Source organism: Mustela putorius, unplaced genomic scaffold (assembly GCF_011764305.1).
Source record: "Mustela putorius furo isolate JIRA1106 unplaced genomic scaffold, ASM1176430v1.1 tig00003845_pilon_pilon_pilon, whole genome shotgun sequence".
NCBI lineage: Eukaryota > Metazoa > Chordata > Mammalia > Carnivora > Mustelidae > Mustela > Mustela putorius.
This window is the reverse complement of record NW_025421998.1, coordinates 45,950,789-46,022,877: the sequence shown is the minus strand read 5'-3', so window position 1 is coordinate 46,022,877 and position 72,089 is coordinate 45,950,789.

Here is a 72,089-nt window from a genome sequence, read left to right as displayed (position 1 = left end):
TATATTCTAATACACCCAGGTATTTAAGAACATTAAAGAAATAGAAGAGTACATGGCTTTCTTTTTAAATTTGAAACTTAAACTTGGAATAAGTCAAACCTTTAAGAAATGCTTCTTTTAAAAAAATGGTTCTTAAAATTCTAAAATGCTTCTTAAAATTATTTTTGTTTCTAGGCATTCCTTCTGTGGAGTGATTTCTCTAACTATATTGAAAACCTGTGCTTTTGTATCTTCACCTATTAAATCATTCACTCAGATTTCCCTGATGCTAATAATGAAGAGAATAGTTACATAACTGACAAGAACTAAAACAGAACCAGGGGAGTAAAAAATAACTTTTTCCTATTTTGGGAGCCAAAAGGAAAGCTGCTCATCTTATAATATAATCTCTCTAAAGTCCTTTTAAATCATAAACTGTCACCCTTAAAGCACTGAAAATGCTTACAACTGAGTTTATAAGTACTTTTAAAATAATTGATCAAATTAGAACATCTTTTAAAATACTTACATTCCACGCACAGCCTGAAAAAGTAATTCTATGAAACTGGGACATAAAGTTTTTCTAATCCTTTGTGAAGTGACAAGAGAGAAGATGCTCAAGTTTTTTTTTTTTTTTTTTGTCTGTTTGTTTTTTGTTTTTATAAACACGAGTGGTACTTTGCACAGTCCATAAGAGTGAATCTGCCCCCCCCCACACACACGTTATACAATAGTCTGTCCTTAAGATTGAATTACCTGGACTATATTTACCCACTACTCTGGCTTTATGACTTTCAAGGAACAGAGACATGAAAAGAATTTGTCTTCTAAAATAGGTAACGATGTTGCATTTCGCCTACACTACAATGCCTGTTGGCTCTTCACAATATTTTTGATGCTTGATTTTTTTTCTCATATATTCCTAAAATGAAGAGAATATCCTCACTGCATTAAGATGGGAAATTTCTTTTCATCATTCTGTTTTTATTTTATGTGTCAATATTTATCAAGGATCATAAAGCTGACTTAGTATGTTGCCCTTTGTTTCTCTATTTCCATCAGAAAACTCACACCCTGTAAGGACTGCCTCTTTATTTTGTCCATTTTGTAATTGCAGAACTTTGAGAAACCCTACTGTCCTACACTAAGTGTGGGAAATTTACTTAGCTATTAAACCAAAATTTCAGCTCTATGCATTGAATTAAGTGGTAATACTGATAAATCAGTTACCACAAATGAGCTTTTGGTAGATCACTTGGCTATGGCATTTTGAATGAGAAGACACTTCACTGACTTATCAAGTACTGAGGAAACTCTAAGGTATCTGCAGGGAAAAAAAAGGCAAGAAGGACAAAAAAGGTAAAAATGGCTGGTATATGTGAGCTATTGGCAGATGAAAATCTGAAAATGCAAGATAACACTGAGTTGAAAATATCTGCAGTTTTACAGACCTGGGCTTCGATGTGATAATTATGTAAAATGCACAGTACTGTGCTTGCAACACAGTAGGCATCACAGTCTCCGTGAATGTGAGCTTTTGTGGTTAAACCTAAAGGAAAGCATGTAAAAATTGGATTTGACGTGATACAAAAAGTTTAACTTCCCCTCATGAGCCCACTTCACCTACTACAAAAGTAATCATTAGATTCCTTCATTGTCTTTGGCAGGAAGAAAGTCAGAATCCCAGTGTGCCAACGGGGAGAAACCACAATGCAAGGATTATTCATGATGGCACATTTCACCAGTAAGGACATCTGCAGAGTTGAAGCCTGAGGAAATGGGAGAAAAAGCCTAATCTAGAGATTTACTACAAGAGCAGTCTGCATAGTTCACTCCTGCAGAAAGGCCTCTGTAAACCCAGTACCTTTAAAAAAATCCAATGGCCCTGTGTGCTCTGGTACACTCCAGCTTCTCCTTTTCATTTCCTTGTCCTCCAACTATACTTCTCTTTGGCTGCGAAAGTCCTCAGATGGTGGAGAGACATTAACTTACATGGAAATGATGTGAAATTCAAGTGTGAAAAAAAAGACAAAGTACAAAGATTAGCAGAGACAAGTATAAGAAGGACTGAAAGTGAACAACTGAGAAAGTGTATATACAGGACTAAACTTGGCTCACAAAACATACTGGGTATGGGAATAGATAAAGAGAAAAACTGAAGTATTTGTAGCTTTTTCTCTCCTTCCTTCCCTTCCTTCTCCCTTGTTTCTTCCCGAACTTTCCTTCATGTTAAAAAATATAATTTTTTTTACTTCTGAATTTTCAATAGATTTTCCTAATGGTTTTATTTTTAATCATGGGAGTTGCAATGTGATTTGTGATTCTTTTTGAATGGGTACCTGGTGGAGATGAACCTTAGGAGCAGGACAGCAGTTTAATCTGAGGTGCTCATGCAACAACTAGACCAAACGAGCTGAAGTAATAATAAGAGATAAGCTGTTCTTCTAATGCCATACTGGATGAAAGGGGGTTTCTTTCTTTATGAAGCCACATTCAAAAAGAGTGAATGAATGAAGCCGACAGTATATTCTTTCATAAAAGCACCTGAATCTTAAGAAATTGTCAAGAGTGTTAGGAGGAAACCCAGTCTCCACAGGTGCTGAAACAAAGTTCTGTTTGAATTGTGATGGATGCTTTAGTGGCAAATGTTAAACATCTCTCCTCTAAAACTTATGCCTTCACATTTTGCCATTGTAAATGCAATTACCTTCAAATAAATAATAATACAACTAACAATTAACCAAGATTTTCAGCCGTTCTTGTTCCCCACTTTGTTGGGATTCCCAGGTTTGTACTATTAGCATAATGCTTTTGAAGCTGTAATTGTTTGGAGGTGAGAAACATTTTGTGATTTTATGTCTGCTATACAGAATCAAAATTATACCAATCTAGCAACTCTATAGAAGTTGGATAAAATGGATTGCAAAAGAATCTGGCTATGCCTTTTATTTCCCCACTATAAAACTAGATTCTAACTCAGTGTTATTATTCCTAATTTCAGGAGTTATAATTAGCAAACTTTCTAGCATTTACTCTCATTTATTTGTTTTGGCATAATGTGTGCATTCTTTTTTTTTTTTTGGTTTAAATTAATTTTTATTTAATTCTTTTTTTTTTTTTTTTTTTTTTTTTTTTTTTTTTTTAATTTTTTATTTTTTATAAACATATATTTTATCCCCAGGGGTACAGGTCTGTGAATCACCAGGTTTACACACTTCACAGCACTCACCAAATCACATACCCTCCCCAATGTCCATAATCCCACCCCCTTCTCCCAAACCCCCTCCCCCCAGCAACCCTCAGTTTGTTTTGTGAGATTAAGAGTCACTTATGGTTTGTCTCCCTCCCAATCCCATCTTGTTTCATTTATTCTTCTACCCACTTAAGCCTCCATGTTGCATCACCACTTCCTCATATCAGGGAGATCATATGATAGTTGTCTTTCTCTGCTTGACTTATTTCGCTAAGCATGATACGCTCTAGTTCCATCCACGTTGTTGCAAATGGCAAGATTTCATTTCTTTTGATGGCTGCATAGTATTCCATTGTGTATATATACCACATCTTCTTGATCCATTCATCTGTTGATGGACATCTAGGTTCTTTCCATAGTTTGGCTATTGTGGACATTGCTGCTATAAACATTCGGGTGCACGTGTCCCTTTGGATCACTACATTTGTATCTTTAGGGGTAAATACCCAATAGTGCAATTGCTGGGTCATAGGGCAGTTCTATTTTCAACATTTTGAGGAACCTCCATGCTGTTTTCCAGAGTGGCTGCACCAGCTTGCATTCCCACCAACAGTGTAGGAGGGTTCCCCTTTCTCCGCATCCTCGCCAGCATCTGTCATTTCCTGACTTGTTGATTTTAGCCATTCTGACTGGTGTGAGGTGATATCTCATTGTGGTTTTGATTTGTATTTCCCTGATGCCGAGTGATATGGAGCACTTTTTCATGTGTCTGTTGGCCATCTGGATGTCTTCTTTGCAGAAATGTCTGTTCATGTCTTCTGCCCATTTCTTGATTGGATTATTTGTTCTTTGGGTGTTGAGTTTGCTAAGTTCTTTATAGATTCTGGACACTAGTCCTTTATCTGATATGTCGTTTGCAAATATCTTCTCCCATTCTGTCAGTTGTCTTTTGATTTTGTTAACTGTTTCCTTTGCTGTGCAAAAGCTTTTGATCTTGATGAAATCCCAATAGTTCATTTTTGCCCTTGCTTCCCTTGCCTTTTGCGTTGTTCCTAGGAAGATGTTGCTGTGGCAGAGGTCGAAGAGGTTGCTGCCCGTGTTCTCCTCAAGGATTTTGATGGATTCCTTTCGTACATTGAGGTCCTTCATCCATTTTGAGTCTATTTTTGTGTGTGGTGTAAGGAAATGGTCCAATTTCATTTTTCTGCATGTGGCTGTCCAATTTTCCCAGCACCATTTATTGAAAAGGCTGTCTTTTTTCCATTGGACATTCTTTCCTGCTTTGTCGAAGATTAGTTGACCATAGATTTGAGGGTCTATTTCTGGGCTCTCTATTCTGTTCCATTGATCTATGTGTCTGTTTTTGTGCCAGTACCATGCTGTCTTGATGATGACAGCTTTGTAATAGAGCTTGAAGTCCGGAATTGTGATGCCACCAACGTTGGCTTTCTTTTTCAATATCCCTTTGGCTATTCGAGGTCTTTTCTGGTTCCATATGAATTTTAGAATTATTTGTTCCATTTCTTTGAAAAAGATGGATGGTACTTTGATAGGAATTGCATTAAATGTGTAGATTGCTTTAGGTAGCATAGACATTTTCACAATATTTATTCTTCCAATCCAGGAGCATGGAACATTTTTCCATTTCTTTGTGTCTTCCTCAATTTCTTTCATGAGTACTTTATAGTTTTCTGAGTATAGATTCTGTGTCTCTTTGGTTAGGTTTATTCCTAGGTATCTTATGGTTTTGGATGCAATTGTAAATGGGATTGACTCCTTAATATCTCTTTCTTCTGTCTTGCTGTTGGTGTAGAGAAATGCAACTGATTTCTGTGCATTGATTTTATATCCTGACACTTTACTGAATTCCTGTATAAGTTCTAGCAGTTTTGGAGTGCAGTCTTTTGGGTTTTCCACATATAGTATCATATCATCTGCGAAGAGTGATAATTTGACTTCTTCTTTGCCGATTTGGATGCCTTTAATTTCCTTTTGTTGTCTGATTGCTGAGGCTAGGACCTCTAGTACGATGTTGAATAGCAGTGGTGATAATGGACATCCCTGCCGTGTTCCTGACCTTAGCGGAAAAGCTTTCAGTTTTTCTCCATTGAGAATGATATTTGCGGTGGGTTTTTCATAGATGGCTTTGATGATATTGAGGTATGTGCCCTCTATCCCTACACTTTGAAGAGTTTTGATCAGGAAGGGATGTTGTACTTTGTCAAATGCTTTTTCAGCATCTATTGAGAGTATCATATGGTTCTTGTTCTTACTTTTATGATGTGTTGTATCACATTGACTGATTTGCGGATGTTGAACCAACCTTGCAGCCCTGGAATAAATCCCACTTGGTCGTGGTGAATAATCTTTTTAATGTACTGTTGAATCCTATTGGCTAGTATTTTGTTGAGTATTTTCGCATCTGTGTTCATCAAGGATATCGGTCTATAGCTCTCTTTTTTGGTGGGATCCTTGTCTGGTTTTGGGATCAAGGTGATGCTGGCCTCATAAAATGAGTTTGGAAGTTTTCCTTCCATTTCTATTTTTTGGAACAGTTTCAGGAGAATAGGAATTAGTTCTTCTTTAAATGCTTGGTAGAATTCCCCCGGGAAGCCGTCTGGCCCTGGGCTTTTGTTTGTTTGGAGATTTTTAATGACTGTTTCAATCTCCTTACTGGTTATGGGTCTGTTCAGGCTTTCTATTTCTTCCTGGTTCAGTTGTGGTAGTTTATATGTTTCTAGGAATGCATCCATTTCTTCCAGATTGTCAAATTTATTGCCGTAGAGTTGCTCATAGTATGTTCTTATAATAGTTTGTATTTCTTTGGTGTTAGTTGTGATCTCTCCTCTTTCATTCATGATTTTATTTATTTGGGTCCTTTCTCTTTTCTTTTTGATAAGTCGGGCCAGGGGTTTATCAATTTTATTAATTCTTTCAAAGAACCAGCTCCTAGTTTTCATTGATTTGTTCTATTGTTTTTTTGGTTTCTATTTCATTGATTTCTGCTCTGATCTTTATGATTTCTCTTCTCCTGCTGGGCTTAGGGTTTCTTTCTTGTTCTTTCTCCAGCTCCTTTAGGTGTAGGGTTAGGTTGTGTACCTGAGACCTTTCTTGTTTCTTGAGAAAGGCTTGTTACCGCTATATATTTTCCTCTCAGGACTGCCTTTGTTGTGTCCCACAGATTTTGAACCGTTGTGTTTTCATTATCATTTGTTTCCATGATTTTTTTCAATTCTTCTTTAATTTCCCGGTTGACCCATTCATTCTTTAGAAGGATACTGTTTAGTCTCCATGTATTTGGGTTCTTTCCAAACTTCCTTTTGTGGTTGAGTTCTAGCTTTAGAGCATTGTGGTCTGAAAATATGCAGGGAATGATCCCAATCTTTTGATACCGGTTGAGTCCTGATTTAGGACCGAGGATGTGATCTATTCTGGAGAATGTTCCATGTGCACTAGAGAAGAATGTGTATTCTGTTGCTTTGGGATGAAATATTCTGAATATATCTGTGATGTCCATCTGGTCCAGTGTGTCATTTAAGGCCTTTATATCCTTGCTGATCTTTTGCTTGGATGACCTGTCCATTTCGGTGAGGGGAGTGTTAAAGTCCCCTACTATCATTGTATTATTGTTGATGTGTTTCTTTGATTTTGTTATTAATTGGTTTATATAGTTGGCTGCTCCCACATTGGGGGCATAGATATTTAAAATTGTTAAATCTTCTTGTTGGACAGACCCTTTGAGTATGATATAGTGTCCTTCCTCATCTCTTATTATAGTCTTTGGCTTAAAATCTAATTGATCTGATATAAGGATTGCCACTCCTGCTTTCTTCTGATGTCCATTAGCATGGTAAATTCTTTTCCACCCCCTCACTTTAAATCTGGAGGTGTCTTCGGGCTTAAAATGTGTTTCTTGGAGGCAACATATAGATGGGTTTTGTTTTTTTTATCCATTCTGATACCCTGTGTCTTTTCACAGGGGCATTTAGCCCATTCACATTCAGGGTAACTATTGAGAGATATGAATTTAGTGCCATTGTATTGCCTGTAAGGTGACTGTTACTGTATATGGTCTCTGTTCCTTTCTGATCTACCACTTGTAGGCTCTCTCTTTGCTTAGAGGACCCCTTTCAAGATTTCCTGTAGAGCTGGTTTGGTATTTGCAAATTCTTTCAGTTGTTGTTTGTCCTGGAAGCTTTTAATCTCTCCTTCTATTTTCAATGATAGCCTAGCTGGATATAGTATTCTTGGCTGCATGTTTTTCTCGTTTAGTGCTCTGAAAATATCATGCCAGCTCTTTCTGGCCTGCCAGGTCTCTGTGGATAAGTCAGCTGCCAATCTAATATTTTTCCCATTGTATGTTACAGACTTCTTTTCCCGGGCTGCTTTCAGGATTTTCTCTTTGTCATTGAGACTTGTAAATTTTACTATTAGGTGACGGGGTGTGGGCCTATTCTTATTGATTTTGAGGGGCATTCTCTGAACCTCCTGAATTTTGATGCTCGTTCCCTTTGCCATATTGGGGAAATTCTCCCCAATAATTCTCTCCAGTATACCTTCTGCTCCCCTCTCACTTTCTTCTTCTTCTGGAATCCCAATTATTCTAATGTTGTTTCGTCTTATGGTGTCACTTATCTCTCGAATTCTCCCCTCGTGGTCCAGTAGCTGTTTGTCCCTCTTTTGATCAGCTTCTTTATTCTCTGTCATTTGGTCTTCTATATCACTGATTCTTTCTTCTGCCTCATTTATCCTAGCAGTGAGAGCCTCCATTTTTGATTGCACCTCATTAATAGCTTTTTTGATTTCAACTTGGTTAGATTTTAGTTCTTTTATTTCTCCAGAAAGGGCTTTTATATCTCTCGAGAGGGTTTCTCTAATATCTTCCATGCCTTTTTCGAGCCCGGCTAGAACCTTGAGAATTGTCATTCTGAACTCTAGATCTGACATATTACCGATGTCTGTATTGATTAGGTCCCTAGCCTTCGGTACTGCCTCTTGTTCTTTTTTTTGTGTTGAATTTTTACGTCTTGTCATTTTGTCCAGATAAGAGTAAATGAAGGGGCAAGTAAAATACTAAAAGGGTGGCAACAACCCCAGGAAAATATGCTTTAACCAAATTAGAAGAGATCCAAAATCGTGAGTGGGGAGAAAGGGGATAAAAAGAGGTTCAAAAAGGAAGAGAGAAAAAAAAAAAAAAAAAAAAAAAAAAAAAAAGAAAAGAAAAGAAAAGAATTTTTTTAAAAAAAAGAAAACACCTAAGAAAAATGTAAAATATATATATATATATATATATATATATATATATTAGATAAAACTAGTAAAAAATCGTTAAAAAAGAAAAAAGGTAACAGTTAAAAAAAAAAAAATTTTTTACCCGAAGGCGAGAAAAAAAAAAAAAAAAAATGAAAAAGAAAAAAAAAAATTAAATTAACTGCAAGACTAAAAAAAATCACAGGAAAAAAGCCATGAGTTCCGTGCTTGGCTTTCTCCTCCTCTGGAATTCTGCTGCTCTCCTTGGTATTGAAACCGCACTCCTTGGTAGGTGAACTTGGTCTCAGCTGGATTTCTTGTTGATCTTCTGGGGGAGGGGCCTGTTGTAGTGATTCTCAAGTGTCTTTGCCCCAGGCGGAATTACACACCGCCCTTACCCGGGGCCGGGGTGAGTAATCCGCTCGGGTTTGCTTTCAGGAGCTTTTGTTCCCTGAGCGCTTTCCGTAGAGTTCCAGAGGACGGGAATACAAATGGCGGCCTCCTGGTCTCCGGCCCGGAGGAGCCGAGAGCCCAGGGCCCCACTCCTCAGTGCGCCCTCAGAGAACAGCGCCCAGTTACTCCCGTCTGCCTGACCTCCGGCTGCGCTCCGAGCTCACCGAGCCTGCGACCGGTTCAAGGTAACACGGAGCTGCGAGCTTACTGTCAGCTCTGTCTCTGTAGCCGGCTTTCCCGTTCCAATACCCGCAAGCTCTGCGACACTCAGACACCCCCGATCCTTCTGTGACCCTGCGGGACCTGAGGCCACGCTGACCCCGCGTGGGCTTCGCCCCGGTTTAGCCTCTGGAGCGATGTCCCTCAGCGGAACAGACTTTTAAAAGTCCTGATTTTGTGCGCGGTTGCTCCGCCGCTTGCCGGGAGCCGGCCCCTCCCCCCGGGGTCTATCTTCCCGTCGCTTTGGATTCACTTCTCCGCCGGTCCTACCTTTCAGAAAGTGGTTGATTTTCTGTTTCCAGAATTGCTGTTCTTCTTCTCTTCGATCTGCCGATGGATTTTCAGGTGTTTGCAATCTTTAGATAAGCTATCTAGCTGATCTCCGGCTAGCTGAAGCAGTCTCAGCTTGCTACTTCTCCGCCATCTTGACTCCTCCCCTCCTAATGTGTGCATTCTTATGTAATATTTTATACATATTTCTTTTGGTCATGCACCTTGTAACTTCCCTTTTAAATTTAATCCAAGAAGGCTATGTTGAGTATTTCTTTAAATCCTCAAGATAAGTAATTCAGTCGTCTTTTACACACACATGGAATTCAAATGTTGGTTCAAGTGGTACTGGCAAATTTTACTTCCAATACTCTATATCAAAAGGAACTTCTTATCCGATACAAGAATCACAGAGTCGATTTTTAGGAAAACAGTTCTGTTTCTACTGTTAAATCCAGTCAAGTTCAGAAACTCAAAGTATTCATTTTGAAATTTAACTATCAGTTAAAATTTGTTTGGAACATCAACATTACTTTTTAATATATTGCTAACAGTGCTTGTAAGGCTTTGTACAGAACATTATAGATGTGTCTCTCATACTGCATCATCTACCGCACAAAATTGATCGATGAAAGTGGTTTCACTGCTTTAAATATCAATAAAAGTTGACTTTGGTTTAGACATTGTAGAACTGTGAACTTTGATGCAATTTTATTTTTTTTGGTTCAATTAAACCATTTGCTTATATTCCCTCATGTGATATTAACCACTGTTGTGCATCATTCCAAGTGCATTTTCTTATGGCTATCATTCTAGTTAATTTATCTTATCCCCTAGACAAGAATTAAATATTTATCCACTTAATATTTCTGTTAACTTCCATTCTCAGAAAGGATATGTAAGGTTATAGCAATGCCTACCTGTTTCTCAGAAATCTCTCAAACTCTTCCCAGTATCATGCAACAAGTCGTAATACATGACCATGTTCTTTTGCCCATCTAATGTGGATAAAATCCGGTCATCTGACCAATTTCTCATAAGGTTTCTGAATAATATTGTAGTTTCTTAGAATGATTATGGTTTATTAATTTATGTTATTACTCTTTGTACTACATAGTACATTTGTTTGAATGCATACTCTGTTACTAGTTACCTAAATACTAAAATACTTTATGTGATTAAATCTACTTTTTATAAATGTATTTTTTAAAGTGGAATTAGTCATGTATGCTTTGAAGCAGCATTTTGGCCAATCTTAATAAATGTCAGTTATCACAGGTCTTATTAAAAACTCAGGTTTAACAAGTTTGCTTTGATGTTCACTGCTTTATGATCAGGTAGCCAACTTAAGTTCATCAAGTGTAATGACTGATCAAGTTCACAATGTCCTACATTCATAGTCAAGGTCTACAGGCATCCAAAGCTGGGAAGTCATAGCCTTAAGATGGGACCTCAGTATTCTGGGAATTCCTCTTTAAGAGTATAAGTCAACGTTACTTTGAAATTCAGACAAATCTGAGTATATATTGAGGGCCTATATTAAAGCCAGTCTGAAAGTCTCTCCCTGAAGAAATAGCTTCTTAATTATTGAGAATTGCTATTTCTGAAGATAAACAATCATTGGTGGGAACCAATTCTGAATGTCGCTAAGTATTTACTATTTAGATTTTCCCACACCTAAGTTTTCATTGATATATAGTTAACTTCTAATATAGCAGTTTCCAATAAAAGAGGAGAAAAAAATAAGCTCTTCCCACTACAATTTAAGTAAGGCTAAGTTTCTTTAACTGTCCGTGAGTACTCACAAGATTAGATAAGTGTGCTTGGTGGTATTAAAAAGAGTAAAGAAGGTATAGTACATATTTCTGGAGTAAAAGTTTTCACCTGAAGTAATACAAACATGTTAAAACACTGTTCCATTATGCAATAGAATACACATATGCATAGATTTAAAGATGAAACAGAAATGTAAAGAACTCTTAAGCATTTTTTTTTTATGCCTCTGCTTGCAGGGATAGGTTTATAGAAAAATCTGAGGGAAAACCATCAAGATTAAGAATATCCAGGAGCCCCCCCCCGAAACAAATAATACATTATAGGTTAATAAGAAAGAAAAGAATATCAAAACGCCAACTCTACTGCTTATGGAGAGCAAAGGTTAGATTGCTTATTGGAGTCTGAAGTATATTCATTAGCAGAATGAACAGATTGAGATGGTGCTGCTATCAGCTGGACATGAAGAAAAAGCAAACAATATTCTTTCATGGCTGCAGTAAGCTGAATCTGTGGCTTTTTCAGGTATATTATGAACATGCAAGATTCTTTATGCTGAAAATGAGAGCAAAAGAAAAGCCAAGTGAAATCATGTGATATCCTGGAAGGCTAGTTTATGGACACACAGAAAAGATACCTGAGATTGTGGCTGGAAATTGAAGTGTTGGACTTTAACAAGAGCTCAACAATAGTAGCTGTTAATAAAGGGCATCATGGTCTTTTATTTCCTATAAAGCTTAGGTGGCCCAGAGCAATTATGGTCTCCCTGGTAATTGCAGTGAGTGCTTCTAAACTAAACTGAAGGCGCAGTTAACAAGCATGGAGCTAATATGGTTACAAAGAAATTAGAACAATATGTACAGATTATATTTTTATTACATTATCACAAAGTATGTGCAAATCTTATATGAAAAGCATTACTTTTCATTACAAAGTTAATTTGCAAAAGTGAGTATTACTGAGTTCCCCTACTTAATCATTTTGTTTCTGACACCAGTGTTGTTCACCTATCACAGGCCAGGTGCTGGGGTTGGCTCCGGAGATGGTGGGAAAATGCAGAAACAGATACATGCACACACAGGTGCACGCACACCAAATCAGAAAGGCTAACCCTTAAATTCAAGAAGTTCACAGCAGAAATGCAAACAAGTCAGCCAAAGAAAAATACATTTGTTTCAGAAGGGTATATTAATAACTAAGAAAAGTCTAGAAGCGTGATTCAATTTCACAGTCTCCTCCCTGCAATAACAAAAACCTCTCCTGGCAGGGCCCAATGATAGCTCTTAGAAAAGCTGACTAACTACACAATCAAGGGAGATGTGTTGTTGGTGGGTAAGTATACTGGGTGTCCCAGGATTGGAAGTTGCTCAGGAGGCTGTGTCACTGCCCCAACTGTTGAGTTGTTTAAACATGTCACAAGGTATTGACAGCTATTCCATCACTGACAGAAAATTAAAGACAATAGCCTACAAACTAACCTGACAAAACTTTTTTTTTTTTTAAGATTTTATTTTCAAAGTTTTTACTTATTTATTTGAGAGAGAGAGAGAGAATGAGAGAGAACTAGAGTGGAGAAAGGTCAGCGGGAGAAGCAGACTCCCTGCCAAGCCTGACTTGATTCTGCGACTCCAGGATTGCGACCTGAGCTGAAGGCAATCGCCCAACCAACTGAGCCACCCAGAAGCCCTGACATGACAAAACTTTAATGTAGATGTTAAGAGATTTAGATTTCACATTAAGTTTGATGTCAAATTGCTTTTTGATATTTGTCAATTATTTTTAACCGTTTTGGTTCCCAGTTTTCCAAGTTTTTGCAGAATTACACAATTTCAGCAACTAGTAAAGCTGAAATTGCACTGGTAATTTGAGATAGTATCTGTAAAAAATATGCCTGGTTTTTAAAAAGGTCTAGTTAATAGTAGTTAAGAAGCAATTTACCTGATAAGATCATCTTTACTCTAACCGAACTACATATATTTCAATGTAGAACTTGCTTGAAAAGAAGTCTAGGAGATAAAAGAGGTTTACATTGTCCAAACTATAGTACTCATGAAAATTACTTGTATTCATCAAGAGAAGTGGTTCTCAAAATTTAACTTGCAACAGAATCACCTAGAATGTTTGTTTAAGCCCACATTGCTAAAGCCCAACCCTGGAATGCGTGGTTCACTCCATCTTGGGTGGGGCCAGACTGGGAACAAACAAGTTCTCTGAGAATAGGGTAATAATGTTGAAGGAAACACACCTGGAAAATCATGGGCTAAGAGCAATATTGTTAGATATTCAAATTCATCTATACAATTAAATATACCTAAGTATTGTTCTTCAAACATATACATATCATCTAAACCTAGATATACTATAGATGTGTATATAACTATATTTGTGTTTTTAATGTCATATTTTAGTTTTAATTTTAACCACACTGGGTCTAATTCTTTAAATGGCATACCCTCAGTTAACGGTTGTTGTTAATCCCAATAGCTTCTAAATCTAAGAGTCATAAGTTGTACTTGCCTACCATGCTAGGATACTGTTCCATAATAGGCTACATAATGAAAACACCGATTATTTTTCATACTCTCATTACATGCTAAATTTAAATGACCACCTGAAAATATCAACTGGAGGAGAAGATTTAAATATTATTTTGTATTTTTCACTTTTAATAAACCACAACTTTTTAGACAGTATATAAAGAAGCCACTTGTCAAAGTGAATTATGGGCTCATTTGATGACCTCTTGGTTACTTTCTGATTTTTTTATTAGCATTTTATTGAAGGCACTCTTATATTGGATTATAGACATGTTTAAAGGTTTAAGAAACTTCTAGATGCATCTATCTAGATGTTAAATGCCCAAAGCTAATTGTTTTGTAATTTTTCCTAAGCACTGGTTACAAAACTCCTGTACTTTAGACTCCTGTTCATCTTGTATCTCATACATGCAGTAGATATACTCATGCATTTACATAATTACACAAATAAATGAAAATAGAAAAACCTATTTGAAAATCTTTCCAAGAAGTCTGTTTATACTATAATATCAAACAATACATCAGAAGTACCTCCTACCTTCATAATTTCTTATGTTTGTGTGTTTGTCTTATTTTTCGTATCAGCAGCTCTGATTTATCCATTTAAAATTTTTATGTTATTTCGTTTTTTGTTGCTTGTTTATTATCATCATGTATTTTTGGAAATTTTCTTGGGATTTTTTTTTAATTGATGAGATTTCATCCCGGTTTGTTAAAGAGAACCAGCTGTTTTCTTGAAAGATAATTTTCTGAAGCTGTTGTGTGCCATAATTACACAGCAATTACATAGCGATATCCATAAAAGCAGATGAGGATTCTATGTGTCCTTTTACCTCATTAAAAGTTGCAAAAATGATAGATGCAGTCTATGTAAGTTTGACTATTGCCCTCTATTGGCAAATTCAAGTTCTGGAATAATCTGAAAGATAGAAGCAATAAAAACAGGGATAGATTTTGTTTTTGTTTTTTTTTAAAAAATAGCAACATCTTGGGTCACAAGGTAACACCATCAAAAGTTTAAGAAACTCTTTACAATTAGAATTTAAAAAGGTATATTTAAAACCTAGCTATAAAAAAAAAAGAAAGAAAAGAAAAGGAAAGAAAAGAAAAGAAAAGAAAAGAAAAAGAATCACGCTAGTGAAGTGAGAATTGGGGCTTTTTTCTAGCACCAAACTGCAGAGCTTTCATCTTTTCTTTCTCACTCAAGATCTATTTGAATCCTTCCCCTCTTTGCAGTGGAAAAATCAGTTGGATCTTTTCCTTGTTCCCCGAATGTATCCTCTTTTTTGAGGCAATCATCTCTAACAGAATTCAGATTTTTACATTTCTTACCACTTCCAAAATAAGCCATTTATCTTACCTTCAATATCACAGTGACTAAAAACAAAACGAAAGACCTCAAATCTTTGGTCATAGGCAGAAGAAAAATTCGTTTCTAATAAATAGCTGAGAAGGATTTTCATTTTGTGAGAGTCATCATACTTTATGGATTATAAAGAGGATGGAAGATGTGCGGCAATCGGATTTGAAAAAAACTTTGCTGAAACTATCTCAAGGGTCGTGACCTTTAACTTGAGTGCTCTGGTGGGAGAGGTACACGTGTCCAAATAAACACCGTCTTTCATGTATCCTTGGTTCTGACTGGCAGCTGGGGAATACAGTATTTTAATAATTTTTATTTTGGCAGAATAGCAGGAAGCAATCTCGTTTTGTAGCCAGCTAGGCAACTGGAGAATACAAATCTAGCAGTCCTTTAGGACTTTCCAGGACTCAGATTTTTAAAAAGATTTTAACATTTTTAAAAAGTTAAACTAAATTTTTCTCTTCTCAATTTCACTTTTACCATTGACGCCAGGTAGACTGCTACCTTCTCATGTCGTATTCGTAATGCAATTGTTGGCTGTGCAACAAACTTAGTTCAGTTTAGCTGCAAAGTTCCTTGATTGATGTCAGGTTCAGGAGTTGAGAATTAAAATTAGTTCATTTCTTTGCCAACACTAACACAAATCTTGGAGCACGTTTCCTTCGATGCACTAAAATGGTGACAGCTTAGAGAACCACTGGGGAAGCTTTCGGTATGAGAACTCAGATTTAACAACTCTGGTTTAGCATGATCCCACCTCGGTTGCCTCTTCCTTTTTTAATTAGTAGAAGCGCTGTCTTTTTGAGAAGAAGACTGATCTCCCAAAACAAACAAATTTCCAGCATAACCCATAGTTCCACAGAAGGAGAAAAACAAAACAAAACAAAACAATATGCCTGTAATGGCCTGTCTTGTTTCTTGTTGAACTATTTTGCCAAATGTCTGCTTGTACCTATATAGCATTTCTGAAGTGAAATATAACTACATAATTGACAGGCTCTTTTTCTTTCTAGTAATTTCAGTCACTGCCTAAAAACCGGTGTTGATTAGTCCTTAGCCATTGACAAAACTACTCAGGTTATATTCAGAGGATGTGCCCAGTTGTGATGACAAGCACCTGATAATGTACAGAATTGGACTGTAACTTATTTAACCTGTTCATAGAAAAAAAAAAAACACCTCATCTTCTGCCTTTTACTTCTTGAGGGTCTTACTCTGTTAATGCTACTATTTCTAAGCTGGACATCAAACAATTTCCTCTGCACAGATTGCTGCTCTTCTTCGTAATTGATATTCTGGTTAACCAAAAAATCCCTGGCAAAATAGGTCATTATTATTTATTCATTCATTTACAAAATAAATATGTATTTAGTACTTGTATGGGTCAGGCAAAATTATGCATGCTATAGATGTGGCCTGGAGTCCAACAAACCAAACTCCTACCCCCATTGAGCTTATCTTCTACTCTGTGGAGTCGGCAAATAAACCAGGAAGCATTTACCGTGTCAAGTGGGGCTAGTTCTTACAGGGAAAAATAGAGCAGAGTATAATTTTCAGGGTTCAAGCAGGGAGGTAGGACCACTACAAATGATGCAGAATCAAGAGACTTATTATAAAAATATACAATAATTGATCTCACACAACTGTGGATGCTGTTAAGGGATCGATGATGCAAGACCATCACCCTTGTATCTGCTGGTGAGCTTCAGTGTCTGTTTGTCTCAGGGGTAGCCATTGGCCAGAACATCTGGACATAAAGCATGGAAGGGCAAGAATAAACTGGCATCTATGAAGATCCACACACTGGATCCCCTCAGAACATATTGGGACCCAAGTTTGCTTCTGGCATGTTAAACCTTGATCACATGGGGAAGGAGAGGGAGCTCTTCCCCACAGAACTGAAGACCTGCCTGACTCAAGACTCAGTGAAGTTGAAGGTAGTGATGATTGGGTAGAGAAAGGGGAGCTCAATTCTGTGGGCTGCTATAGGCACACGAGATCAGCCAGGGATGTGGGCATAAGATGCAGTGTCATTGTCACCACACATACACTGTCCAAGTTGAAAGGCTACTGATTGATTCCAATTTTCAAACACTACCACAACTGCTCTTAGAGCCAGCCCTAACCTAGATTCAGAGAGGTACAGGGTCTGTGCAGCTGAAGGGACACCACACAAAACCATAAGCAAGCTGTGACTTCAAGTGGGCAGTTGGATTTAGGAGTACGAATTTAAACAGAATCATTTGCCTACACATACAGGTCTTGGAGCCCTTAGCAGAGAGGGGTATGTAAAGCTTGGACACTGGTTGAAATCATCTGAAGTAAAACTGAGGGGAAAAAAGAATTCTGGGAGATGTTTCAATGTTTACAGGTCACAGAGCTCTTACAACTGCTAAAAAAAAAAAAAAAAAAAAAAAAAAAAGGAAAAAAGAAAACAAGAAACAAAAAACTACAACACCCCAAAATGCTCATTACTGGGTAAGAGAGTAACCAAACAGTTTCCAGGAACAAGAGAAGAGTGTATCTCAAGAAGAAGAAGGGTCAGCTCTTTCAATCGCTGATGACAGACAGGCTCAGGATGAGGCAGCTGCCTTCTGTGTCAAGAATGGCTGATGTGGAGGGCACTGGTGGCCTTGCAGGAGTGCCTTCCTCAGGAGGATTATGGACTGGATTCGGGACAAAACAGAACGGGAAGAAATGTAATGAAAACAGTATGCACAGTCAACTATTTTGAGGAATTTTATTCTAGAACAGAATGGAGAAATTGAAGAATATAGAGAACTGGGACCAAATTTTTCTCTCTGGGGCTCTTCTGAGGCTAGGTAAGTTGCACTGTATTCCAGTATGTTCCTACACTGATGAGACGTACCAGTAGAAGGGAAAACATCTGAATTGGGAGAAATAAAGGCAATTTTGTTAGTAGAGTGGTCTATTTAAAGTCTTTATCTTGGCACATCTGTAGTACTAAAGAAAACTTTATGTAAAACAAAGTGAATTTAGTCTAAGTCAGTATTATCTACTGCCTGGGTCTGCCAAAGAGATTAAGAGGGACAGACAGTGAGAGGCATGAGACAGACAGACAGACAAAAGTATAAATGGTGAGGTTAGCCAAATTCTGCCACAGAAGGAGATTAGGGGAACAAGACAGTCTTAGCAAAGAACCATCATCTGGGCAAAGAAAAGCCTGATTGAGAACTCAAACATGAGGCCTGTTAGCACATGCATACACAAAGCACGAGGCTGTCAGGTGGAATCTGGAAGGTGACAGTCCAAGAAATACCTGGTGATCAGTTAGAGAGCTTCTCCAAGTACCTCAACTTTGTGAGCTATTGTCAGCAATAAGCATGTCAAGGAAGAAGCGGAGGGATAGACGGCATCCCAGCCCCACAATTCGATCAAGTTGTTCTCGTTTTTCTTTTATTTTTCCAGACAAAGCTCAGGTTTTCCCTTAGGATTCTCCTGGACTCTGTGCTCACACCCTTGCTCCTTTTCCCTGTCTCCTTTCCCTGCTCACTTGATTCCCCAGCTCTGCTTCTGGAAGCATGGTTCTTATTTTACCATCCCCATTTGTCAAGCAAACACAGCAAACTTTTCAGAAATTCTTCTTTATCTACAACAAAGTAGACCAACTAGTTGAAAGTCCAGAGAGTACAGAGTTCAGGGTTGGGAGGCATACAGTCTCCGTCCCTGATAGTCAACTGTCATGCTGTACCACAATAGCAGCTGAGACAATACAGCAAAGAATGGGGTGTCTATGTGTTAATAATAAACGTCATTATCAAAACAGGATGTCAACCCACAGATAGTTTGAAAACTTTCACCTACCAAAAACAAACAAAAAACAGACAAAAAAAAAAAAAACCTCACATGTCATCGTTTTTTATAATAGCATTGACCTTAGTATCCAATTTACCTTTCTACCCTTACCATGAAACTCCACTATGAAACCATACTCATCAGATGGTAACTATGTCATGTCAACTACTTGATGCCCTCTATTGCAAACCCCTAACCAGATCAGGAAATGTGTTTACAGATGCATAAAAAAATACTAGCATCCATTTCCCCCCATTCTAAGAATATATAATGATAAAATGATAGCAATAGTCAATAGAAAAATAGGAAAAGCAATCATATATTCTAAGGTTAATAACCCAACAGAAACAAACTATTTCAATATGCAAACATAATACTGCTCCTGAGAAATAACATGGACATATAAATACTCGATACATTGAGTGCATCGTCAAGAGTAGTAATGTCCCTTTTAGGTTTATGTGTGCATATGCATATTTGCATACATGAAAAAAATCATCATCATTAGCCATCAGGGAGATTCAAATCAGAACCTCATTGAAATACCACCTTACACCAGTTAGAATGGCCAAAATTAACAAGACAGTAAACAACAAGTATTGGAGAGGATGTGGAGAAAGGGGAACCCTCTTACACTGTTGGTGGGAATGCAAGTTGGTGCAATCACTTTGGAAAACAGTGTGGAGATTCCTTAAAAAATTAAAACTAGAGCTACCCTATTACCTTGCAATTACACTACTGGGTATTTAACCCAAAGATACAGATCTAGTGAAAAGAAGAGCCATCTGTATCCCAATGTTCATAGCAGCAATGGCCACAGTCACCAAACCGTGGAAAGAACCGAGATGCCCTTCAACAGACGAATGGATAAGGAAGATGTAGTCCATATACACTATAGAGTATTATGCCTCCATCAGAAAGGATGAATACCCAACTTTTATGTCAACATGGATGGGACTGGAGGAGATTATGCTGAGTGAAGTAAGTCAAGCAGAGAAAGTCAGTTATTAAATGGTTTCATTTACTTGTGGAGCATAAGGAGTAACACAGAGTATACTGGGAGATGGAGAAGTGAGTTGGGGGAAATCAAAGGGGTAGACAAACAATGAAAGACTATGGACTCTGAGAAACAAACTGAGGGTTTTGGAGGGGAGGAGGATAGGGGGTTGGGTGAGCCTGGTGGTTCGTATTATGGAGGGCACGTATTGCATGGAGCACTGGGTGTGGTGCATTAACAATGAATTTTGGAACACTGAAAAAATTAAATTTTTAAAAAAGAGTCATGCTAAAAAAAAAAAGGAAGCAGTATAATTTATTAAAAAAAATAAAGATTTTGTACTCACAGAGACTAAAGTTACCATAATAGGTCTGTTACTCCTATCATTTGTGATCTAGGCCAAGCTACCAATTACCATTTAACTTTAGTATTTTTTCTCTATGAAAGGGTATGGTTGTAAGGTATATATATATATATATATATATATATATATATGTATGGTAACTAGTGTCTATTTACATATATATTTAATTACATGATGCATATTATGTATTAATGTGCAAATAACAGTTCATAGGTCATATTGCAGAGATGAATGTAGGCATGCAATTAATGTTTAGTCTCAATAAAAGCCCAATTTGTAAATACTCTGATGCCCTTAATGATGCCAGAATTTTTTTGATGCCATGATCATAAGAAATATGATGAATAATGTTGCAATCCTTCAACTATCTATTTGGATTCTCAATGACTAATCTCTTCTCTGAACCCTTCAAATCAACTAGTCCCTTTGCTATGTTTTTTTCTGTTAATCAGTGTAATAACCACAAACTTCCCAAACATACAAATGTCATGTCAATGACATTAAACAACCAGTGAGATGCTTACAAAAATTTTCAGCTTTCTTTCCAGTGTCTAAGAATCAAGGATACCCCATTTGCAACCTTGCCAGCTCAAGACCCCTCCCTTTAAAGATTCATTTATTTGAGAGACAGAAAGCAGGGGAAGGAGTAGAGGGAGAAAGAAAGGGAAGCTCATTCCCTGTTGAGCTCAGAGCCCATGTAGGGTTCAATCTCACAACCCTGAGATCATGACCTGAGCTGAAACCAGGAGTCAGATACTGAACTGACTGAGCCACCCAGACACCCAAGATCTCTCATTTGAAATCGCATGCACAGGACAAAGCACATTGGTAATCACTGTTTGGCTCGGATGTGATCCACCATTTCCCCTCTCATTTCTCCAGTTCCACCAGAGAGGCTGGGGAATACAGCCTTCCTGTGTGCCCAGCAAGGGAAAAGAAAGTCAAGCACATTTAGGATTTTCTTTTCAAAGTTTACTGAAGTTGAGAACAAGAGTTCTAAAAGCAAGGAAAAATCCCTTACAACACTTGGAAATGTACAATATAGTCATTATGTGAAATTTTGGAACATCTTGTAATCTTGAAAGGAGTTAATTTCTAAGGATGAAATGTTTACCAACTACTTCAGACAGAAAAACAAAAAAACAAACAAATGTAAAAAACAGGTAAAGCCTTCTCACCTCAAACTTACAACATGGAACTAGCACAAATACTTAGAAATGATTATCCTTTATTAGGTAAATTGGGAAGAATTCTTATGAATGGCAGGATAGGTCACCTTTAGGTCTTTCTGGATATCCTTTCTTTTAAATAGCCTTTAAAAGTTATTGGTCTTAAGTTATTTCGCTAAGCATGATATGCTCTAGTTCCATCCATGTTGAAGCAAATGGCAAGATTTCAATTCTTTTGATGGCTGCTTAAGTGGGTAGAAGAAGAATCAATGAAACAAGATGGAATCGGGAGGGAGACAAACCATAAGTGACTCTTAATCTCACAAAACAAACTGAGGGTTGCTGGGGGGAGGGGGTTGGGAGAAGGGGGTGGGATTATGGACATTGGGGAGGGTGCTTTGGTGAGTGCTGTGAAGTGTGTAAACCTGGTGATTCACAAACCTGTTGTACCCCTGGGGATAAAAATACATGTTTATTAAAAATAAAAAAATAATAAAAAAGTTATTGGTCTTAACCATGCTTGATTTATTTATACTAATTATGAACTGCCAATATACAACACCATAGCATTTGAGGTCATCAGCCTCTTAGTCCATGAGACAGAGTCCATGTTCAAAGCTGGTTGTGTGATCTCTATTCTAGACTCAGAGTATCTGACTTTTGGTTTAACCCCCTTGCAACAATGACTCAAGGAATCTCTAGTAATATACAGAATTCAGGTTAAATGCTACATACCAACACAAAATTTGTTCCTGTCTCTAAACATCAGGTTTTTTTTTTTTTTTAAGATTTTATTTATTTATTTGACAGACAGAGATCACAAGCAAACAGAGAGGCAGGCAGAGACAGAGAGAGGGGGAAGCAGGCTCCCCACTGAGCAGAGACCTTGGGATCATGACATGAGCTGAAGGCAGAGGCTTTAAACCACTAAGCCACCCAGGCACCCCCCATCAGGTTTAATAAACTGATGCATACAGCTTCCCAGAAAATGGGGATCAATCCTGTACTCTTAAAAGGATAGGATTAGCAAGGGGTAAAGGCTGAAAAGGGCTCTGAGCCATAGTGTCCCAACGTGGGCCACACCCATTGCAGACCATCTCTCCTGATCCCTCACATCCTGGTAGAGAATGAAAAGTCATTTGGAAACTGAGTCTCATCAACAAGAGACTTCATCAGTGCCATTACTTTGATTTGCCTCTCCTTCCTGTCCCTGCTCCCCCAACCCACAAATTTAAGTAAACCTGGTGCTTGGTAAAGTCTACAGTGTATTGTGACTTTGAAGGCAACATCACTACATCTGGTGAGCACAGCAAATAATAAACATGTCCAGTGGGCAGGAAACACAAACAAGAAGCCAGTGGTACACTAGTCAGTACTATGTGCTACACAGAACAAACACATGTGGGAATGGGGATATGGAAAGTCACAGCAGAGCACTGAATTTTGAGAGGGAGTTAATGGGAAAGCCTTGCTAATAAATGGAAATCTGAAAACAATTAAGACTCAAGTCATGTCAGTGTAGGAAGAACTGTACTCTAGAAAAACACAGAAAGTGTAAAGGCCTTCAGAAGGGAGCGTGCCTCTGCTATTTTGCTCTTGCTGCTGCTTTTCTCTGTTTCAGCTAAGTCAGCAGATAATTCCTAGTTAAAGGTTTTCTTTTCCAGCTGAGGAAACTTCAACAGAGTTCAGGAAAAAACCTTTAATTCTTTGTGATTTTTTTTTTTTAGGATTTTATTTATTTGAGAGAACGTGAGAGAGAGAGCACAGCAGGAGGTGTAGCAGTGGGAGAGAAAAACAGGTTCCCTGCTGAGCAGGGAGCTCAACAAGGGGCTTGATCCCAGGACCCCGAGATCATGACCAGAGTTACAGACAGATTCTTAACCCACTGAGACACCCAGGCACCCCATTTCTCTCCCCCCTTTTTTGAGAGAGATAGAGAGCAGGGCAGGAAGGAGCAGAGTGAGAGGAAGAGAGAATCTTAAGCAGACTCTGAGCTGAAAGCAGAGCCCAACAAGCAGCTCATTCTCACGAGATCATGAGATCATGACCTCAGGTGAAATCAAGAATCAGACACTTACCTTGACTGCACCACCCAGCTGTCCCACTCTTCATAGCTTTCTAATTTGGGCCCTTTCCCCCTCATATGTCTTAGGTAACTCATTTCTCAACGTGAAAGACATGGTTATGTTTTGTTTTTCTTTTTTAAAGACTATTTATTTGACAGACAGAGATCACAGGTAGGCAGAGAGGCAGGCAGAGAGAGAGGAGGAAGCAGACTCCCTGCTGAGCAGAGCCCGATGCAGGACTCCATCCCAGAACCCTGAGATCATGACCTGAGCTGAAGGCAGAGGTTTTAACCCACTGAGCCCCCCAGGTGCCCCAGGACACGGTTATGCTTAAACATTGAAAGTTTTTACTTTCATCATACTCCTCCATGTTAACGAGTAACATTTTTAAGCTTCTTAACCAACCTTTTACTTACTCATGTCAGGAGAACGTGATAACCACTACACCACAGAAACTTTTACTCATGGATAAAATAAAAAGATGTGATGGTAGGAGGAAAAGTATGGACTCTAAAAACCTTTTATCCAGGAGATAAGGACAATTGAAAATAATTTTCATGATTTACATTATCCAGACATTTGAATCACATAAGCAAGGCCTTAGAGCACCCTTACCCCTTTACTCCCCATCTTGTCCATGATTTATCTAATTAAACTAAGGGAAAACAGAGGAACAATTCATTAAATAATAGCACATTTCACTGAAGATAACAATTCCATTTACCCTTGACTGGCTTAATTTAGGTCTTTTCTGATACCATTTTGCTATTAGACAGGATATTAACTTCCTATTGCTCTCTAGCAAATTGCACAAATGTAGCATTTTAGAAAAACACAAAATTATTGTCTTACTGTTCTGAAGCTCAGATGTCTAAAATGGGCTTCACTGGGCTAAAATCCAGGTGTTTCCAGATCTGCTCCCCTTTCTGGAGGCTCTCAAGGAGACACTTTTTTGTTGCCTCTTTTCCTCTTTTTTAGAGGGTACCTGCAGGCTTTGGCTCACTATCCTGTTTCTCTAGCCTCAGATCTAGCAAGATGGAGCCGAGTCCTTCTCAAACCACCAGTCCTCCAAATCTCTGCATTCTGCTGTCCTCTTGCATTTATAAAGACCCTTCTGATTCCATCGAGCGCACCAGTGCAATGCACGACCCTCTCCCTCTCCAGATCAGTTAATTAACAACCTAATTCCAGCTGGAATCTTAATTCCCCATTTGCCATTTATGTAAGTTACAAGCTTCCAGGTCTCACAATGTGAACATCTTTTGGGGACCATTTTTCTGCCTACCATAGACACCTTGATTCAAGTAGTATTTAACAAAATAAAACAAAGCGTTTGCATTTTTTTTTTTTTTTTTTAATTTTTTATTTTTTATAAACATATATTTTTATCCCCAGGGGTACAGGTCTGTGAATCACCAGGTTTACACACTTCACAGCACTCACCAAATCACATACCCTCCCCAATGTCCATAATCCCACCCCCTTCTCCCAAACCCCCTCCCCCCGGCAACCCTCAGTTTGTTGTGAGATTAAGAGTCACTTATGGTTTGTCTCCCTCCCAATCCCATCTTGTTTCATTTATTCTTCTACCCACTTAAGCCTCCATGTTGCATCACCACTTCCTCATATCAGGGAGATCATATGATAGTTGTCTTTCTCTGCTTGACTTATTTCGCTAAGCATGATACGCTCTAGTTCCATCCATGTTGTTGCAAATGGCAAGATTTCATTTCTTTTGATGGCTGCAGCGTTTGCATTTTTAATCCAATAGGCATGTCATACTCCGCTGAGAAAGACTGAGGGTCCTTTTATTACGGGTTTTTCTTAGGCAATTCTCTTGGTGTTGTTGAATGTTTTCCTTTCTCTTAAGGCAGTGTTAGGACCTTCATGTAGGCATTCTGCAAAGCATATTTAATTATTTCAGTACATTTCTTGCTTTCAAAGAGACTGCATACTTTTCAAAAGCAAAAGAGCTGGGCGCCTGGGTGGCTCAGTGAGTTAAGCCGCTGCCTTCGGCTCGGGTCATGATCTCAGGATCCTGGGATCGAGTCCCGCATCAGGCTCCCTGCTGAGCAAAGAGCCTGCTTCCCTCTCTCTCTCTGCCTACCTCTCCATCTACTTGTGATTTCTCTCTGTCAAATAAATAAATAAAATCTTTAAAGAAAAAGCAAAAGAGCTTCTAGGTTGTTGGCACTAATTGTTTACTTATGACACCTGACATGGTGTCATGACTTATGACATGGTCCTGAGTCCATGGCTTTGGCTTCCATGTAATCTACACACCAAATATTGACATGTATATTGTGAGATTGTCACATTAAAAATTTCATAAAGAAATTTTAGCAACTACTTTCTCCTTATTCCCCACATCCTGTATTGTTTTTTCCTAAAATGCTAGGAAATTATGACTTTTTCATTGGCCCTCAGACTATTCTCAACAAAACTGACACTTAAGAACAAAAATTTTAGTGGACCCGAAGAAAGCATAAAATATTGAATTATAGAGGCTTCTTAGAAATATAAACACAACTAAGCTATACATGAATCTGGAGTTTGCAGTTCCACTATTTGTACAAGCAAAAGTCATGTTACAGGAAACTGTGGGTACTTGGGAGATGCTCTTGTTTTACTTTATTAAACATAGTTGTCATTTTATTTGTCCCATCCTTGTGCTGACCTAATCCCTATCACACTTGACTGAAAATAGAATAGCATTTATAGGGCAAAGTCAGAGGATAGAAATCAATATCTGTCTTAAATGTAAATCATCAAAGAGACTCCATACAAATGATAAGAAAAGAGAAGGTGAAGGACTTGGTTATTTTTAATCCTATTTTAAGTAAGTAGTGATTGGTGTTACAATATGAAAACCTGATTTTGAGTATTTTGAGATCAGATGACATCTGGGCAAATTGTAATTATTCTTATAAAGTATTTCCAGATTCACTTCAAATTACTCAACAGATATTACCCTGCATGAATTTCTTAAAAAAAAAAAAATTCCACAAGTGGCTTCTGGGAAGCAAACATAATGAAATAAAATGTATTATTTTCATAATGTTCTTGTTTGCCAAACATAGTATTTAGATTAATACCTTCTTATTAATTTCACTTCAGAGGTCTCATGAAAGTTATTAAATATTTTATAGATGAGAAACTTAAATACCTTAAAAGGGATTTAAAGGTACAGAAGGAGATAGGTGAGTTGACAATAGGGATGTTTTCTCTGGATTATTATTTTTTTTTAAAGATTTATTTATTTGACAGACAGAGATCACAAGTAGGTAGAGAAGCAGACGACGGGGGACTGGGGGAGTGGGGCTCAATCCCAAGACCCTGAGATCATGACCTGAGCCGAAGGCAGAAGCTTTAACCCACAGAGCCACCCAGGTGCCCCTGTTTTTTCTGGATTCTTAAAAAGTATCTAGAATTCTGCTCTCAGAGATGAGACTCCTTTTGAACGGCCGTGCCATCTGTGATCCATTCAACATCCACTTTTGCCATTCTCTGTGGAGGCACTAAGAAAAATAAGAGAGTTCCTATTTTTTTTTTTTAAGATTTTTATTTATTTATTTGACAGAGATCACAGGTAGACAGAGAGGCAGGCAGAGAGAAAGGAGGAAGCAGGCTCCCTGCTGAGCAGAGAGCCCGACGCGGGGCTCGATCCTAAGACCCTGGGATCATGACCCGAGCCGAAGGCAAAGGTTTTAACCCACTGAGCCACCCAGGTGCCCCAAGAGTTCCTCTTTTTAAAAGTGCGGAGTTAAAGGACGAAAGACAGAGATGTAAACAATTAAATGAGAACCTTGCAAATAATATAATGGAAGGGAAAGCAAGCACATTTATGAGGAACTCAGAGGAACCAATGGTAACATTTTAGGTCTACACAGCTGCAGATAAAACAAGTTACTGTGGAACTTTTTCCCTCCTACTGCTCACAAAACAGCTGAAGATTCTGGCAGAAAGCAATTATTTGCATCCATAATTTAAACCACACCAGCAACACATACTCTAAAGGTACTGATGGTGAACACTTTCTAAATCTGTGTTAATTTAATCACATAAATTCCAGCTGATCCCATTGAGTGCTCTATTTGCATGAAATACAAAATAATTCTAAATTAACTTTTATACAGTGATAATGTCAAAAATTTCAACCATTACATTGACTATCTTTTTGAAAAGTGTTATAAAGTATAATTTTGCATAGGTAAGTTGTCCATGGGAATTGAATTAGCATGAGCCTCAGCCCCCCCCCCCAAAAGAGGTCATCAAAGAAAGCAATTAATAACATGTTAGCCTCCTTTTATTAGATTCTAGGGAATGGGCATTTGGGGAAAAAAAAAATCATGTAGTACTAACCAAAAGATAAAAGTCTTGTAGAGTTAGTGGATCAGTCACATGGGCCTCAAAGGAGGAGGGACTGGTTGCTAAGGATAATCATAGAAACTGAAAATGACCATTTTTGAAAAGTAGTTTTTCTTCATACTTTAGACTCCAGTATCTAAGGAGACTATAGGCTTAGCATGGCTTTGGGAGAATAGTGTGCACTCTTTAAAATGCTTTTACTTTGACTCCGGAGTGATTATGTACAAGTGTGCAAGGAGTGTTCTGCACAACCCTAGGGGCCTCGTTCACATTGCGGGGATCACATCATAGAATAATTTTCTAGAAGATAGCAACACCATTTCACATTCCATTATACCCCTATATTGCAGCAGATGGAGATAGTGTCTTGAGGAAGAGATGTCTTTTTCTGTGTTGCACATAAGCCCTCAGGCTATTCTTCAAAGAAATCTCATAGCATTCAATTAAATGCTAGGGGAAATTTTTTTCCTTTTATTATTTTTGCTTTGATGTCATGTAGATGAAAACTCAAAAGAGTAGACTGGGAAATAAAGTGGACAGTCCAGGCTTGACAAGCACATATCAGAAAAGAGTTTGCCTCACCAAAGGAAAGATAGATACTGAAATTCATCCTTTTTAATGTGGCATTCACATAAAAATAATCTGGGGAGGGGCGCCTGGGTGGCTCAGTGGGTAAGCATCTGCCTTCAGCTCAGATTATGATCTTGGAGTCCTGGGATGGAGCCCTGAGTCAGGCTCCTTGCTCAGCTGGGAGTCTGCTTGTCCCTTCCCTCGGCCCCTTACCCCACCCATGCTCACTCTTGCTCTCTCTCTTTCAAATAAATAAATAAAATCTTTAAAAAATATAATTTGGGGAATTTTCTTTAAATGACAGAGAGAGTTATATGTAATGGACAAAAGTGTTGCCTAACCCTTCTATAAAAGATCAGTCCAGGCTTTCCTTTAGTTCCATAAAATGCTATTTGCTAAAAATGCTCAAAAATCAAAAATATATATTAGAAAGAGATTATATTTAAATAAATACTACCATGGCTACATGCATATACATTTATGTATGTGTATATATATATATACACACATATACACACATATATATGTATATACATATATTATGTGTGCATATATGCATGCGCGCAGATGTACACATGCATGTACATACATATGTACATACACAGATGTATACATATACATATACATATGTATATGTATATACATCTATGTGTACACACATATATATGTGCATATATGTACATATGTATATATACATATGTATATACATCTATGTGTACACATACATATATAATCAAATAATTTATCTATCTCCGTGATTTATTTATTTACTTATTTATTTATTTTCCTATCTCAGTGATTTAAAATAACATACATTACATGGTATGTTTTAGGCTTAGTAAAGTTCTGGCAACAAAGAAGTCTTTAATAAATCCAGTATTTCTGATGTTATCTTGCTTTATTGCATGCTTTTCCTTCACAGATCCATCTATTCTCATCTTGTATAAGTGTTGCGGAATTTGTGTTCAAAAGCACTGTTTTCATGGTATTCTACACATAAGAAGATTAAGAGGTATCTTATCTTTTTTCCCATTATATTGGCCACATTAAATTTTTTAAGTTATGACTAAAAGAGTATAAGAGATATAATTGGGAAGAAGAAATCTGACTTGAGAGATGAGATGAAGTCAATGTTTCACTTTAACTTTCTGGACTCTTAGCCATCTTTGCCTTTAGAGGCTGCATTAAAGAACTTCCACTTAATTAACTGACACTGCTGATCTGAATTAATGACAAGATCCCTAGCACTTGTTTCCAGCTTTCTCTAGGGAGCCAGTTGAATGAAAAAGGCAGATTGAGAGAGTCTCCGTGGGACAACTGAATCCAGGAGATAGCATACGGGCTAATTTCTATTGTAAGACCTTCATTAGTCATTGTTGGGCATAGTTACAGAGTAGGGAATATTGCTTTAGCAAAAGGTGAAAATACCCTCTTTTAAATAAATCTACTCAAGATTTGAGACTCCCTTTGACAAGAACACTTAACATTACAGATACTTTAGTCATGTTATGTAGCAATGTAATAAATGTGAAGGCCAGAGGATTTTGCCCTCAAGGATTCCATCGTGCAAAAATTAAATAAGAGGAAATCAGTATTGCTTAACACTTATTTCCAGACTATTAATATGACAGAACCCAAACCCTGATGTTGCTTTTCTTTTTATCCATTGCAATTAATCCCATGGATGTTACAGACATATGCCCTCCTTCCACAGGTGTTTAATTTTTCCATAGCAAAAGATGTTTTACTTGGCTGAACTGAAAATAACTAAAGATGAAAAAAATGCCAAATCCTCTTTGTAATTAAAAAAAGTCTTGACTACATCTCAGTTTGGAGGGTGAAAAAATGAGTGAGACAGAAATGGTTTATGGTTTTGGGAGCTTCCATAGTTAAGAATTAACCACATTCTTTCCATACACATCGTCGTTGTTTTTCTGAAAAACAATGCTTATTGGCATACCTAGAGCCCCTAGACAAAAGGGCTTATTAGGAGTGAACTTTTAGGAGTAAATATGGGTTCTCCTGTTTAAAGATCACATGCCTCGATTATGCATGGTTTTTTAAATTTTCACAACTGTTAAATTGTCCATGAACAATGCTTCCCATTTATAATTCTGTATGAGAGAAAAAGAAAGGGTTAAAAAGTTAATAATATATCATAAAACATATGAATTTTAAAAGGATAAGATAATTTGTAGCAACTTCACATATTAAAGGAAATGATTATTTATACTAAAGTTCTTATTTCAAGAGTGTAATATACAAATAATTTTTTACCAAAATGTTAATTTACTCTTGGCGACTGGCAGTATGGTAGATGAGATATATTATAACACACTGTTTCACGCCAAAATAACCAGTATCTTCATAGAACTGAGTTTGCATTGTGTTACTGGGTTGCTTATAAATGAAAAGAGTAATTTAAAAGAGCCTTTTCTCTCTCCCCAAGAGGCAGTCAGGAGGGGCTAATAGAACAATAAAGGCAGGAGCTTTTGTGATGTCCATTTCTCCTGGGGGCCTGTACAATACTAATTTGCAGATGGATTATTTAGGTGAAATTAGAAATTCCAAAGTTAAGTTGTGGACCTGAGAGTGACCAAGAAAATCTCACTTTAGTGGTACTTCATGGTTCCTGGCATATAAATTCGCTAAAGATTTATACTTAAAGGTAATTAAATAACCTAGCTAGAGAGAGGAAGTTCTAGTTCACGGAAAAATGTTAAGCTAATAAATATGCTTAAAGTGCTAGAAGGATGAAAGAGAATAGGAGGGGAGACAAGATGGCGGGGAAGTAGGAGGAGGAGCCTTTTCAACCTGTACCCTAAAGTGAGCTGATTACCTACCAAAGAACTCCTATCATCCATGAAATCAGCCTGAGATCAGAACTGTACATGTCTGGATCTCTACAGCGGCAGAAGACGCCAGTGGGCAGGTAAAGGAGAGTGGGAACATCAGACTGATATCGGAAGATAAACAAAAGGGGGAGGGAGCCACCAGAGGCGACCGATTGGAAAGTAATACCCCTAATATGAGAGTGCCCTGCATCTGGGGACCAGCATTAACTTGGAGACTGGTTGAAAGCACTCAGAAAGAGCAAAGGATCATGGGGGGGGGCAGGGAATTGTGGGAATTGGGGTGGCTAAGGACAGGGGCTTAAGTCCCCGGACCCAGGACAGCCTCTCCTGGCGCTGAACCAGAGAGAGTGCGGCAGAGAAACCAGGTCTTGGTCCCTGAGCTGCCAGCACACCGGAGATTGCGTGGGGTCCGGTTCCTGTGAGGGGCTGGGAGCCATGCCAGATGGCAGAATGCCGAATCCTGCTACAGAGCCTGAGACACACGCGCACCTCACCCTCCCCTGAGAGAGGTGTGCAAAGGCCCAGCCTGGAGCTTTCAGACCTGCGCCCTTCTCTCAGATCCTGAGAGGTGCACGCACCCCACAGCCTCCCCTGAGAGAGGTGTGCACAAGCCAGGCGCTCTTAGAACCAGAGGGACCAGGCACTCCCAGCCCGGGCCAGCACGGAAATCTCAGTGTGCGATCGCTGCTTGGAACCTCTCTGGTGGTCTGGAGCCGCCCAGACAGCCACTGCTGTCATGGTTTTGGGTACAAGCAGAAGATCCTGTGTCCCCAGGGACCACGTCTCAGAACCTGCTCTGCCAGCGGCCAAGGGGGAATTTATATGGGCTCTGCAACATCCAGAGAAGAGCAGACTGAGGCTTCTCTCTGAGAGGGAGGTCAGAGTGCAGTTTGCTTTCCTCTAAACCTACAAAAACCATCAAAAGCGGTCAGGGCGAGAGAAAAAAAAAAGTGAACAAACATAAAAACCTCCAGAGAACAAAAGCCTGAAAAAAACGGTTTCCAGAGCCCACCCCCTTGAGGGGGGCGGGAGGACTTAACTCAGGGAACATCATTGACTGAAAACCCTAGGGGCAGCCCCTCCCCCAGAAAACCAACCAGGAAAGAAGAAAACAAAAAAAAAAGACTACAAGAGAACAACCACCACTACTTCATAGGACAACTTTTATTTTTAATTTGTTCCCACTATTCTGGCTCATGTTTTTTTATATAGATGATTTTTTTAACCTATTTACCATCACAGTGAGCTGTCCAGTACATCAAATTCCATAATAACCTTCTAACCTGAACTTTTTGATACATACACCTGTGTTTTTCTTTTGCATTTCTATTTTCTAAATTTCTTTTTTTAAATTTTAGTTTAGTCTAGTCTATTCCTTTTTTATTTTTATTTTCTAATATTCATACAGAGTTAAACTTCAAAGTAATCCCCTTTCCCCAATCAATGCTACCCCTATAGGTAAACCAATTTTTAATCCCCCTTTATCTTAGGAAAGTTGAGTCCTTTAACAAAGATATCAAGATACATCTAGGAAGAATCAAAACAACCTTCCTCACCCATACTGAGAATTTATAACCACTCTCATCTTTTTCTTCCACCAGTGCTTCTGTGTTTTTGTGTTTGTCCTGATAGTATATAAATCTTACACTTGGGGTTCTTTTTGATGAGGTTCTTCCTTTATTTGCATATATATATATTTTTTTTTCTTTCTCTTGTCATATACTTTTATCAGTCTTTTTGTTTGTCTGTTTTTGTTTGTATACTTCATACATCTTACCTTGGGGCCCATTTGGGCTGAACCTTCTCTTTTATCTTCCCTTTCTTTCCTGTCTCTCTCTCTCTCTCTTTTTTTTCTTTTTCTTTTCTTTTTTCTCTCATTTGGGTGGGGAATCCTGATTGCTCAGAAGTGTTCCAGGGTGAACCTTGACTGCACCACAGTCGATACATCCAGCTACATCTGTTCAGTCATCTCTCACCAAAATGACTAGGAGGAAGAATGCCCAACAAAAGAAAAACACAGAGGATGGACCTTCTGAAACAGAGCTAACAGCTATCAACATAGACAATATGGAAAGAGAATTCAGGCTAACAATTATCCAGGCAATAGCTAGGTTGGAGAAAGCCATGGATGACCAAACGGAATTGATTAGGGCTAAACTGAAAGTGACCAGAGATGATGTTCACGATGTTAGGGCAGAGCTAAAAGCTACCATGGATGAGGTTCATAATGCTCTCAATGAGTTCCAAGCTAATCTAAATTCTCTCAAAGCTAGGGTGACTGATACAGAAGATAGAATTAGTGATCTGGAGGACAAACAGATAAAGAGAAAGGATCAGGAGGAAGCCTGGAACAAACAGCTTAGAAGACACGAAAACAGAATTAGAGAAATAAATGATGCCATGAAACGTTCCAATATCAGAATTACTGGAATCCCAGAAGGGGAGGAGAAAGAAAGAAGTCTAGAAGATATAGTGGAACAAGTTCTTCCTGAAAAATTTCCCAATCTCGCGAATGGAACCAGCGTTCATGTACTAGAGGCTGAACTGTCTCTACCCAAGATTATAGATTCCAAAAAAAATCAAGGCACCTGATAGTCAAATTGAGGAATCATAATTGTAGATATAATCTCTTGAAAGCAACTAGGACAAAGAGGCTCCTTACTTAAAGAGGAAGCCCATCAAAATAATGTCAGACCTGTCCACAGAGACCTGGCAAGTCATAAATGGCTGGCAAGATATATTCAGGGCACTAAATGAGAAGAACATGCAGCCAAGAATACTTTATCCAGCAGGACTGACATTCAAAATGGATGGAGAGATAAAGAGTTTCCAAGACCGACAAGGCTTAGAAGACTGTGCAACCACCAAGCCAATACTGCAGGAAATATTAAGGTGTTCTATAAAAGAGGAAAAATCCCAAGAATAGCATTGAACAGAAATATAGAGACAATCTACAGAAAGAAAGACTTCAAAGGTAACACGATGTCAATAAAAACGTATCTATCAATAATCACTCTCAATGTGAATGGCCTAAATGCGCCCATAAAATGGCACAGGGTTGCAGATTGGATAAAATGACAGGACCCATCGATATGCTGTCTACAAGAGACCCATTTTGAACCTAAAGATACACCCAGACTGAAAGTGAAGAGATGGAGAAGCATCTTTCATGCCAATGGACCTCAAAAGAAGGCCGGGGTAGCAATTCTCATATCAGATAAATTAGATTTTAAACTAAAGACTGTAGTCATAGATACAGAAGGACACTACATAATTCTTAAAGGGACTATCCACCAAGATGATCTAACAATTGTAAATATCTATGCCCCCAAAATGGGAACAGCAAATTACATAAGAAAACTATTAATCAAGATAAAGAGTCATTGGGGCACCTGGGTGGCTCAGTGGGTTGAGCCTCTACCTTCGGCTCAGATCATGATCCCAGGGGCCTGGGATTGAGTCCCGCATGAGGCTCTCTGCTCAGCAGGGAGCCTGATTCTCCTCATCTCTCTCTCTGTCTGTCTCTCTGCCTATTTGTGATCTCTCTCTCTGTCAAATAAATAAATAAAATCTTTAAAAAAAAAGATAAAGAGTCATATTGATATGAATACATTAATAGTAGGAGATCTTAACATGCTTCTCTCAGAAATAGACAGATCATCGAAGCAGAAAATCAATAAAGAAACAAGAGCATTGAATGACACATCGGACCAGATGGACCTCATAGATACATACAGAACAATCCACCCTAAAACAACAGAATACTCATTTCTCTCAAGTGCACATGGAACCTTCTCAAGAATAGACCACATACTGCGTCACAAATCAGGACTCAACTGATACCAAAAGATTGAGATTATAACATGCATATTCTTAGATCACAATGCTTTGAAACTGGAGCTCAATCATAAGGAAAAGTTCAGAAGGAACTCAAACACCTGGAAGCTAAAGACCACCTTGCTTAAGAATGCTTGGATCAACCAGGAGATCAAAGAAGAACTGAAACAATTCACGGAAACCAATGAGAATGAAGACACTTCAGTCCAAAACCTATGGGATACAGCAGAGGCAGTCCTACATAGCCATCCAAGCCTCCCTCAAAAAAATTGAAAAATCCAGAATACACCAGCTGTCTCTACACCTTAAAGAACTGGAGAATCAACAACAAACCAAACCAACTCCACACATAAGAAGGGAAATAATCAAGATTAGAGCTTAGATCAATGAGATCGAAACCATAGATACAGTAGAACGTATCAATGAAACTAGAAGCTGTTTTTTTGAAAGAATCAATAAGATCAATAAGCCATTGGCCACACTAATCCAAAAGAAAAGAGAGAAAGCCCAAATTCATAAAATTATGAATGAAAAGGGAGAGATCACAACGAACACCAAGGAAGTAGAAACAATCATCAGAAGTTATTATCAACAGTTATATGCCAATAAGCTAAGCAACCTAGATGAAATGGATGCATTCCTGGAAAACTAGGAACTCCCAAAATTGAACCAGGAAGAAATCGACAACCTGAATAGACTGATATCTAGTACCAAGATTGAAGCAATGATCAAAAACCTCCCAAAAAACAAGAGCCCAGGACCTGATGGATTCCTTGGGGAATTCTACCAAACTTTCAAAGAAGAAATAACACCTATTCTCCTGAAGCTGTTTCAAAAAATTGAAGCAGAAGGAAAACTTCCAGACTCTTTCCATGAAGCCAACATTACCCTGATCCCCAAACCAGGCAAAGACCCTACCAAAAAGGAGAATTTCAGACCAATATCACTGATTAATATGGATGCTAAGATTCTCAAAAGATCTAGCAAACAGGATCCAACAGCCCATTAAAAAGATTATCCACCATGACAAGGTGGGATTGATTCCTGGGCTACAAGGATGGTTCAACATTCGCAAATCAATCAATGTGATAGAACAAATTAATATGAGAAGAGAGAATAACCACATGGTCCTCTCAATTGATGCAGAAAAAGCACTTGACAAAATCCACCATCCGTTCCCTACTAAAACGCTTCAAAGTATAAGGATAGAGGGAACATTCCCAAACTTCATAAAATCTATCCATGAAAGACCCACAGCAAATATCATCCTCAATGGGAAAAAGCTTGCAGCCTTCCCATTGAGATCAGGAATATGACAAGGATGCTCACTCTCACCACTCTTGTTCAACACAGTATCAGAAGTCCTAGCAACAGCAATCAGACAACAAAAAGAAATAAAAGGTATCCAAATTGGCAATGAAGAAGTCAAACTCTCTCTCTTCACAGATGACATGATTCTTTATATGGAAAACCCAAAAGACTCCACCCCCAAAACTACTAGAACTCATACAACAATTCAGTAATGTGATAGGATACAAAGTCAATGTACAGAAATCAGTGGTTTTCTTATACACTAACAATGAAAATACAGAAAGGGAAATTAGAGAATCAATTCCATTTACTACAGCACCAAGAACCGTAAGATACCTGGGAATAAACCTAACCAAAGAGGTAAAGGATCTGTACTCAAGGAACTACAGAACACTCGTGAAAGAAATTGAAGAAGACACAAAAATATGGAAGACCATTCCATGCTCTTGGATCGGAAGAATAAACCTTGTTAAAACGTCTATACTGCCTAGAGCAATCTATACTTTTAATGCCATTCCGATGAAAATTGCACCGGTATTTTTCAAAGAGCTGGAGCAAATAATCCAAAAATTTGTATGGAATCAGAAGAGACCCCGAATCCCTAAGGAAATGTTGAAAAACAAAAATAAAACTGGGGGCATCACATTACCTGATTTCAGTCTTTACGACAAAGCTGTGATCACCAAGACAGCATGGTACCGGCATAAAAACAGACACATAGACCAGTGGAACAAAGTAGAGAGCCCAGATAGGGACACTCAACTCTATGGTCAAATAATCTTTGACAAAACAGGAAAAAAATATACAGTGGAAAAAAGTCTCTTCAATAAATGGTGCTGGGAAAATTGGACAGCTATATGGAGAAGAATGAAACTCGACTATTCTCTTACACTGTACACAAAGATAAACTCAAAATGGATAAAAGACCTCAACGTAAGACAGGAATCCATCAGAATCCTAGAGGAGAACATAGGCAGTAATCTCTTCAATATCAACCACAGCAATTTCTTTCAAGATATGTCTCCAAAGGCAAAGGAAACAAAAGTGAAAATAAACTTTTGGGACTTGATCAAAATCAAAAGCTTCTGCACAGCAAAGGAAATACTCAACAAAACAAAGAGGATGGGAGAAGATATTTGCAAATGACAGTACAGACAAAAGGTTGATATCCAGGATCTATAAAGAACTCCTCAAACTCAACACACAGAAAACAGATAATCATATAAAAAAATGGGCAGAAGATATGAACAGACACTTCTCCAATGAAGACATACAAATGGCTATCAGACATATGAAAAAATGTTCATCATCACTAGCCCTCAGGGAGATTCAAATTAAAACCACATTGGGATATCACCTTACACCAGTTAGAATGGCCAAAATTAGCAAGACAGGAAACAACATGTGTTGGAGGGGATGTGGAGAAAGGGGAACCCTCTTACACTGTTGGTGGGAATGCAAGTTGGTGCAGCCACTTTGGAGAACAGTGTGGAGATTCCTCAAGAAATTAAAAATAGAGCTTCCCTATGACCCTGCAATTGCACTACTGGGTATTTACCCCAAAGATACAGATGTAGTGAAAAGAAGGGCCATCTGTACCCCAATGTTTATAGCAGCAATGGCCATGGTCGCCAAACTGTGGAAAGAACCAGGATGCCCTTCAACAGATGAATAGATAAGGAAATTGTGGTCCATATACAGTATGGAATATTATGCCTCCATCAGAAAGGATGAATACCCAACTTTTGAAGCAACATGGACCGGACTAGAAGAGATTATGCTGAGTGAAATAAGTCAAGCAGAGAGAGTCAATTATTATATGGTTTTACTTATTTGTGGAGCATAACAAATAGCATGGAGGACATGGGGATTTAGAGAGGAGAAGGGAGTTGGGGGAAATTGGAAGGGGAGGTGAACCATGAGAGACTATGGACTCTGAAAAGCAATCTGAGGGTTTTGAAGGGGCGGGGGGTGGGAGGTTGGGGGAACCAGGTGGTGGGTATTAGAGGGGGGCACGGATTGCATAGAGCACTGGGTGTGGTGCAAAAACAATGAATACTGTCATGCTGAAAATAAATAAATAAATAAATAAATAAATAAATAAGGAAAAAAAAAAAAGAAAGACAATAGGACATTCCTATAGTTCCAGAGTCACACCATAATATCACATGGATTATTTTCTGATTGCAAGAGAGAGAGGGAAAAAATAAAAGGAACTTTGCACAAGGCTATAGGTCTGTCACTACCCCAAGCAATGGGTACTTAATGTTTGGACATAAACATTAAACGTCTTCTGATATGATGTCATTCAAAGTTTGAAACATTAGCTCTGATAAATTTCTTCCAAAACTGTTTAACTTAGATCTAATCCAGACGTAAATTCTAACATCTAGATCATAGGGAAGCATGCTGGAAATTCTGCTGGAATTGACATTACAATCTTGAATCTGAAATTTGCAGGGCTTTCCAGCAGGCTGGAATTCAGGTAGGATTGCTAAATTAATGATTTGAGAAAGAATTCCTTCTTACTCTGGAAACCTCAGACTTTGCTCTGAAATCAATCAGCTGACTGATCCAGGCCCACCCTCCTATGGCAGGATAATCTGCTTAACTTAAAGTCAACTAACTGTCAATGTCAATTATATTTTAAAAATTCCTTCACAACATCTAGGCTTGTGTTTACAAAACAACTGGGCATCATGACCTATCTAATTTAAAAAATTAATCATCATAGGTATGATAATGTGGTAGGTTTTTTTTTCTATGTAAGAAAATAGTTTTTAGAAACCTAAATTATATAATTTCGGGATAGAGTATGCTGTTTGCAACTTTCTTTGAGGCACCTTGGAAAAAATGAGGGATTTTAAATAAACTAGATTTTCATACTGGATTCATATCCATCTAATTATATGCTATTGTAAAAGATACACCTAAAGCACAGGACATGTAAAGGTTTAAAGTAAAGGATTTACAAGATGTACCAAGGAAACACTAACATAAAGCAAGCTGTGTTAACAATATTAATGTGAGATAAAGTAGATTTTAACTTAAAAAGCATTATTTCATACAGAAAGGGTCACTACATGTAAAGGGTTATACTCAGGCGCTAATAATTCTAAACTTGAAACTATGTAATAAAAATAGCTTCAAAATATATGAACCAAAATGGAAAGATTTTAAAATGAAATTGACAAATTTACTATAAGGAAGAAGATTTCAATACATTTCTTAAAATAATTCATAGATGAACCAGAGCAAAAATTGATAAAGAGGGATGAGACAAGCAACCAAATTATAGACTTGATTTATTAGATATAAAATTCTAACTATAAAAAATGTTCTTCTCACTATTCAGCTTAATTTGAGGTTTCTATTAGGAGATGACTACATTTGTTAATTGGAGATATTTTTGACCATGACTCTATTGTTTAGATATAAAATGATTAGAAATAACTAGGCTCTTAGGATAAAGTTCTAGTAATTGCTTCATGATAGAATTGCTATTTCTGGTTATCTCCTAAGAGGTAAGTTCAGAATGATGTTTAGTATATGAAATGGTCTCATATAACTACCAGAACTTTACTGTTGTAGACTTAAAAATATTTTTTTCTAATGCTACATTTTAAAAAAACTTCCTTCATTTCAAAAGTATTTATCATTTTTCTTCTCTCTTCTGCAGAAATAGATATTAAATTGTTATATTATCCCAAGATAGGTGAACATTTGAACTTCCGTTTGAATCTCCAAATATCTTTTTTGAGGCATAATATACCACTAGGTAAGAATCTCTACAGAACATACTTTAGAGCTCAGCATCTTTGTAAGGATCTGAAGAAATCAACAAAACACAAGGCTAAAAACACAATCCTAAGGAACTTTAAAAATTACTAGATACTTTGGGTTTTATATGACTACTGTATATATGGTTTATATCTAATTTTTGACAATATTTTATTAATTTATCTAGTAAGGATCAAATTAGGTCTCACTGTGAATTCTAATTATATCTAACTTCTTCACAGGCTTTAATATACCATTTTTCAATGAAATAAAATGTCCTAATATGCTTGGTGTATTTCCCTAAGGGACAAACATTACTTACAGATTGCCCTCTTATTCATCCTGATACTGGGAGTCACTCTATCCTTTGGAAGTGCAGTGGCAATAAATAAATAAATGCATACATACCTACATACATACATTAATTACTTTGCCTGAAGATGCTATGTATTATGTGTATGTTTAATTAACGTATTTCTATGTATAAAAAGTCACTTTATGTTTTCTTTAATTTATTAAAAGATGTAGATGTCTTGCATTGTAATTCTAATAAAGATGTGATGTCTTCCCTCTCTAGGAATGTAGATTCCTGGGAGAGTACTGGATTTTCAAAATATGTTGATTATTTTTAGTATATCATTTTTGTCAAAAGCTTTGCGTTTTCTCTTGCTTTGAAATACATATAATTCCAAGGAGGTAAAAATCAAATAATATTCACTGACTTCTACTTTAAGTCTGACTATTGTACAAGAACTTAGAAAAAGGCTCGGTATGTTTTTGCAGTTTCTCAAAGACTATGAGGTTGCATTTTAAAATCACATTAGATTGATTTTTAATTCAATTAAGAGCTCTTGCTGTGTTCATACAAATGGAAGACACTACAAAAGAGGGAAAGGTAAGAAAAGCATAGTCACTGTTTTTAAGGATGTCTAAAGAAGACAGACATACACAAATCCATGAAGAGTATAATAAAAGAGTAATAAGTGAGTTACTCAATAAGTACATAAAAACTAAAAATTAATTTGATGTAGAGAGTCAGAACATATTTTTTTTCTTTCTAGGTTTATTTAGTCAGAGCATATTTTTAAGAAAGTGGCTTCCACTAAAATTTTGGACACAGAACATAACTACCTTCAGTTTTACATATGCACATGAGAAATACAGGAGATGAATAATTTGGGATTTTTCTAGTAAATAGAACTACAAATTATTTAAGTTGAATATGTTTACTTCTGCACTTTAAACAGCATCTGATTTTTCTGTTTTAGTCATGAATCATTCTAAAATGAATGCTTTATGTAGTCAAATCTCAAATAGAGGAGTAGTTTCTCCTGACATTCTGCTCTTTTCCTTAGACTCAGCTAATGAAAAGATGCTACAGTGAGAGATATTTCTTAAAATTTGTTAGCATAGTTGTGAATGGTAATCTTTCAATATTCTACAGCTGTAAGAGTCATTAGATTTTAACAGCTTGAAGATGGGATATAGACATTTTCTCTTTCTAAATAAGAGTGATAGCCTAGTTTATTATAGTTCATATGGCTCTTATGTTTCAAATCTTGTGGAAATAGAATATAACTCTCTTCTATTTGGAACAGCTATCTATTTATCTTTGTAAAAATTGAATATCACAATAAAATAAAAGTGGGGCCAAATGAATCATTGAAATAGAAACCATAGACCTCTGTCTTCCAGACTAAATGGAGGGGAGGTTTGCAGTTATTTTTAATTCAATGCAAGCTACTTTATAATTAACTTACAAATTAAAAAAAAAACAATAAAATTGTATTTTTCAGAAAGTAGTTAATAATCTTTAAGCTTGTGAGTTTATCTTGCAATAGTCCAAGTTTGTAACTACATCTCTGGGCATGATACTGGCTGTTCTTTTTAACCCACTGAGCCACCCAGGCGCCCCTGGATGTTCTTTTTAAAAAATAAACCTTAAACTTTTGGCAACACAGTGGACTGAGGTAAGTGACATGGGCATCTTTTCACCTCTCTCTCATAGAAACATCATGGAATATATAGTAATTCTTAAAAGGCTATGTGAGTTAGCAAAAAAGAAACTCTGAGATGAAAGAATTGAGGAGAATGATGAAAGCAAAATGGCAACTTTCAGTTGATATTTTGGAAGCCTTTGAGAATCTTAGACTTAGGTATATAGGCTTGCTACTGGCTGGAAGCTAAAAATATGTAGATATGCTCCTGAATGGAATGTAATGTACCAGGAGACTCTAACAGACTCTAATAGCTGGCTCTTCAGGAGACTTAAGGTGCTGTTCTTAGAACTACTCTTCCTACTGACCAAGAAAAACAAAATATCTGCCTGGGGCTTTGGATGAAGGATAATGTGTGGTAAAAGCTGAGGTATTAACCTTTCAAGATTATTCAAGATTATTGAAACCCAAATGTTTCCTTTAACAATTATATGATTTTCTTTATAGAGACATATGCATATATCTTTGCTGGAATTCGGAAATTAAAAATCTCCACTGCAGAGGAGTTCATAATAATAAATTACTGTGTCATAAAATTTGAAAAATATTTATAAAACTCAGATTTAAGATAATATTAAAATTGAAATTATAAGTATTTTAGAAAAGTATAAGAGCACAGTATATTTGAAAATCTTAAGAGGTAAACAGATCTGTGTATTCAGAGTAAAATTTATATTTCACAATACCTTTTGTACCAAAGAATGAGGTAGAAAAACAAATAACCTAAGCATACAATGTAAGATAAAAAAATGATAAAATGAACTTATGGAAAGTTAAAAAATTAAATATAAGCTAAAGTGAAGACTTATAAGATGACTAATTTATCTCTTAAAATTTAACCAAGTGGGGTGGCTGGGTGGCTCAATCAGTTAAGTATCTGACTCTTGATTTTTGGCTCAGGTTATTATCGAAGGGTTATGAGATTGAACCCCACATTGGGCTCTGCACTGGGCATGGAATCTGCTTAAGATTCTTTCTCCCTCTCCATCTGCTCCCCCACCTCTCTCTCAAAAACAAACAAACAAACAAATAACACAGAGCAGAGGTAAATGAGTAAAAATACATAATTATAGATGAAGAAGATTTTAAATTATTGTCAGAAACTTCTACATAAAGGCCAGGAATATGACAGGGATCTCCACTCTCCCCACTATTGTTTGACATAGTAGTGGAAGCCTAGACCCAGCAATCAGACAAGAAGAAGAAATAAAAAGTATCCAGATCAGAAAAGAAGAAGTCAAACTTTCACTCTTTGCAGACAACATGATCCTCTATGTAGAAAACCTGAAAGACTCCAGCAAAAAATTGCTAGAACTGACACATGATTTTAGCAATGTCACAGGATATAAAATCAGTATACAGAAATCTGTTGCATTTCTATGCACCAAGAATGAATCAGCAGAAAGAGAAATCAAGGAATCAATCCCATTTACAATTACACCAAAAACCATAAGACACCTAGGAATAAACCTAAACAAAGAGGTAAAGATGTGTACTTTGGAAACTATAGAATACTTACAAAAGAAATTAAAGAGGACAGAACGAAATAGAAAAACATTCTAAGCTCATGGACTGAAAGAACAAATATTGTTAAAATGTCTATACTACTCAAAGCAATCTATACATTCAATGCAATCACTATCAAAATAACACCAGTATTTTTCACAGAGCAAGAACGAATACTTCTAAAATTTGTATAGAACCAGAAAAGACCTAGAATAGTCAAAGTAATATTTAAAAAGAAAACCAAAGCTAAAGGCATCACAATTCTGCACTTCAAGCTGTATTTCAAAGCTGTAATCATCAAGACAGGATGGTACGGGCACAAAAACAGACACATAGATCAATGGAACAGAATAGAGAACCCAGAAAGTGACCCTCAACTCTATGGTCAACTAATGTTCAACTAAGCAGGAAAGAATATCCTATGGAAAAAAGACTGTCACTTCAACAAATGGTGTTGGGAAAATTGGACAGCCACATTCAGAAGAATGACTGGATCATTTCCTTACACCATACACAAAAATAAATTCAAAATAGATGAAAGACCTAAATGTGAGACAGGAATCCATCAAAATTCTAGAAGAGAAAACAAACAACAAACTCTTTGTCCTTGGCAGCAGCAACTTTTCTGGGTCTCCAGAGGCAAGGGAAACAAAAGCAAAAGTGAACTATTGGAACTTCACTAGGATAAAAAGTTTTTGCTCAGCAAAGGAAATAGTCAATAAAACCAATAGGCAGCCTGTGGAATGGGAGAAGTATTTGCAAATGACATAGCAGATAAAGGGTTAGTATCCAAAATCCATAAAGAACTTAAAACTCAATATCTAAAAAATAAAAGTTTAGAAATGATATGAGCACACATTTCTCCAAAGGAAACATTTAGGGCTTCCTGGGTGGCTCAGATAGTTAAGGGTCTGACTCCTGGTTTTAGCTCAGGTCAAGATCTCGGGGTCTGAAATCAAGCCCCGTGTCAGGCTCTGCACTGGGCGTAGAGCCTGCTTAGGATTCTCTCTCTCCCTCTCCCTCTGCTCCACCCCCTGCTCATGTACATGCTCTCTCACTCTCAGATCAATAAAAAAAAAAAAAAAGAAAAACCCACAAATGGCTAACAGACACATGAATAAATGATCACCATCACTCAGCATCAGGAAATAAAAATAAAAAACACTATGCGATACTATCTCACCCTGGTCAGAATGTTTAAAATTAACAACTCAGGAAGCAATAGATGTCAGTGAGAACACAGAGAAAGGGGAACCCTCTTACAGTGTTGGTGAGAAAGAAAATTGGTGCAGCTGCAGCCGCTCTGGAAAAGTATGGTGGTTCCTCAAAAACGTAAAAATATAACTACCCTACTACCCAGGAACTACACTATTAGGTATTTTTCCAAAGCATACAGACATACTGACTGGAAGGGGTACATGCACCTCAGTGTTTATAGCAGAAGCCCATTTGCAATGACATGGATAGATAGATCTTAGAGAATATTATTAGGCTTAGTGAAATAAGTCAGTCAGAGAAAGACAACTACCAAACGATTTTACTCATGTAGAATTTAAGAAACAAAACTGATGAACATAAGGGAAGTAAAGGAAAAATAAAATAACATAAACAAACAGAAAACCAAGAGCAAAACAAAAAAATAAAGTCCTAATTATAATTTTACATATACTTAAGAATCTAAAAAATATAAATAATTATGTTGCAAATACTAGTTATCAAAATTATCTTTTTGTTTTTAAAGATTTTTTTTTTTATTTATTTATTTGACAGACAGAGATTACAAGTAGGCAGAGAGGCAGGCAGAGAGAGAGAGAGGAGGAAGCAGGCTCCCCGCTGAGTGGAGAGCCCGATGCGGGACTCGACTCCAGGACCCCGAGATCACGACCTGAGCCGAAGGCAGCGGCTTAACCCACTGAGCCACCCAGGCGCCTCAAAATTATCTTTAAAAAACAAAATTGTCTTAGAGAGAGAAAAAGTAACAACCACAATATAAAAAATTTTCAGTGGGTTAGTTGAAAAAGTAAAAAAATAAATAAAAGAAAATAAAGAAAAAAACAATCTCACAGATTATTATAGCAACATTTTAAAGTATTTTTAAAAAACCTTTATGTATAAATACCTAGAACATAGAAAAAGATGATATTTGTCCTCTTAACAGAACACTTATTTAAAAAATCAGTATATATTAGTTTTGGTCTAATCTTGCATCTAAAAATAAAAGTAAACATCTAATTAAAATATTAGCAACTTGAAATCAGTGGTATACAAAAATAGTAGTATGACTTCCATTATTAGAATAGCACCAGCATCATTTATTTAATGTAACAGTAACTCAAAATCAAGATACATAATTAAATTTTAAAAACTTGAGGAGAAACGCCTGGGTGGCTCAGTTGGTTGAACAACTGCCTTCAGCTCAGGTCATGATCCTGGACTTCCGGGATCGAGTCCCGCATTGGGCTCGCAGCTCCTTGGGGAGTCTGCTTCTCCCTCTGACCTTCTCCTCTCTCATGCTCTCTCTCACTCAATCTCTCTCAAATAAATAAATAACACTTTTAAAAAAATGCTGTTCGTATAAAAAAAAAGAAAGAAAAAATTTGAGGAGAAATATAATATGTTTTTAATAAATAAATAATTGTTAATTTAGCATTACTGATAAAATGAAATGTAAGGCCTTAAGAAGTGAGAAATAGAAAATCCTACCTGGATAAAGAATATTTCTCAGCCCATAGATTAGATATCACACTAAATGATAAAACATGAAAACCATTCCTATTTCATAGAATAAATTTAAAACAGATATTAGTTAAAGTTTCACATAAGAGAGAATTTTTTCAAGGCTTATAAAACATGAAATATACTAGAGCACAAATATTATCACTTTATAGGCAATCTAATTCTCTCTTGGGGCAATCAACTCTAAGTATGTTTAAAGCCTAGAGGCCCATCAAAAGATGAATGGATAAAGAAGATACAGTATATATATATATATATACCTACACACACACACACACACTGGAGTATTACGCAGCCATCAAAAAACTAAATCTTTCCATTTGCAATGACATGGATAGAACTAGAAGGTATTATGCTAAGCAAAATAAGTCTATCAGAGAAAGACAATTATCACATGATTTCACTGATATGAGTAATTTGAGAAACAAGACAGAGGATCATAGGTGAAGGGAGAGAGAAATGAGACAAGACTAAATCAGAAAGGGAGACAAACCAGACTCTTAATCTCAAGAAACAAACTGAGGGTTGCTGGAGGGGAGGGGTAATAGGAAGGATGGGGTAGCTGGGTGATTGGCATTGGGGAGGGTATGTGCTATTGTGCTATTGTGAGTGCTGTGAATTGTGTAAGACTGATGAATCACAGACTTGTACCCCTGAAACAAATAATACATTATATGTTAATTTAAAAAAGAAAACAAATAAGTATGTTTAAACTATTTATTAAAATATTTTATTAATTTTTTAACAGAGATATAGCAAGTGAGCAAGCAGGGTGGCAAGAGAGGTAGAGGGAGAAGCAGACCTGACAAGAGGCACCATCCCAGGACTCAGTTACCATGATCTGACCCAAAGGCTGATGCTTAACCCACAAGCCATCCAGGTGCCCCCAAATTTTTAAACTATTAAGACAATTCAATAACTTGTCTACATACAAAATAAAATCTTAAAACCAATAGCTTTTGAATATACTAGTGACAACTAGTCAGAAAATTATCATGGGAAAACTATGTTACTTGTAATAGCAATAAAAACCATGCCATATCTAGAGATAAACCTAGTAAGAAACATACAAGATCCATTAAAACAAATAGGGAAGATTTTAATAGATATTTTAAAACTTATTCTAAATTTGGTAGGTGGAGAAAGTACACAGTAGTATAAAAATATAGGTCTATAAATGAACAAAAGTTATCCTACCAGATATCAAACATATTACATAAAATTAGCAATTAAAATATGTTCTTTACATATAGGTAAAACTATTTGGTCAATATGACCCAGCATTTGCACTACTGGGTATTTACCCTAAGATACAAATGTAGTGATCCAAAGAGGCACGTGTACCTGAATGTTTATAGCAGCAATGTCCACAATAGCCAAACTATGGAAAGAGCCTAGATGTCCATCAACAGATGAATGGATAAAGATGTGGTATGTACACACACACACACACACACACACTGAAATACTATGCAGCCATCAAAAGAAATGAAATCTTGCCATTTGGGACAACGTGGATGGAACTAAAGGGTATTATGCTTAGCAAAATAAGCCAATCAGAGAAAGACAACTATCATATGATCTCCCTGATATGAGGAAGTCGAGAAGCAACATTGGGGACTTGGGGGGTGGGAAAAGAATAAATGAAACAAGATGGGATCAGTAGGGGGACAAACTGTAAGAGACTCTTAATCTCACAAAACAAACTGCGGGTTGCGGGGTGGTGGGGGGAGGGAGAGGGTGGTGGGGTTATGGAAACTGGGGAGGGTATGTGCTATGGTGAGTGCTGTGAAGTATGTAAACCTGGCAATTCACAGACCTGTATCCCTGGGGCTAATAATACATTTTATGTTAATTTTTTTTAAAAAGTATTAGGTCAAGGATCAATAAAGCATATATGAACTAAATTATTTGTGTAGGGTAATTTTCATTTTAATGACTTTGCAATTCAGAGTGGACAAACAGATTACCCAATAAATGGCCTAGGGCAATTTGATAGCTACGGGAATAGACAACCTCATATCATATGCTAAGATTTACTACATGTTTTTTAAATAGGCTAAAGCATTTAAAAATAACCTTTAAAATATCAGCAGAAAATGTAGAATTTTTTTTTTTGCAGTGAGAAAGATATTTCCAATTAGAAAAAATTGACAAATGTATCCTTATAAAGACAGAAAAACAAAATCCTTATATCCTTATAAAAAAGAAAAACAAAAAGTTCCCAAAAAAATCTATATTAAAAATAAATGTCAATGGAAATGTTGGGATAAAAGAACACGGAATTAATAAACAAAATTCAAACTTGATTTTTAAAAATATTTTGTTTAGTTTTTTAAGAGAGAGAAAATGAGCAGGGGGAGGAGAAGAAGGGAGAGGTAGAGGCAGGCCCCCTGCTAAGCAGGAAGCCCAACACTGGGCTGAATCCCAAATGACCTGAGGGGAAGGCAGACGCTTAACTGAGCCACCCAGGCACCCGTTTAAATAGCTTTTTTAAAGGCAACGAACCATATCAGAAAACAGGCAAAAATATGTTAATATAAAAAATATTAGGAAAAAATTCTAGAAAACATGTAAAATTACGGTCAACACAAAGTTATGCTCAACATTAGCAATAAAGAAATGCAAATTAAAAACAAACAGTTATTTTTCATATAGGAGATTGTTTAAAACTTTTAAGAATATTTTACTATCACTGTTATCAGGAATTCAGGGAAATGATAGTTCTTCATATACCATGGAATGAGAAAGTGGTGAAATGTTTTTAGAAAAGTTTCTGGTAAAATTTTCTAATTTTTAAGTATTAATTCTTTTGATTAATAAATCCTGCTTTTAGAGATGTTTCCTGAAGTAACACTCCAAAACAAACATACTCAACATAACTAATCATCAGGGAAATTCAAATAAAAACACAGTTATCATCTCACAGCCGGCAGAAATGCCACCCTCAAGAAGACGAGATTAAAAGTGTTGAAGGGACTGGAGATGAGGGAACCCTTGTGTACGTTGATGTCAATGTGTATTGGCACAGTCACTAAGGAAGATAGTATGGAGTTCCTCAAAAAATTAAAAATATAATTATCATATGATCCAGCAAACCCAGTTCTGTGTATGCATCCCAAAATAACCAGATCAGGACAAGGAGCATATACGTACACCCTCATGTTCATTGTAGCATTAATAAAAAGAGAAAAGATATAGAAACAACCTAAGTATTTAATGTTCATTGACATTGAATGCATAAAGAGAATGCAATGTTCCTATATATAATAATATTCATAACATATAATAATATATTCATATGGTATGAGCAAATATTTGTGTAACATATATTCATAATTTATATTATAATATACACATATTTGTTACTGAGCTGTAAAACAGAAGGATAAACTGCCATTAGTGACAATATGGATGAACATTGCAGGCACTATATTACATTCAATAAGTCAGACAGAAAAATAAATGTGATTTCACTTATGAGTGCAATCCAAAAAAAAGGAGAACTGAAGTCTTAGAAACAGCAGTTTAGTGGTTGCTGGAGATGAAGGAAGGGGTTAGATAAATGGCTGAAAATGGTCAAAGGGTACAAATTTCCAGTTACAAGTTGAATATGTTCTGTGTATCTCATATACAGAATTGTGATTGCAGTCAGCAATACTACATTTATGCATGAGAGGTCCTAGAAAAGTAAACCTTAAAAGTTCTTGGGGCACCTGGGTGGCTCAGTCAGGTAAGAGTCTGCCTTTAGCTTGGGTGGTAATCCCTGGGTCCTGGGATTAGAGCTCCTCATTGGGCCTCCTGCTTGGTGGGGAGTCCACTTCTTCTTCTGCCCTCTCCCCTTGCTTGTGCACTCTCTTTCTCTCTGTCAATAGAAAAAAAAAATTTAACCCCCCAAAAAGAATAATTATGTCAGGTGATGGATCTCTATGTATTTTTTAAAACATTTTATTTATTTATTTGACAGAGAGAGAGGTATGAGAGAGGGAGAGCAAACAGGACCGCGGTGGGGCAGGCAGCAGACAGAAGAAGAAGAAGAGGCAGCTCTCCACCAAGCAAGGAACCTGATGGGAGCCTAGATCCCAGAACCCTGGAATCATGACCTAAGCTCAAGGCAAACCCTCAACGGAATGAGCCACCCAGGTGCCCCAATGGATTTCTTAACTAACCACACTATAGTAATCTTTGTTCAACATATGCATATATCAAATCATCACATTGTATACTTTAAACATTGCACCTCAATAAAGCTGGAAAAAAAAAAAACTAGTTCATTGGTGCAAAATTATTTTTAATTAGAGAAGTTGAAATCAATCTAAGTGGCCATCAATATGAGAGTAATATAATACATATAATGCTATGACTTATTTCTTATATTATTTCTTATATGTAATTCTTATATATATGAATCATTTCTTATATTATTTCTTATATATATATAAAATGAAAATAAAAAATTTTTGAAAGTTGATAACATGTAATATAATTGATGCTCTCATATAAGATATTGTTTACTAGGTTTTTTCTAACTCAATGCCTTTATTTTCTCTTTCTAAAGGACCTACATATTTGTCTACACTGATTACTAGTGAAACTAGATTTATTGATCAAATGCTTTTTAATTTTCTGTTGTTAATTTTGATTCCGTTTTTTTTTTTAAGATTTTATTTATTTATTTGACAGATGGGAGATCACAAGTAGGCAGAAAGGCAGGCAGAGAGAGAGGAAGGGAAGCAGGCTCCGTGCTGAGCAGAGGGCCCGATGCGGGGCTTGATCTCAGGACCCTGAGATCATGACTTGAGCCAAGGCAGAGGCTTTAATCCACTGAGCCACCAGGCACGCCTTGATTCCATATTTCTTTGGTATTTAAAGAAATCTTGTTTCTACTTTCAAAATCTGGATGTGAGAAAATGAAGATTCTTTTTGATGACATCTTATGGAACTTTATGTCGTGCAATGACAAGACACTTAGGAACACTTACCATGTCAAAGCAAAGTACTCGAACCTGCTTTCCCCATCCCCGTACCTTTTTCTCCTTTCAACTCTCTCATCATTATTACCAATCCCATTTCACAGGCCCGAAACTTAAGTATACACCTTTACTCCTTTTCAACTCTTCTTCCACCCAACCCATCAGGAAGTCATGTGGTCTCGATCTTCAACATATATCATTGGAATCATTAATTCTGACTATCCAGGTCACTGTCATGCTATTCTGAGGATTCTCATCACTACCCAACTACTGGAATTGCAACTTCTTTCCACTGCCTATAACCTCCTACATGGTCTCTGTTCCTCCCTCAGATCTCATTTCTTGTCAGCCCCGTCACACCCACGCTGTAATCATGCTGGCCTCCTTGCCGCTCTTCAGACAAATCAAACCTATTCCTTCCTTAGGAGCTTTCCATTTGCTATTTTTCTCTGTCTGGATTTGTTTTTTTCCCAGATATTCTAATTGTTAGCTGATATTCATTATTCATTCAAGTCTCTGCTCCAAAGCCCTCTGCTCAAATGTTGAAAGGGAGCTATTTTTTTGACCACCCTCTACCTTAGTTACACTTCATGCACATAAACAGACTGTTCCCTTCATAGTGAGTGTCATTCTCTGAAACATTTTTTAAAAAACTTTTTTTAATGCATACACTTGCACATAATCTCTTTCCCACACTAGAATGTATGTTCTGTGAAGGCAGGCATTTATGCCCAGATGTGTCCTCAGTGTCTGAGAAATTCGTAACTTAGAGCAAGTACTCAAAAAAGTAGTTCTTTTTTTTTTTTTAAAGGAATAACTAATGATAGCTAGTGATTTCTGAAGTTATATATACTGGATCAAATTATAATTTAAATATATCTTTGGAAATCTTAACATGACATTGGATGGACTATTACATAAATTAATTTTCATCTGGTCTGTGCTTCCTACAAAAACCTTTCACCGAAGTTATTTTGGTTAATCAACAACAGAGGAAAGAACAGTTAGCCTTCCACTTGGGTATAAAATGTCATAAAGTTCTCAATAAATTTAGTCTCTGCCTAAGGCAAGAGAGAGACTCATTGGTTAAGTATAATCCTGCATTTCTAAAATGTCATTTAGATTTGCCAAATATTTGAAATTAAAGCTTCATATCCCTGTGGAAACAAAGGTATTGAGACAGAGGCCCACTGTTTCTCTCAAACTTATGTCCTTGAAAATCAGAAAAACAGTTGGCAACCCTACTACCATCAAGTTGCCCTAGAACATCCTGACAATTAAGCCACTCACTGCTGAGAATACAGTGAAAGCTGACTGATGCAGCATGACATTACTCTTCCTGGAAAGAACAGGTGAGACCACAGTAAGAATCACTGAAAATTTGCTGAAGAGAACACATTTTCGGTCTTTAATGGCTCCATCATCTATTAGCTCAGAGAGGGAAGGCAGAAGGACAAAAAATTACATATCTAGATAAGGTTTAATGGTTTAGCTACATTTGGAAATCCTATAGTGGTGCTAGGAAGTAAGTTCCTATTTTTAGATTACAGACAGTAAACACATTATCTGATCAGGGGAATCAAGTTCTGGCACACCAAACATGCTTGGTAAAGAATAAACTCTCCATGTTGTAATCCCAGAAATGTGCAATATGACCTCATTTATTATGTGGCCAAAACTCAGTGAGGCTGGCCTTAGTTATCTACATTGATTTCAGTTTTCAATATATCTATTGGCTATCATTCTAGGTCTTTGACTGTACAGGGATAAATAAAGCCATGTCTTTGCCCTAGAAGGCTCTTTTTTTTTTTTAAGATTTTATTTATTTATTTGATAGACAGAGATCATGAGTAGGCAGAGAGGCAGTCAGAGAGAGGGGGAAGCAGGCTCCTTGCTGAGCAGAGAGCCTGATGCGGGGCTCGATCCCAGGATCCTATGATCATGATCTGAGCTGAAGGCAGAGGCTCAACCCACTGAATCACCCACACACCCCAAGGAAGGCTGTTTCAAAAGTAATTATTCAGTGCCTGTGTGGCATCTGACTCTTGATTTTGGCTCCAGCTTCAATTCCAGCTCCATGCTCCGTACGGAGCTACTTATGATTCTTCCCCACTCTCTCTGCCTCTCACATCTGCTCGCATTCTCTCTCTCTTTCTCTCTCAAAAAAGGGGGGAGTGATTATTTAGCTCAGGTCATAATCCTAGAGTCCTGGAATTGAGTCCCATGTTGGGCTCTCTGCTCAGCGGGCAATTTGCTTCTCCCTCTGACCTCTCTCCTCTCATACTCTCTCTCTATATATCATTCTCTCTCTCTCTCTCTTTCTCAAATAAATAATAAAATCTTTAAAAAAAGATTTGGGTCCTCCAAGGGACAAGTGATCTGTAATGGAGGGCTCATGAAAGCCAGCCTAGAAGAGTGGACACAAAAGAAAATATACAAGGCGTGAGTTAACTTAATATCCCTGAATTTGACATTAGTCTTGAGGCATAAATCAACAAAGAGGGAAGGGACATTCCAGAAAGTGGAGATTGCATAATCAGATGCCCTGATGTGTTACATGTGTGATACTAGAGAATTAAAAGCCTCCATGTTGTTGAAATATAAAGTTCTAGTCCGAGTTTAGTGGAAGATAAGCCCTAGACTGTTAACCTCAGGTCAAAGAGACCATTTCATATTAACTGATTAATGGGAGACTCAGAGATATTGAAAAGTTTCCACCTTGGAAATCTGGCTTCCATCTATTTATACCACTGTATCCTAACCAGCTCTTGTCACAGAGATAGTTGCACACAAGTAGAGGTTCTCAATCTTAGAGTGAAGGCAACAGGAAGAAAACCCAGTCGTGACTGGTAAAACAGGAGACAGATGGGAGGGATCAAGATTCAAAGACATAATTGCCTACCACTATTCTTTTGGTTACTAGCAAGTTGAATTCCCAACCAAGGAAGTCGACGGACAGTCAGGTTTTATGAGACAGTATGTCCTGAAAACTTAATATTGCAAATAGGGACACAGAGCAAATAATAAAACTCGGCGAAAGTAGAGGCCACGGATACTTTGACCACCAATGCATAACCGAAAACTGCAAAAATTCCTAGCATGCTATAGATGAATGAGTAAATTAAAGCTTTTTAAAATTAGCTTGATATAGAAGAATAAATAGGAGATAGTGCGCTCTATGATAAGAAATAAGCCATGGATAAGTTCCTGGAGGTGAAAGAGACAAAAACTTGTTGAAGAAACTATGATATCAGTATAGTTCTAGTGGCCTTGAACATTTTAGGACAAGGAAATATGTTTGAAAGAAGAAAGAAGAAAGGTATAGGAGGGAACAGAGAAGGACTGGTGTTGCTGTGCTAGTGTAGAGGGCTCTGATGAGAATGAGTTTGGAGATGGACTAATTTCCATAGATGTAGGACTTTTTCTCTACAACACTAAGAATCCTAGATGTGGAAGTGAGAGGCATTACTATAAATAGTTTTAGCTTATTCTACTAATGTTTACATCTTTAAATTCTAAAAAGTGATTATCAGAAGCATCATTTACATTTGAAAATATAATTTAATATTATGTATTTTAGATTCATTAAATTATAAAAGAACTGTGGGGAAAGTAAAATACTTCTTTATATATGATTATCTTTTAGAAATAAGAGGTTTTTACTAAAAACTTAGAGATTTTCTTACACTTCTATTTATTTATTTTTAATCTATAGCTTTATCCTTAAAAGAAAAAAATAGATATTTCCTTGAAAAAAAATTCAAAGTACTATTATATATGGTATATATAATAAATGTCATCTTGGATATAATTATTCAGGTGTAACATTTTGTATTTTTGAAAATACACTTATTTGATATGCTATGAAAATGGACAAAATAATGGAAAGATGTGTACAACACTATTATATTTTTTTTATGCCATTGCACTTTCGTAGTTTTTAAAAAGTTCTCCTGTGGCTTACACATATCATAAGATTTAATAGTATATTAATCATTTGTACACCAGGGTAAGATGGAATCAATATTAGAAATAAAGTCTCTACCAGGGCAATGTTTTGATAAGTACACTTTGAATAAACCTCTTTTATGAACTGAGTCATATTTCTTAAAACATTAAACCAATAAACATTAGATTTGGTTTGGAATAAGAGTGATCTCAGAAGCACATCTGACCAGCCTAACCCAAAGTGTGCCCATCTATACATCCATATCTATGCAATAAGCTCATCTAATACATTATTAACACAGGCTGAAAATAATAATGGACCAAGAATTAATTTTTTATGTGCAATATGAATCCTGGATCTTGTATCTCCCAAGAAGCAAATGAATTTATCTAAGCCAGTTGAGTTTGGAGGCAAAACTAATGATTAAAAAATCTAATTTCAAATAATGTGTTCATAAAGTCAAATTATAGAAATGGTTCAGAACAGTAACTTCTAAAAATTTATAATAAATGACACAATAAGCACAAAAGAATCATCCCATGAACACAGGTTTTCTTTTTGAGTAGTTTACTACATTGTGCTTTACTGAAACACATCTTTCCAGTATAATGTCTGTTTCCTAAATTTCTTAAAGGAGGCAATAAAGATGTTGGAAGGAAGCTCAAATATTATAACTAAGTAGTTGTTTGCTATTTAAAAATGACATTCTGACAAATGCTAATGGTTAGTGCATTATAGTATTTTGCAAACTCTTTTCTCTACTTTTTAGCCATAGGGATCACTTATGGCATACCCCAAAACACCACTGTAGGAGGATTCTTAAAACATTCCCTGTTTTGTATATGGAACAGAGAACTCTTTCCATTTTCCAAAAAAGAAAAATACACACATATACATGGAAAATAAAATCCTCAGATACATATATGTGTGTGCTACCGATGTAAACTTAAGCAGGCAATCACTTAATCTTTTAGAGCTTCAGTTTACTCATTTGTAAAAGGTAGAAACTAATTATTAGTATCTCATTTTCTTTAATTATTATGAGGAGGAGGTAATATAAACCATGGACTTTGTACCATTTCCAATAAAAAATAGCTATTGTTTTCCAGTTTTACTACAGATTTGCCTTTAATTTTTTTGTTGTGGTGGTAGTATTTTCCAGTGATTTAGGAGAAGAATTTTCATAAAACCACACAATGAGCTTTATAGTAATTAAAATATGACACCTATTCTTTGTTCTAATAGGATTTCTATGATTATGAGTGAAGATATTTCACATACTTCTTTTTATGTGTTTCAATGTGTATACATTGTCATTTTTTTCCTTTCCATTAGCTTATTTATTCAATAATAAATGTATATGATTTATAATATTTCTACATTAATGATATTAGAAAGTTGCCTGCTATATGTTTTTAATTATAGTTTTCCAATCTCTGAGATTTTAAACATATTCTAAAAATGATTTCTTTATTTTACTTTTACTTTAATTTTGGGGGAGAGAGAGTGCACAAGCATGCAAGTGGGAAGTGGGGCAAAGGGAGAAGGAGAGAGAATCACAAACAGATATCATGCTCAGCATGGAACTTCATATAGGGGATCTCATGATGACAGGAGTTAGTTGTACAGTTAGGTAGTCAGGGTCAGTGTCCCCAACAAGAAAATATGGAGTTGGGACAGCTAAGACAAAACAGCACTAACATCTTGTTTTTCAGCTTAGACCACCACACTAGCATTCTGTTTTGCAGCCTTTGCAGAAATAACTTCTGCAAAATGCCCTAAAGTAAAACAATTCACCATAAAGCACTTGTCACTATCACAAGCAAGGGGCAGTTAAGACATAAACCTCCAGATGTCAGCCCAGAAAGACCATCAGCACATCAACCTAATAGATAAACAGATATATTATCACAGCCCTGATTGGCACAACTCGGCACACCCAGGTTGCTGAAGATAGTTCCCCAAGACAATTCATAAAAATCCCTAAACCCAGAGACTCCCATGGCAACCCTCTCAGGTCCCCTCCCTCTTTGGGAGCTTTGTACTATTGCTCAATAAACTTTGCTTTGCTGCCCATTGCTCTTCATCTAGGTCTACCTCCTCATTCTTTGAAGTAGCACAATCAAGAACCTCAGGCTCTAAGGGAATAGAACTCCTGTAACAATGACCTTGAGATTATGGCCTGAGCTGAAATGAAGAGTTGGGTGCTTAACTGAAGAGTCGGGTGCTTAATGAGCCACCCAGGTACCCTTCTAAAAAATTCCATGGGTAGGGGCACCTGGGTGGCTCAGTGGGTTGAGGCCTCTGCTTTCGGCTCAGGTCATGATCCCAGGGTCCTGGGATCAAGCCCCGCATCGGGCTCTCTGCTGGGCAGGAAGCCTGCTTCCTCCTCTCTCTCTGCCTGCCTCTCTGCATACTTGTGATCTCTGTCTGTCAAATGAATAAATAAAATCTTTAAAAAAAAAAAATTCCATGGGTATATTTTATATCACCAAATCTGATTCTGTTTTCCTACAGCATGTCATTCTTGGAAAAGTGCTATTTAATTCAACTTGAGAGATGTATGTCCTCTATTTTCTTCTGGTGAATTTATTATTTCTTTTTTTAAATATTTAACTTACTATCCTCCTGAAATTTTTGGTACATAAATATAATGAATAAATCATATTGATATACATATGAGTCTTTATTTTTTAAACTGTTAATCATTGTTATAAGACCATACTAAAAATCATATTTCCCATGAATTTGAAAGACCACATTTTCTTGTAATAAAATCCCTAAGCTGAATTTGATCTGACTTTATATACCTAAAATTCATTCTTTTGCCCTATTTATGTCTATGCCAGGTATATACTATTTTCATTCTTGTAAGTTCTTAGGATATTATCTTCCTAATTCTGTTTTTCAAGATTTATTTAATGTGCTTTGCACATTTTACATAAATTTTAAAGTTATTCTATATGTCAGTAAAACACTGATTATTTTAACTAGCACTACAATATAATCATAGATTAAATTGAGATAAATTGGTATTTTTATAATATTGTGTCTCCTTAGAGGAGAGAACTGATTATGCTTCTCTATAAACATATTTTATAAATATTGATTCTTGATTATTAAAAACATTCCTTGAAGAAAGATGAATTTTTGGCCCATGTTTACTATTGAATATGTTCACTATAAATGCTATAAGATTTAGTAAATTTTGTTGCCCATACTAATCTGTTACAAAGTAAAAGTTTTTACTAATTCTTAAGGAATATAAATGTTTCTGAATCTTTAATAAAAGTAAATTATTAAAAGTTTTTAAAAGTTATTTTTTTTTAAGTTACTCTTAAGAAAAGAATGAATCAATTCACATATATTGTTTAAAATGTCTCTCACGAGTTTTTTTTTCTATATATATTTGAATTCTTAGACTAGGAAAACATACTAAGAGATATAAATATGTGCCCTTCGAGATGTTTGCTCTGATTACTTTCTGACTAGTGACTTAATGATTCTGGGTCTAGTTTTTTTTTTTTTTTTTCCGTCTTCCTTGTCAAAAATACTTGTATTAATAAAAACTTCTTCATTATTTGATAATCATGAGACTGTCCAAGCAGACAAAGGATGAGCACTCATTCAAGGGAAAGCCAAAATACAAATCAATCACCAGTGACTTTACCGTAGACCATTTAAAGTCTTTTTTCTATGGATTCCCAACTCTACCATACAGAAACATAAAAATGGGTGAGGCTTGTCCTGTACATAGAGTTTGCAACTCCTGAACTATGCATATTTTTCTAATTATGAGAATAAATGATGAATTTGTATTTCCCAAAGGAATAAATTGTTCGACCCATGAAAACTATCTGCTCTTCATAAATTGTTTTGAAATGTTTGGTTCTTAAATGTCTCAGACACAATTTTGTCTTCTCCTTTACTCTCATTGAAGCTAATTCAAAAAAAAAAAAAAATGATACCAAATAAAAATCAAGCTTGGGGATCCATCTATCATTCTGCTACAAAATGCTTTTTAAAAACCTGTCCTTGGAGATGAATTCCCAAGTAGCTGCAATGACTTCATCTGGAGCGTTTTAACTAATTCCAAGTTTCTTGTTTTACAGCTGTTTTAAAAGGTTACATAAAGCCGTTTTGTTGCTATAGATTTTGAATTCACAAACCACTAAGTTCCACGATAGTGAATGTGTATTATCACTCCATAAAATTCATTCAGCTTCATCATTCCAGTAAAGATATGACAAGGCTGTTTATCAGTAGGTAATAAGACAGATAATTTAACTGTACAAGCTCTAATTGGTCTAATTCACTAACTGACCTCTCACCACTTGATTCACTAGTACAATTGAGCTCTGATAAAGCCTTTAATTGTAAATTGCACACAGCTGTGAGCTGCTTCTCACGCTGGCACAAAAACACTATCATCGACTGTTTCATCTCTGCGACCTGCTAATTTGGAGCATATGTAACTGTTTTTAATGCTGAAGGCTTGACATACCACAAACAGCAGATGTTGCAGCTGCCCCTGAGACGCTTTATTTAATTCAATTACGTCTTTTGGAGATATGTAAAAAAGCTAGGCAAGATGAGAGAGGGCAGGAGAATGTTAAAAATGGAGCCCCTGGTTGAGGCCCAGGTGGCTCGATAGGCAAATGATTGGGTGAATGTCTAAATGATCTTTTTAATTGAGTAGACTGACGGCTAATCAGGGTCATGAAGTGTTATCACACTGATGAGCTGAGTGGAGCCCTGGGCTGCTCTGCAATTAATGCTGCTTTTGTGAAAGGAGAAAAAAGAAAGATAATGTATACCATCTGGCAATTGTTTATGATAAAAGCAGCAGTTTGCTGCAAATTCAAGTTAAATGCTATTCATAACATTATTTTTGCTGCTGCTGAGGGCAAGGACACGAAGCCCAAGCCTTTGTCTGACTTCTCATTCTCCTTCTCAACCAAAACATTCATTTTCTTCCACGTGTGTTATTATTAATTACTTGGCTGCTTGCTAATGTATGGCCTGAATGATTCCCTGTTTGATATGCCAATGAAAAGCCCAGCATATACTTCTTGGAATCTACTTCGACTTTCGTGCCAATGTATCCGATTACGATCAAACAAAGCAATGGCTAAAGTCACAGCCAAAAACCAGAGAAAACAAGTCACTTTTTCTTTTGTGCTAAAACCCTGGTCTCTGGCATCTCTGGGATCAAAACGAAGGGGGGTGGAGTTCTTAACAACAGTGACAAAATGTCCGCGTGAAGTGACTTTTTTTTTTTCCTGCCTCGAGGAGATCTGAATTTGCAAACTTGAAAGTGGGTAGAGATGATTCAAAAATGCCCAAAATTTTCACTCTTTATCACTTAAGATATGTGAGAATATCAACATTGCTACAAGGGTGAACTTAAAACGTCGATTCAATTGGTCACATGAAGGGTCTTGCGGTTTTCTCAGACACGACGACACGAAAGATAGGTGTGCATTTCATCTTGAGTCATTGACAAGAACAGAAAATAAATAAGTGAAAAGGGGGATTTCTAGTGAAAGCTTTAAAAACCTCCATTGTGATTTCGGAAAGGAAGAAAGTTACCATTGCTCTGGAATACAGAGAGATAGGAGTTCTGTGTCGCTCTCACTTTGTTATCAAAGCATTCCAGGACATATATATTGAGGAATACGAAGTGAGAAAATAAAACACAGCCTCAAATCAAGGAATGACCTTTGGAGTTGTGAAGTGGACTTCAAATTCAAAGATGTAAATACAGTTGAAGCAGCCAGATTCCATCATGTGGGACGTGGTGGCTTAAACGCAGTAGAGATGAATGCTGGCCTTAACTGTTAAAAGTGCCCAACCCAGAATCTACTTTCAGAAAGACAAAGGTATCACCTAGTGTAATTTATCAGGCTGATCATAAGCACGTAGAAACGCCTCTTAACTTGAAAGTCTGGTGAGGAAGACTAATACATAAACCGAATTTACCCTGGAGTGTCGGGAGGCTGATAAGGTGCCTAAGCTTCTAGGTGGAAAATGCAGCCCAGACCTTGAAAAAGGTGCAGATGCCTGATAAAAGAGCCTTTCTAGAGGTGATAACATCAGGTTGAATGATAGCATATTGTTAGATTCTGTAGGCTTCACTATTCTTTAGAAGAAGTGAGAAGTAGGAAAAGAGTTGTCATAAAAAAAGTTGTTATAAAATAATATGTTTATTAGGCCTCAAATGGTGTCACTTAGGTTAAGGCCCCAAGTCAATAAACCAAGATTTAATAACCAACCTAGCTGTAGTTTCAACCCCCCCTCCCCGAAATGTAACCTTTAACCAGCCAACATGGAATTTCCTGGTCAGCTCTAGGACATTTGTTGATAAATGCCTTCCATTCCCCTTAGAAGGGTAACCCTGCCTCAAACCATGAATTCTTGGTTAATAATTTTCTTTTTCACCTTCCTCTCTACCTTTAAAAACCTTTTCTTTTCTGTAGCTCTTTGGATCTCTCCCTTACTTTCTAGACAGGGCACTGCCTGGTTCATAAATCAATTAATAAAGCCAACCGGATTTTTACAATTCACCTAGTTGAATTTTTGTTATTGAACACTGATGTGGCATAAAGTTCCTCCTGAGACAAGCCCTAGAAAGGCTTGATAAATATTTGCTGAAAAAACACAAGAATACATTTATATAAATGTAACAGGCATGTGACTTATCAGAGAAGTATTTCTACCCACAGTCCTAATTTGGGGGGTATGGAGACTCATCTCCCAAAATAATGACAAAGAAGAGTATTAGTGAACATAATTACAACACAGAATTATTACAGACATGAAGTGAGTTAATTGTCTTATCTATGTCAATGTTCTTACCTCAAGTAGATTATGATGTTCTTGAGTGTGAATATTTCCATTTCTTCCATTTTTTCAACTGCTCCTGAGATGATTTCCATAATATTAAGTTTGTAGACACATGATGAATACTTACACATTATTCACAGGGAACTCAGGTGGTGGGGGAACAGACCACTGTGTGGTTGTGTAAAAGCATCTCTTTGCTTCAAAGGAAGGGCACTTATTTTAGAATGTTCATGGAGAGAGAAAGAAAAAAATCCAAAGAAAGAAATCATGTAATGGTCCAAAAGTTACTGAAGACAAAATCAGATCTACCACTGTAATAGAATATTTTTAGAAGAAGTTCTATCCAGCTGAAATTAAAGAACAGCGAGAAAACACACATCCACAAACATACCTCCAGAACACTCAAGAAATGAACGTCATTCTGGTCTCAAGGATGCAGTCAAGCTGCCATTTTGTAGAGACAAATTAAAGTTAAATACGGAAAAGCAGGCTGAACAGGCCTTGACTATTAATAAAAAAGTTTGCTACCAGACCTCAAACACATCTTATGCAATAGGCATAGAAAAAAAAAAAAAAAACTAAACTTAAAAATGTCAGGATCAGTAGTCAACCTCGTGTCTGAACTGTATTTTCTGAGAGAAGATTGAACTATTCTAATACTGTCAATTAATAGGTCCTTATTAGTTGCCAGGGATCATTACACACTTTACATACATTATCTGATTTGGGCTTTACAGAAGCCTGTCAATGGATGTTATTATTCCTGTATTTCTCATGCTAAAACAGGGACACAAAGAAGTCATATAACTTAGACAAATTAACAGTTAATAAGGAAAGGAGGCAAGATTTAAGCCAATTTCTAACTCCAAAAACTCATGTTCTTCAGTGATATTCTTTACCTCTTGCCTTGGAAAGAGTTGAAGAATATGAGAATTATTCTTGAGCTAAAAGCTAAACAGCTTTTGTTCCCTTTATATTAGTGTAAATGAGTATTTTGTATATTCTTTTTTTTTTTAAAGATTTTATTTATTTATTTGACAGACAGAGATCACAAGCAGGCAGAGAGGCATGCAGAGAGAAGAGAAAGCAGGCTCCCCTCGGAGTAGAGAGCCCGATGTGGGGCTCGATCCCAGGACCCTGGGATCACAACCTGAGCCGAAAGCAGAGGCTTTAACCCACTGAGCCACCCTGTAGATTCTTTTAATGGTATATTTTGTAATGTCTTTTTTTTTTTAAGATTTTATTTATTTGACAGAGAGAGATCACAAGTAGAGAGAGAGAGGAAGGAGCAGGCTCCCTGCCTAGCAGAGAGCCTGATGTGGGACTCAATCCCAGAACCCTGAGACCATGACCTGAGCTGAAGGCAGAGGCTTAACCCAGTGAGCCACCCAGGCAGCCCCTATAATGTCTTTTTTTTTTTTTTTAAAGAATTTATTTATTTGACAGAGAGAGATCACAAGTAGGCAGAGAGGCAGGCAGAGAGAGAAAGGAGGAAGCAGGCTCCCCGCTGAGCAGAGAGCCCGATGTGGGACTCGATCCCAGGACCCTGGGATCATGACCCGAGCCGAAGGCAGTGGCCTAACCCACTGAGCCACCCAGGCGCCCCCCTATAATGTCTTTTAATGATAACTTCAGGTAATTGTTCTAGGCTAATTGTAAAATATTTATTTATTTAAAGTAGAAAATAGGCTTTCTCTGGCTCTAAAACTTCCAACACATAAAATTCAAATATTGCCTGATCAAAGAATCTCACCCCACCAAGGGTTTAGGAAAGGTAAGATTTTTTTGTTTGTTTGGTTAGTTTTTTGGTTCTTATTTTTATTTTATTTTATTTTTTGGTATATCTTCCATCTAGCTAATGGAGTAATTATTCTTATACTGACAAAATGAATTAATTTTTAGTCTACATTTTTTTCATAGCATTACACATTGATTAAATATCTATTATGTAGTCAGTATGGAGAATCCAGATAAATAAATGAAGCATTTTTCTCCTTATTCTCAAAGAACTTCTAGAATAGCTTAGGAAATATATATCTAAAGTAACAACAATAGCAATAAACCTAACTAATATGGTCTACCTAAGCACACTTGAAAATCTATGGGAGGTATGATTCTCACAAGAACTGATCTTACCCCTCCAACAAAGTTTCTGAGCACTGCTTGTGGAAATGTCAAATCCATGCTCAAAGTGAGCATCTAGCAAGGAAAGGCACCTGCAGAAAGAGGGGGAAGCTAGGGGAGAGTCATAAAATGGCATCCAAAAATAATTAGAAGGCCAGCCCAAGGAAGACTGTATGAGAAAAGTACATGAAAATAGATTTCATAAATTTCAAGGTCAGTCAACGAGGTCATAAAAAAGAGAGGACAAGGAAAGAGAATTTACACAACATTTTAATGTCATAGTTCACTGAAGAGCATTGACAGGGAAGCACAATACTGAATGTTACAATGGTGTGTCACAGTAACAATGGAGACTCTATGAGAAAATCATCTAAATTGGGACCTAATGACAGGAGGAGGACTCTTGCTACCCTTTTTATTAACTTTTTGGCATTACAAATCTTGACCAATAGTACTGAAGTACTGAGAGTCAATAGGTACATTATGTTCAAATATTTCAGGGCTTTTCTTTTTTCTCTCTCTCTGTCTGTCTCCTTGCTAACCTTTACAGAAGTTTGAGGTAATTCCTAAAGACTTATATTTTTGCTCATAATAAGGACTATGGGATTACAGAGCCCCCTGACTCTGGGACAGATGAAGAAAAAGACTAAAGTTCAAAGAGAAGGTGGGGTTGGGGTTGATCTTTGGAGATTGGTAGCATAGCACAGAAGAGTAAAGGATTTCAAAATACTCTTTGCCTAAGAACTTAGGCTCTAGTACATACATGCTGGATAGCCTTGGACTAGCTACCCACCTTTTTTGTTGCAATTTTGTAGTCAATAAAGCAGAAAAAATAAAATACCTACCTCATAAAGTTATTTCAAGGATTAAAGCTGCTGAAGCCTTAAGGATCTTAGCATAATATTGGTAAATGGTAAACATTCATTAGGATTAGCAACTGTTTTTATCCTTTTAAGGATCAACACGAGAAAGAGGCCTGTACAGGTAGCACAAACTATATGTATAAAATTGTTAGTGTCAAATGAGAATATGATTTATATAGTGCAGAAAGGTGACCACACAGAGAAAGTAGAGGGATTACACTGAGATTGATAAGAAGGGTAACAAACTAAGACTATAACCTACAGTAATATTAAGGTCATAAAAGTGTGAGTAAACATTAGGGAGTCACTGTCTGCTCTTGAGTGTGATAGTACCATGGAGAGAAATAGTGCTCATTCATTCTTACAATGTGACTGAGTCCTTTTTTGTATTAAGAATTTGGAGCCCAGTAGAAGTTACCTGTGCAGGTAGGCAAATTAAGAATTTGGAGAGCTTATGGCTACCAGAAAAGTTAGCTAAGTGAGAATTGGTTTTAAACCTTTAAACCTCTTAAATATCTCTCATGTTTCTTTGTAAATGTGTTTCTTCCAAAGAAGCAGCTATTCAAAGAATTTCCAGAGGAGTCCACAAATTCAGAGTGTGACAGTACTTGCTCTGAGTTAAATCACAGGAACAGTGATTATGCATTTTAGGATGTCAACAATAGCAATAAGCCAGAGTATATATCAAGAAAATAAGAGTAAAGGTAAAGGAGAAAAGAAGAAGAATTAACCTAAGGTACACTCAGCTGGAAGATGCAGAGAGCATAATTCAAAAGAGTATTGGTCACAAAGGAAGAAAAAAATGGAGTACACACTTTCACAGAAAAAAAGGAGTAAGACATTACTCTTAAGATGGCAGAAAAGATTAACAGTCAAATGCAACAAACAAGTAAGAGGATAGAAGTCAAGAGATCATTGCATTTGGAAAAAATGGAGGGATCTATTAAGTTTTCCAAGAACAGTTTCAGTAAGCAGAGGAAGTCAGGAAACCTGCTAAAAAAGAGTAATCATACTAATTTGTAATACTGTTTGAAGACTATCTCTTTCAATAACTCCCTTTCTTAGGGTTGTTCTTAGCAATACCTGAGTATTTACCTTTCTTATTTTTGTCCCAATATGTTCATTCATTCTCTCATTTATGGCCAAGAAGCTAGACAGTAAGATCCTGAGACGAGAGGTTGTTTTTATTCATTACATTTAATTCATATGCTATACACTTAACCTGTTGAATGAATTGACAAAAAGGAAATCTTAACTTGAAAAAAAAAATGCCTTCATGATCTTTGATTCCATTTATCAGTATATAGATGACTATTCATTTCAACATGGAAAACTGGCCAAACTACACTATGAGTTTCCATCCGCCATGTATAGTCAATATACCTAGATAATTGTATGGAAAGGAAAGGTAGGTAACAGGTTTTCTAGGTGTTGAAAAACTAGAGGCAGAGTTCTTGTCTAAGGGCAATAGACCACTGAATCTGCTCTTCTTCCTACTCATTTATTGAGACCCCATGTGGTTACAGCTTCATTAGTGGTTGTTTTTTGTTTTTGTTTTGTTGTTGTTGTTTTTGTTTTTCATGAAACTGGGAGAAACTTACATTTTTTATCATTTTTCACCATTACCCTAATGGAAGCACATATAGCGTAATATATATATATATATATTTTTTTTTTTTTTTTTTGGAATGGTGACGGAACCCTAAGACTAAAAACTCAATGGCTTAGAAAGAATTTAGTCTCGCAGATCAAAGGAGGTGCTATCTGGCAATGACATCTACATTCCATGTTAGAGGATCTGAGGACAGGGCACCTGGTTAACTCAATTGGTTAAATGTCCACCTTTGGCTCAGGTCATGATCCTGGGGTCCTGGGACTGAGCCCTGTGGCTCTTTCGGCTTCCTGATCGGCTGAGAATCTACTTCTCCCTCTTCCTCTGCCCCTCCCCACAACTAGTGGTCTCTTTTACTCTCTCTCTCAAACAATCTTAAAAAAAAAAAAATCTGAGGTCAAGAGAAATTGAGAAATGAAGTAAAATAGGCTGCATTTTCTCCTGCTATGTGTAGTTAATCTTCCTGACATCCATGTCTTTGTGGATAATGTGGCTGGCCAGTCATTGGATTTGCTCAGCCTATGAAATATCTGCAAATATGATGTAAGTAGAGGCTGACATGGTTAGGCCTGTTCTGTCAGAATGCTGTCAGTTACCATATGAAGAAATCTGGGTAACCTTCCTGAAGATGGGCTCTTTCTTTGTATCCATATGTAATGTGAATCATGAGATTATGCATTGGTGCCCAGCCAACCCACAGAATTCTGAGAAATAATAATTTTTGCTGTTTAAATTTGTGGAAGGCTTGCTACCCAGTAATAGACGATTAATAGAAAAGTGGCTACTTTATTTCTGATATTTCTGTATCTCTAGATATTTAACATGAGAACTTTCAGTGTCTCATTTCTTCCATAAACTCAAAAACCTCCATAAATTCTCCAACAATTGCACAAACTGGTTTTTCCTTTAAGAAGGGCTGTGAGGAAATTCCATAAGATTTCGAGTCTGCCTCAAACCTCCATTCATGTGAGATATTTTTAACACTCATCTGTTTTCTGCTACATATTCTTCTAGACATTATGAAGATAAAAATAAATGAGCAAATGTTGAAAAAGAAAAGCAAAACTAGGGGTACCTGGGTGGCTCAGTGGGTTAGGTCACTGCCTTCGGCTGATCTCAAGGTCCTGGGATCAAGTCCCACATCGGGATCTCTGCTCAGCAGGGATCCTACTTCCCTCTTTCCCTCTGCCTGCCTCTGCCTACTTGTGATCTCTCTCTGTCAAATAAATAAATAAAATCTTTAAAAAAAGAAAAAAAAAAGCAAAACTGAGGGCATCACATTTCCTGATTTCAAGCTTTACTACAAAGCTGTGATCACCAAGACAGCATGGTACTGGCACAAAAACAGACACATAGACCAGTGGAAAGAGTAGAGAGCCCAGATAGGGACCCTCAACTCTATGGTCAAATAATCTTTGACAAAGCAGGAAAAAAACATACAGTGGGAAAAAAAGTCTCTTCAATAAATGGTGCTAGGAAAATTGGACAGCCATGTGGAAAAGAATGAAACTTGACCATTCTCTTACACCATATACAAAGAGAAATTCAAAATGGATAAAAGACCTCAATGTGAGGCAGGAATCCATCAGAATCCTAGAGGAGAACATAGGCAGTACTTTGACATCGGCCACAGCAACTTCTTTTAAGATATGTCTCCTAAGGCAAAGGAAACAAAAGCAAAAATAAACTTTCAGGACTTCATCAAGATCAAAAGCTTCTGCACAGCAAACAGTCACAAAACAAAAAGGCCACCCATGGAATGGGAGAAGATATTTGCCAATGACACTACAAAGGGCTGATATCCAAGATCTATAAAGAACTTCTCAAATTCAACACATGCAAAAGAGATAATCATGTCAAAAAATGGGCAGAAGACATGAACAGACACTTCTTCAAAGAAGACATACAAATGGCTAGCAGACACATGAAAAAGTGTTCATCATCATTAGCCATCAGGGAGATTCAAATAAAAACCACATTGAGAAACCACCTTACACCAGTTAGAATGGCCAAAAGGAACAAGACAGTAAACAAGTGTTGGAAAGTGTTGGAGAGGATGTAGAGAAAGGGCAATCCTCTCACACTGTTGGTGGGAATGCAAGTTGGTGCAGCCGCTCTGGAAAACAGTGTGGAGATTCTTTAAGAAATTAAAAATAGAGCTATCCTATGACCCTGAAATTGCACTACTGGGTATTTACCCAAAGATATAGATGTAGTGAAAAGAAGGGCCATCCCCAATGTTCATAGCAGCAATGGCCACAGTTGCCAAACTGTGGAAAGAACCAAGATGCCCTTCAGTGGGTAAATGGATAAAGAAGATGTGGTTCAAATATACAATGGAGCATTATGCCTCCATAAGAATGGATGAATACCCAACTTTTATACCAACATGGAGGGGACTGGAAGAGATTATGCAGAGTGAAATAAGTCAAGCAGAGAAAGTCAATTATCATATGGTTTCACTAACTTGTGGAGCATAATGAATAACATGGAGGACATTAGGAGAAGGAGAGGAGAGGTGATCAGGGGGAAATCAGAGAGGGAGACAAACCATGAGAGACTATGGACTCTGAGAAACAAGCTGAGGGTTTTGGAGGAAAGGGGTAAATGGGAGGTTGGGTGAGCCTGGTGGAAGGGTATTATGGAGGGCATGTATTGCATGGAGCACTGGGTGTGGTGCATGAACAATGAATTTTGGAACACTGAAAAAAATAAAAAATAAAAGGTGAAAGTGTGGAAAAGTGAAAAAAAATAAATGAGACTTTTTATTTGAGTGAGGCAGGAAAGACATTTTAAAAATGAACAAATATGTGAATGAAAAAATTTCAAACAGTAGTCCCTGAAATAAGAGTGACTGAGTATAGGCTGACTGACCAATAAGGGGGAGCTAGGTAAGGTGGCATGAAAGGGGGAGATGTTTTTGAAGAGTTTATCTTTGAATTCAGATCTAAATAATGAGAAAGAGGCTAGCTAAGGGATTGTCTGATGGGTGAACATTTCAGGAAGATGGAACAAGAGCAAAGGCCTGGAAGAGAGAAGGAACTTACTGTATGAGGAAACAGGAAATTGGTATATTAGCTGGAGAAAATGAGTGACGAGTAGTGAATAAAGTGAGGTACAGAGAAGGAGGCAGGGATCAGTTTATATAAGAGTATTTAATAATAATAATATATATATTATATCTAATACATGTATATATTCAATATATGACTATATTATATCTATAAATTATCTGTCATATATAGGTTATATATGTATAGATTTTACATATATAAAGAGTGACAGAGAGGCAAAGAGATAGATGGACATACATATACATATGTATACATGCATACAACAGAAATAGAGAATTTAAAGCATTTAAAAATTAAGATGAAAAAGAATACATATAAATTCCATTTACTGAACTGTCCTTATCAGAAGTCTACAAATCTACAAATACCTCACGTAAATTACTTCCTCTACATTTCATAAGGATACCGTGAGGTAGGATTATTATTCTCTTTTTTATAGACGAGAAATCTCAGTGTAAGCAAATTTTCTTAAGTCATGTGTTCAGCTCCAAATCCATTTCTCTGAATCAGGTTTATCTGACTCAACCCATATGCAAATAGTAGCACATCCCTTCCCATTAGTTGCAAACATTTTAATTTGCTTCCTTCTGGAAGAGTTCCCAAGTAACACAAATCACCAAATGTTGATGTCGTTGTGCTATGACTTTAGGGAACAAAGTGGTATCACAGACATGTTTTATGTCAATTACAACAGAGGTGTAAAGAACAACATATCAATCTCAGAACTGAAGTCACTGAACACGTGTTGATATGCTGAATGTTGCCAGTTACCTAACAGATTTGGCTAACTTGATGGAGTCATGATCCCTTAATATCTCTGACTTCTTTCATCAACAAGGAAACAATAGAAGTTTAAATTAAACCAACCTAGATTAATTTCTTTTGGGCCCAAAGGCAGAAATTACACAATAAATACATTTTCTGAATAATAAATAGATAAATAAATAAATAATAAATAATAAATAAATAATAAATAGAAATAGATTTAGAAACTAACCAGAATACCAGGTCTGTTTTCTTAGACCGGTGAAGACACCATGAATGTCATCCTGAGCCACTTAGGAAAGGGAATATTATGTGCTCGAGATTAGGTAGACATTTTGTACACATTATTCTATTTCAATCTCCTCACATACTATGGAGAGATTGTTATCCATTACATACATGCTTTATGCCTCAACAAGTTCAATTTATTAAAAGTCAGAGATTCTGTAGATGGCAGCCAAGAAGGAACCTTACTTTCCTTGCATCCAAATCACATCAATTTGCCTTGTTCTCATTTTTATTGAGTAAAGTGAAGCAGGACTAACTTGATAGAATGGAAATACTTCTCCTCATTTTTTTTTTTTTCAAATTTTAAACAAGAAGAACAGAAAACCACAATCAAATGTGGTTGTAATTTAAAATGATATCAAGAAGACTGTACTGATTATCAACTGCTTGCCTCTAGGCTCCAAATTCACCATTTGTCTGCTCTCTGAATTTGGGCCCTCTAACTGTCTTTTCCATTGCCAGCTTGCATAATGTTAAGCTTTGTCCATAGAGCTGACAGAGAAACAGTGAAGAAAGGCCCTGCCTTTTCCATCTTTCCCAGCACCAGAGCCATACACGCAGTGTGAAGGGTTCTCCAGCTGCGGGCTCCTGCAGCTTCCTCCGTGCCAGCTCCAGGAGTGTGTAGCAACCAGCAACACTCAGATCTGAGACGTTTCCATGTCACCTCCTTCCGAAGATCTTACTCTGGAGTGCCTCTTGTGACGCGTCTCTCTTCTTTGCCCAGTACCTTAAAGGGCTGACTTCCTACATTTTCCAGAGGGTTCACTTCCAGTAAGTCTTACGGGAGTGCCATCACGGAAATCTCTGTCACTAGTGAGTCACAACAGTGTCCACTACTGCAAGGTCTCGAGCTCAGCCCTGGGGCTGGGTGTGGAGGGACCTTTTTCTTGGGATAATGTCTGCTCCTTATAATCTGCACTTCCTATATTCTTTTTTGTTTTTCTTAAGATTTTATTTATTCATTTGAGAGAGAGAGAGAGACAAGCATGCAAGCAGAGGGAGCTGCAAGCAGAGAGAGAAGTGGGCTCCCCAACGAGTGGAGAGTCCAGTGTGGTACTTGATCTCTGGACCCTGGGATCATGACCTGAGCTGAAGGCAAACACTTAACAGACTGAGCCACCCAGGCATCCTTGCACTTCCTATATTCTTTTTGTTTTTCTGCACTTCTTAGTAATGAATGTCTCTT